The sequence below is a fragment of the Dreissena polymorpha genome, chromosome 16, assembly GCF_020536995.1.
Source record: "Dreissena polymorpha isolate Duluth1 chromosome 16, UMN_Dpol_1.0, whole genome shotgun sequence".
Lineage (NCBI taxonomy): Eukaryota > Metazoa > Mollusca > Bivalvia > Myida > Dreissenidae > Dreissena > Dreissena polymorpha.
Window position 1 is genome coordinate 6,127,082 of NC_068370.1, and position 72,089 is coordinate 6,199,170.

Sequence of the window (72,089 nt, forward strand, 5' to 3'; positions counted from 1 at the left end):
GCTGGTTCCCAGTTGAATGCCCGTCCAGTTGCTGGTTCCAAGATGAAAGCCCCTCCAGCTGCTGGTTCCAAGATGAATGCCCGTCCAGCTGATGGTTCCCAGATGAATGCCCCTCCAGCTGCTGGTTGCCTCTATTGCAGTATATTTACGACACAGCAAAAAGTAAAAAAGCTCTGGGACAGCTGTAACAAAAAATATAAGTTTACCACTGAAAACATTGATTTTTATGAAAAAATGCCTTCCCAAGTTATATTGATGAAAGAAGTGTAGACCAAAAACATTTCAAACATTTTTAATAACAATTAATATCATTCTTTTATACAATTAATACATCTACTTTGTATTAGTTAATTAAAACATACTTACAGACCACGCGTAGAACACCATGTTAGGTATTCAGTTTAAAGGCTCTGAAGTGCATCTAGTTTTAGATCTGGCAACTTTCGCGAATTTTTTAAGGTTTCGTGAAAAGTTTGCAAGAAAAGTCTTCCGTTATTTTACTCTTTTCGTGAACATGTATTATTTCCAAGGTTTCATGAAAAGTTATCTGTTTTCGAGAAAAGTAATTTATTTTCGTGAAAACTTTAATTTATCTTTATGTGGTGGCAGTTTAGAGCACTAACAGGGAAAATTTTGTGTTAACATAATTCATTTTATTTTCGTGAAAATTTATCTGTTATCGAGAAAAAAAAGTTTTTTTCACGAAATCCGCCATTATTTTCACGTTTTTTCATTTGGTAAGTAGTGGCACAAATATGCTTCCATAGTATCGATATTGCGATTTAACTGTTTTGTATTTTAGCTTAGTTTCAACTTGTTTACACCTTGCTGCGTCTCACTTTGCCGAGGTTACATATCACTATATACAGATTAGGCCTAAAACCCCTAAATCTAACACTGTCGGATTTTCGTACCACAATATTCCAGATTGTTCAAAATTAAACAAAAAACTTTACAAAACGCCTGCATCATTTATCAAATTTTAAGATTTGTGCTCACTGTTGGTTCTCCATTTTTAGAAGCTGTTCTGCCAAGCACTGGACATCACTCAAGCCATTCTTTTGGGCAAAACTGACAGTGTTGGTTTCCAGAAATCAACAAAGGAGGGATTCCTGAACTATGAAATTTGCCATGGAATGAAGTTTTTAGCCATTGTGATCTTGTTAATTGGTTCTGTAGGTTTACTTCAATTTCAAAGGAACATATGTGAACTTTTATAGAACTTTGTAGAGTCTATATCTGTCTCTCTGTAAACAAAAATCAGCTGTCACATTATTAAGACGTGTGTGAAAACATTGTCAATGGGCAGTTAAATGAACGATTTGAAGGCAATTAACATGTTGAAGAAAAGCGATTGTTCGGGTGCAAATTTAGCCTATATGTCGACCAGTGTCTGCAACTAAATGTTAAACTTGCAATAAAACAACTTACCACAAGTTGGTAAAAGAACTCCTTACGTAGACGTTGTGATCATTTAGTAAGACATTGTAATAATAAACAGTAGCAACTAGCATCATAAATTAATAAATTGGCTGTTTATTGTTGTAGTCCCATGATTAATATTTTATACACTAGTAAAAAACCAGTATTTATAACGCGCTCTGTTATTTTGATGTTTTTTATGTGTTTTGTGTGCTTTAAAGTGGATTTTGGATATGAGATAAGGACACATATGTGCACAAGTGAATCTTTGATAAGTAACGAGATCCGGGTTTTATTACTTCAATAGACAGCAAAGATCTCATTAACCTGTATAGTTTTCTTTGTTAGAATTTTGAACTTTGAGATTGCGACAAGTGCTCGATATCACACGACAAATAATTCGTCACGCTTGACTGCGAATATTAGTGCTTATAACGGTATCTGAGATGGACTCCGTAGATTTAACGCCGCTCGAGCGTGCCCAATTAGAGGATAGCCCTGGGATGTCAGATTTGTCATTCCTTTCAGACTCGATGGCCTCCGAATTTAACTTATCGGGCATTGTAAAAGAAGTCAAATTTCTTAAGAATATAACCGTTTAGTGTCTTGGTACAGAGATTTACCGGAGGGCATGTTCATATCACGCCTGTTGCGTGAATATAAATACTCGGAGCCCGATTTAGAGGAATCAAGAATGATGTGTTTTGAGGCGCTAAAAGCTTATGACGACTTTCCGTTCGGGGTTCAAGCTGACCTAAATGGGAGAGTGACCACTCGGAAAGGCGAGAAACTTTCGGTGAAACTTGCTACAGACATTTACAAACTAGTGTCGGTCATGGAAGGGGGAGACTATTGCGACATCCGGGAGCTTATCAGCCTCAGCAAATCAAGACCCTCACAGGGCAAGACACCTAAGAAAACAATCACTGGAGCTGATGTGTCATGTTTCATGACTTCCGGTGAAGTCTTACTATTGAAAGACAATGTTACGGCCCTTCAAACCGATGTTCTCAACATGAAACAAATGTTACATGCTGCAGAAAAAATACGCTCTGACCAAATGAAAACTTTCACCAACTCGCTTCAAGTGATAAAATGTGACCTACTTGAATGTAAACAGTTTATGTCAAATTGCTTGAACAATTTCAACCTAAGTGTGAATGATCTGAAACTTACGCTACAACCTCTCGAATCAGCCATTTTAGCTGTTTCCCGGCGAGTTTCGAGCACGGAGAACATTCTATATAGGACGAATGTCTTTGCTATCACAGCGGCTGTGCAACCATTTGAGGCAAGGCAAAATATTCCCCCATGTAACCAAAATTCGGCCGAGAGAGCTAACTTGTCGCCACTTAGTAACTCTGGGGATAGCCAGTACCCCAGGAGACCAACGTCACCACCTAATGCGGTCATCATTTCGGCGTGTGACGAGGCTGCGCCAACCTACTCTCCACCAAACCAAGAACCGGAAGTGGACTCAGAGTGGCAACCATTGTGTAGCCCAGGCGGTATTCACCACTCTGTTGGTACAAAGTCACCTACTGACGTTATTATAGTTCCGGATTCAGGCCATGCATCCAAACGGACCAGCACTTCCGGTGTCAGTTATGGACTCATCACACCTACGGGCGCTTTACCCAGACGGCTATGGTAAATTTACAGGGGCCGATTGTAACGAGCATTCGTAGTTTTCCCGTGAGAAGTTCTCGCGACAGAGTTATAGTCCGACTCAACGCTGAAGCCGATCATTCTGCAGACAAGGTGATGCAAGAGGAATTCTGGCCGCATGGTCCATGGATGTCACGCGAGGCATTGAGAAAACAACGAGATGACAGCCACCGACCCGGGACAACCCGAAGAACCCGCGATCTACCCCCACGCTTCAAGTGCTCCAACAAGCATGTCGGCTTCGAATCACGTGACTCCATGTGGTCGCAGCGTTACTACGATGTAAATCGCTCTGACTCTTCTGCGGTTGAATCTGAATCAGTGAATATTGACTAATATCGTCATCTTGTGTCATATCATATCAGCTATTTGTCATGGAAATGTTTGTATGACTTTGCAATATAACGCTCTTATTGATAATTATGAAACTCATGACACGGAATGTAACGGGGCTGATTTCAAGCTCCTCATATTTGTGTGACTCTTTAAATACTCATAATATTGACTTCTGTGGTATATCAGAACATTTTCTGTATCCACATAATATGCATTTTATTGATTCTTTGTCATCTGATTACCGCTCGCACTGCGTTTGTGACCGTGCGCTCCTAGTCCCAGGCGCGCGGAGGGTAGGAACTGGGGGCGTGGCGCTGATGTGGCACAAACGATGGGACAGCTGTGTGGTTCCTCTTCCCATTGATGATGACAGGATAGTCGGGGTCCAATTTCAGACATCACCGGGACAATTCATTTTCATATTTCAGGTATATTTGCCGTGTGTCAATCACTCAGCTGATATATTTAGAAACTATATTGATAAATTGTATGACATATGGAACTCTAACACGATCAATGGAACTGTATTATTGCTTGGTGACTTTAACGCAAAGTATGATGCTCAAAGTCCGCGATCTAGAGACTCACTTCTGTATAGGTTTTTTGCAGATAATAATATTGTCCCAGTAAATAAAACTAACAAATGCAGTGGGGCCAGTGCAACATATATATCATATGATGGGAATTGTCAGTCGATTATTGACTTTGTTTGTGTGCCTGTTGAAATATTTGACTGTGTAAGTAATTGTATTGTTATAGACGATGATTGTATGAATGTCTCCAGACATAGATCTATCATTTGCTCGATCGATGTACTCACTCGTAAAACTGATGCATGTGATAATACGATAATGTCGGTTAATTGGCGTAAATGCAATGACACTCACTTTAATGAATATAATAGATTATTAATGTATGATTGCGATATTCACGATTTAGCGCATTGTGACCTGAAACAAAAAGACTGTATAGACGCTGCATATGTGCGGGTGTGTGAAAGACTTACCAGCTATGCAAACGCTACACTTCCGCAGAAAAAATATGTTTCCTTTCTAAAGCCATACTGAAACTCGGAACTCACTGCGGCCCACGACAGTATGTCCCTGGTAAGAAGAGAGTGGTGGCGTCAAGGTCGGCCACGTGACGCTACAGACCAAGCCTTTTCTGCGTATAAAACTGCTAAAAGAGAATTTCGCCGTCTGCATAGAAAATGTGTTAATATCTATTAAATAACGAAATTGATCGAATGGCCGAAGTCGACTCTCACAAGTTCTAGAAGATGGTAAACGCCCGCAGGAACCGTAACCGCTCTAGTCTTAGCTCGGGTATCAACTTTGATGGTACAACGGCGAGGGACCGAGACAGTATCTCAGACGGCTGGTACCACACTTTCCGGGAGTTGTATCAGCCCCATCACGATTCTGATGATGTTCATAGCAGTGATAGTTGGGAAAAGCACGTCTCATCGGAACTCGATTTTATTGTGACGAATATAAAGCCAGACCCCAAAGTCCGTGTACTCCCAGAAACCGTAGATCACATAATATCTACGTGTCCGAAGAGAAAGGCTGGTGGATATGACAATCTCCAGTATGAACATCTAATTAATGCAAAACATGTGATATCCCCAGTGCTGGCGAACATCTATACCTGGATGCTACGTACCGGACACGTCCCAGACAGCATGAAGCGTGGCGTCATCATTACTATGAACAAAGGGGGGAACAAACGTCGTGCCATAACTCTCACTTCCGTCTTATTAAAATTGTACGAATCAGTCCTTTTGACAAGGTCAAAAGTAAATATGTCAAATATAAATAAGCAACAAGGTTGCGTCCAAGAAGGATTACCCTGCCTAATGACTTCCTTCATTCTGCGTGAATCTGTGTATTTTGCACGAGAGTCTAACTCCAAGCTATATGCATGCTTTATGGATGGCAGAAAGGCCTTCGATACCGTTTGGCACCGCGGGATGCTCTACAAGCTGTATACAGAAACAGACATTGACAGCACAAGCTTTCTTGCATTCTGTGCTATATACACGAACATGTCTAGCTGTATCCGGTATCAGGGGAATCACTCAGAGTGGTTCGACGTCCTTCAGGGCACGAGGCAAGGTGGACGCAGTTCCCGTTGCTCTACATCAACGGGCTTATCAGTACCTTAGAGAAATCTGTGGCTGGTATCTGTGTGTACGATAATCGGGTCAGCTCACCTACAGTCGCCGACGACATGTTGTTGCTGTCATACTCTGTTCATGGATTAAATGCAATGCTTGAAATCTGTAGCAACTATTCAAAAAAGTGGCAGTACCAATATAACTCGAGCAAATGTGCAGTCGTTGTTTTTAATGAACGCTTGAAGGGAGAGACAAACCGAATTTTCAAACTCGGTACTCACACAATCAAAGAGGCATCTTCCTACGTTCACATCGGTTTGAAGTGCAACCCGTTTCTACGTGCTACAGGAATGGCTGATGACGCGTGCAACAAGATTTGAGGGACATATCTGAGTATCGTTAATAGTGGAATATCTCCCCTTGTACTCAGTCCATCAACATCTATAAAAGTTTATAACTCTGTTGTGATACCTAACGCATTATATGGCTGTGAACTGTGGACTTCAATAAGTGCAGAGGACATAATTAAGCTAGAACGCTCTCATAGGTTTTGCCTAAAACACATACAGGGTCTGCCACGAAACACGGCAACTAACTTTACTTTATGTGCTATCCATACCGTGCCTATGGAGACAATAGTCGATTACAGAAAGCTGGTTTTTCTAGGACAACTCTGTAACCTGCCGATTACATACATGGCCAAACATTTGTTTAACAGCAGACTCTTGTATTATGAAAACTTTGACAAACAACACCATGGTTTTATTCCTGACATACGTGCGATATTATGCAAGTACGAACTACACCACATCCTGGATCAATACATTGCAGAAGGCCTGTTCCCGGTGAAAAGTGTGTGGAAAACCATGCTCCGCCGACACGTTACACAAAAAAGGAATGTAAATCTGTTTCAAGAGTGTTCAGAGAAGTACCCCTTTCTTGGCTCAACAAATACGGTCTGACGGAGTGTGTGGCTTATGGACTATCGCCAGAAATAATCCTGAACTCTCCTCTCTATGTAGTAAGACAATGCGAGTAATTGTGCGACTTACTATGCCCGCGTATATAAATACATGTGCACTTTGTAATGGAGTGAATCAACGCCAGGGACTCCGTGATCCAGTAACGCAACAGTAGCTTGTGCGAAAAGCATGAACATTCAAACAGAGCCCCATTTCACCGACAATTTTGTTATGGTAATTTCCAATAGCATATATATTTTATTTTTTTTATAAATTTTATAAATAAAATATGCAAAAAGTATTAAAAAATCAGTTATAATTACGGATCGTCACCTTTTAGGGGCCTTTAAATATAAGACCATGTAAAGGTTTGAACACTACAATGTCAAACACATTGATTAGACTGGGTTCATGAATCTCCGTCACCATTCCATGAAACTTCCACACCCTCTTCAGTTGACCTGTTATATCTTCTTCTACCCAACACTTCATCTTGCCCAATCTCTATCACTGATGACCTTGAGCTGACCCCTGCCTGACTGTCATTAGAACTTATAACATGATGATGTTGAGACAGCCCCTGCTTAGGAATCAACCAACGACCTCAGCAACTCCAATTCCTGCCTTCCCTGATCCTAGACCCCATCTGAGCCTTGACCATGAGCCCCATCTGACCCTTGACCTTGTGCTTCTTCTGACCACTGTTCCTAGACTACATCTGACATCTGACGCTGTATCTGTGGTGTGACATTGTTAGTCTCGTATCGTTCACCTGAGCGACCTGTGTTGTAGGAGCCACATTTCGGGCATTTCAATCCTATCACGTGAAACAGAACCTTATTCTCCTGAAAATACAATATTACTTCTTTTAAGCTTGAAGATTTTTCAGAAAATAACATTTACTGCAATGCTATTTTTTGCCAAGATTTTATTTTGGCTAGAACTATATTGCCTTTCAACCACACCAGCACAAAATAGTAACATTTTGGCAATACAAATGTCACATTTAACTATACGGTAGAATTAACTAATTAAACAACCTTATTAAATTTAAAAGCTAACAGTATACATTGATAATGAGGCTGGGAGGTTAAGAAGTCATCTTTAAATTACCTTTCAGAAATGCTCAACATTTGATAATTTGCGAGTAACACGCACATATGCATAGAAATAAGCCTTGGCAACAGAAGGATTGGACGTGATGGAAAATGTGTTCGATATTTAGGGGGAACTAAATCTAGCCAGTTAATTGGTACATGTATTATATTTCCCATTTACAAACTGTTTTTTTTTTATATTTCCAGAATTACATATATAACTACAAATTGCCATGTCAAATTCGCCGTGTCGTAATGGATATGGTGTCTGCCTATCGATCAGGAGGTCATGGGTTCGATCCCCACTCGGGAAGAGTTCTCTAGATCTTTCCAAAGACATCAAGTACTGGTTATAGGCCCAGGAAACCAACTCGAGAGCTTGAGGCTTCTGATGCAATTGAGCTAAAACAAGGGATGTTTGTAAAACATGCATGCCCCCCATATGGGCTGTCAGTTGTAGTGGAGGCTATTTTGCGAATGTGTTTTTTGTCACTGTAACCTTGACCTTTGACCTAGTGACCTGAAAATCAATATGGGTTATCTGCCTTTCATGATCAATGTACCTATGAAGTTTCATGATCCTAGGCCTAAGCGTTTTTGAGTTATCATCCGGAAACCATCTGGTGGACGGACCGACCGACCGACATGTGCAAAACAATATACCCCCTCTTCTTCGAAGGGGGGCATAATAAATAGGTTTAAATTAAACTAAATTGACATATTAGATGTGTGTTTAAAAATTGCTTCACTAGAAAATATAGATTTACTTATAAAGGGGTCAGGAATGACAGGTACTAATGCTACTTCTATTAAAAATATTCAGTAACATAATTCATTTAAAATTTGAAGCAAATATACCACACCTGATCAAGATTTATTGATTTCAAGAATAACTCTACTTACCCGGTATATCTAGAGCACCACTATTTATATCAAGAACACTAATATTATATCTAGAGCATCACTATTTGAATTACGAGCACCACTATTTATATCAAAAGCACCCACATTTCTTTCAAGAGAACCACAATTTGTATGAAAAGAACCCCTATTTACATTATGATCAACACAATTTTGTATCCAAAACAGGACCATTTCTATGAAGAAAACCAATATGTTAATCAAGTGCACCACTATTTACATCAAGAGCACTATTATTTATATCAAGAGCACCACTATTCACATCAAGAACAACACCATTTACATAAAGAGCACCACTTTTTATATCAAGAATGCCAGCATTAATATCAAGTGAACCACCATTTATATCAAGAACACCAACATTTATATCACTTGCACCACCATTTATATCATGAGCACTACTATACATATCAAGAACACCACCATTTCAATAAAGAGCATCATAATTAATATCAAGAACAACACTTTATAACAATTTATAGCAGCAAACCACCATTTAAATCAAATATCAAGATCATGACTACTTGTATCAAGGAAACCACTACGAATATGAAGATCACAAAAATATATATATAGAGCAACACTATGTACATATAAATAAAAAATTCACCTTCTATATAAAGAGATCTCACCTGATGACAGTCCCTGCAGAGTATTGCCACATGGTAGTCCTTGTACTCATCAGGCATGGGGGTATTGGCCACCTCCTGGTCCAGTATCTTCCACGCCTGCTTCATGTCAAACAGGCTCTCAGCACATGTGGGGCAGTAATAGTTGCTGAAGTGACTGACAGATCTTGGATATTTACAGATCAGCATGACTTGCTGCAAAAAAATCATACAATTTTCATTTCAGACATTATGTTTTAAGACGTAAAAACTTGGAATTCGTTTTTGAATCCTATACATACTAATTTTTTTAAATTTAAATAGAGGTAAGAAGTATAGAGAAAATGTTATCATAATAAGTCGTTTTGACATGTTTTGTTTGTAAATTAAATACAGCAAAGTATTTACAGCATCACTTAAATACTTAGAGTGTATTTTATACTACTTAATCCCAATAAATAATTTGATTGTTTGCAACAAACTTTTGCTCTTGAGTTTTCTTACTCTGTATTGGAGTTTTTCAACCAGACATTGTTGAGTCTTCATGCAAAGTCACATGTCCACACTCATAATAGCAAATTTTTTGACACCGCTCTTTTTTGCAAGTCTATCCCCTTTTATTGTGTTAATGACAGAGACAAACCTATGAATTGAATAGCCCATTATAAAGTCATTTAACATTCACCTTGTTAAAATAAATAAGCCTCGTTCTGTAAAAATGGAGTTAAATAAATATGCGTAAAGGCTAATGACTAATCAATTATATCCCACCCTTGTTTTTAACAAACATAAACTGCTCTTTCCGCTTTTATGATATTTATCATATAAAGAAAAAGTCTCTTCTTAGCAAAAATCCAGTTAAGGCGGAAAGTCTTGTCCTGCAGACTGACCAGGTTAATCTGGGATGACACTTTACAAACACGGAAAGTGTTGTCCTGCGGACTGACCAGGTTAATCTGGGATGACACTTTACAAACACGGAAAGTGTTGTACTGCGGACTGACCAGGTTAATCCGGGATGACACTTTACAAACACGGAAAGTGTTGTCCTGCGGACTGACCAGGTTAATCTTGGATGACACTTTACAAACACGGAAAGTGTTGTCCTGCGGACTGACCAGGTTAATCCGGGATGACACTTTACAAACACGGAAAGTGTTGTCCTGCGGTCTGACCAGGTTAATCCGGGATGACACTTTACAAACACGGAAAGTGTTGTCCTGCGGACTGACCAGGTTAATCTTGGATGACACTTTACAAACACGGAAAGTCTTGTCCTGCGGACTGACCAGGTTAATCTTGGATGACACTTTACAAACACGGAAAGTGTTGTCCTGCGGACTGACCAGGTTAATCCGGGATGACACTTTACAAACACGGAAAGTCTTGTCCTGCGGACTGACCAGGTTAATCTAGGATGACACTTTACAAACACGGAAAGTGTTGTCCTGCGGACTGACCAGGTTAATCTGGGATGACACTTTACAAACATGCACTGAACCCTGTTTTCCCAGAGTAAGGCACAATTGGTTTGATACATTATGCTTGTCTGCTAAATACCTCTTGTTGTCATAGTTACTGACCCAGTCTGTGCACATTGCTCCATACAAGTCCTGAAAAACAATAATTACTCAATTTACATGATGGTGAAAAGTATAATTATATCTACCAATCAAATCTGAACATATCCGGGTACATTTTGTTCGGCTTGAAAATCAAGTATGATCTTAATATGATATGACAAAGGTTAAATGTGAAATAATTGATTTATGACACAGAAAGGAAAAAAATCAGTGTAATGAAAAAGATATAATAATTTTTGGTATTTGCAAACATTTTTATATGAAGTAAAAGTAACTTAATGTTTTGATACATTACAAGAATTTTGAACAAGGGCCTTGTTAAAGGGACTTATATCCCACACTACTTGGTCTCTGACATGACTTATAAGTTATATACCACACTTCTTTGTCACAAACATGACTTACATCCAACACTACTTTCTCTCAGACATGGCTTACATCCCACACTACTCTGTCATAGACATTACTTATATCCCACACTAGTTTGTCATAAACATAACTTATATCCCACACTACTCTGTCACAGACATAACTTATATTCCACACTACTTTGTCACAAACATGACTTATATCCCACACTACTTTGTCACAACAGATGACTTATATCCCACACTACTTGGTTACGTATATTACTTATATCCACTCTTACTACCCACAGAATGAGCAATTTCAACAGCTAAGTTCAAGGGCACTTACTTCCGTTTTCGGGAATAAAAGGATCACAGGCATAACAGTAAGAGACAGTAAACATTTAACACACATATCAGCTTTTGCTTATAATACTATATTCACAGCCTAAGTCGACTCAGTATTCAAGTAACGGGATACTTAATATCCCAACTGAAGGCACATGTTCAAGTACTGCCTACCTGTGTAGTAAGTGACCACAAGGTGGGATGTGGTCATTACTTCTGGATGTGTGCAGGTCTTCTAGACACACTGCACAATTACGGCGGGAGATCTCCTCAATGCACTGTGATAAACAAAAGGGCTTTTTCTTTTTAAGCAGAAGCCATCTCTTCCAATACCGTTAATGTCTTTAAATTGTTGCAATTTGTCACCCAAACTGGGATTTATGCATATTGTATAAAAAAATGGGCTTTACAATTATTGTTGGAAAACTGGGTTAATGCCTACTGTGAAAAATCTGAGTTCATTGCGTATTGTAGGAAACTGGGTTTAAATCACTTGGTGGGAAAACTTGGATACATGCACAGTATGAGAAAACTGGGCTAAAAGCAAAGTGTGGACAAACTGGGCTAAATGAAAATTGTGAGAAAACTTGGCTACCAGTAAATGCATATTGTGGGAAAACTTCGCTTCAATTTTTGTAGTGGGCAAACTGTGCTAAAGGCACATTTTGGGAAAACTGGGTTTAATGCTAATAATGGAAAACTGGACTTAATGCAGGAAAACTGGCCTTCATGCAGATTCTGTGAAAACTGGGCTTCATGCAGATTGCGGGGAAACTTGGCTAATTGCTCATTATTGAAAAACAAGGCTAAATGTTAATAGTGGGTAAACTGGGCTAAATGGTTATTGTGGGAAAACTTAGCTTAATGTTACTATTATTATTGTAAATTCAGGAAAAACTGGGATTCTACTTACTGTTGGAAAACTAGGTTAAAGTCAAATTATTGAAAACGTGGGCTAAATGCAAATTAATATGAAGAGACATGTTTCCCATTTATGTCCAATCCTTATCAAGAGTGCTGCATTTGAGTTTTACATTAGCTTATGTTATGAAGTTATCAATAATTTCATTTCTAATCACAACTGAACATGTACATATATTATTTTGTTTATATTTTAATCGCAAATGCATACAGAATAAATTGAATGTTTATGGGATTTTCTAGAGAGAACCCAATGAATTATTGTATATTGTTAGTTTAAAAAACATTTTACAAAACAATGTGGATCTTACCTGTTGACACCATAGACAATCTAGTTTGATTAAAATATTTTCCCCATAAAGATATTGTTTACCCCGGTAATAATATCATGTATACTATGTACAAATTAAGAGTGATACCCTGTGTTTCCCTTTTAAATGGTTTGACAAGCATGTGCAACACTTTTCACAGTGGAAGAAATTGGACCGTCCTCCAATCCTGGAAATATTTCAGATTCACGGATCAAATATGGACATAAAAAATATACAAAACAAACTCAAACACACCTGTTGAAAGAGTCATTAATTTCCATGGCAGTTATTCTCAACCTAAAATATTCGATTGGGTTTACACAGGTGAAGTTTAATCCATACTAAATTTCAAGTAAGATTATCAATCACTAAAGCATGCAAGTAAGATTTTCATATACAATATCAATATGAAAATTAATAAACAACTTATTTTCTCAGACTTAAAGGGAAAAAAAAACATTTGAAAATACGAATTTGATCATGTCTAGAAAAATGCCAAAATAAAATAATTATAAACTTAACTTCTAAGCTCTTAACAAAACTCTGCATTGAATCAACTTCTGCTGACATAAGTATCTGACCAAGGGACTACAACAGTAATTTTAAAGACCGTCAGGCCCAACACAATAAGCAGGTTTGTTTTATATAACCGAGCTACACACAAAAAAGGACCTGTAACTATATGAGTCGCGTTTTGAGAAAACTGGGCATAATGCATGTGCGCAAAAATCCAATTTAGGTGGAAAGTGTCGTCCCTGATTAGCCTGTGCAGACTGCACAGGCTTATCTGGGATGACACTTTACGCACAAGCATTAAACCCAGTTTTCTGAGAACGCAATTCATAACATGATATTTAGTTAGTTAAAACATGTTTTACCTGCACAGTCCACATTCGTCACAGTGGAATTGACCCTTGTCCTCATCATCGTACAGCCGACACTTCTCACAGAAATATTTCCCAAAAACCACATTGCAGCTCTCACAGATAGTTCGCACCTACATAGTACAAGTGAATTCACGTGAATCATTATCAAGAGGTTATTACAAATCTCTGTATCTAACCTTAACCAGAAAACTTGCTTTTCGCTAGTTGAGCCATATCATGTGCTTACAGTGACTGCATATCATTCCATATACGGTCATTTTCTGGTTATATCTAGCCAGTCAAATCATCTTTTAAGTATTAATTTAACTTAAACAAGAGGGTCATTATGCCCAAGGTTACTCACCTCAGACATGTAGAAGCTCCATCTGTTTTATGCAGATGTCATGTGTAAAAACTGTGGCTTTTATCTAGGTGTTTTACTCTGTATGCCACAGACTGGATGTGGTATGAGAGAGTATTGAAGTTATTGTTATATACATATTTTTATTACAGAGGGCCTTAATTGCCCGCCCTTAAGTGTGGCCCTTAAGTGCTCACTTAAGTTCACTGATGTAAATTGTTTTAGATTTTACCTAATATCAGGCACGAACTTAAAAGAGAACAATTGGATAGACTTAAATGAACAAGACACGTGTCCATGGGCATGAATGCCCCAATATTTCACATTTCATGTCTCATAACTCCGCTTATTTCAAACGCCAGCTTTTTGAGGAAAATGTGGCTTTTGACCTTAAAATGTGACCTTGACCTTTCAGGTATTGAGACACGAGATACATGCAACATAAAGTCTCCTCATGTTAGTCATTTGTGGAAAATTGTTTTAAAATTGAATTGTTTAATAAAAAAGTGATAGTCTGGACAAGCTGTTTTAAAGCCAAGTTTGACCTTTGCCCTCTAAGTTTGACCATCACCATTGAGACATGTTTCACACTCAAAATGATAAGTCCTAATGGTTTTCATACGTGTAAAATTATCTGAAAATAGCATGATAAATGAGAAAATTAAAAAGTCTGAAAAGCTTTTAAATGCTTTAGTATGATCTTTGCAAAGTGACCTTGACCTTTGAGGTTATGAGACACCTGTAAAACATGACAGATCTTATTGTGATGAATTGCATTTGTAACAAATTACTAGTATTTTAAAATCCATCTATGTATTTTAAAGTAATCTCTAAAGAGTGACCTTAACCTTTGTTAAAGGGAAACACGTTTTAAACTCAACTTGTTGCCTCATAATGGATTGCATTTGTGTCTACTTATTTCAAACCCCACCAATACATTCAAAGTTGTGACGGAGACATAATTTTAAGCTGTTTTACGGCCCAATTTTACTTTTGACCTTTACATGTGGCCTTGACCTTTGAGGTAAGGAGAGGTTTTTCCTTTATATAATCAAAATAAACATTCTGACCAAATTTAATCAAAATTGACTCATAATTGTGGCTTCTAGAGACATAACAAGTTTTTTAAACAAAGATTTGAACTGGTGACCTAATTATTAGATGCACTAGACCCAGATTCATAATTAAGTCTAAATTAAAAAACAAAACAAAAACAAAACTGACCAAGTTTCATGAAAACTGAGTATCAATTGGTGCTCTAGAGAGGTAACAAGTTTTTTTATGATTTGACCTGGGATGTAGTTTGGGGAAGCATGTAGATCAGATTCGCTTTCGGCCTTGATATTGTCCAATTTAGTAAACATTGTGACTAAGTTCCTTTATAATTGGATACAATAAAGTGGCCTCTAGACTCTAGAGAGATAAAAAGTAATTTCGCTGAATAGATATCTCCTGCCAAAAGGCTTCTGGACACAAAAGTGTTATATTTGACACTCAAAAAAGCTTTTTTTTTTAAGATACAATGGGCTATAACTCCGTTATTAACAGATTGTGTACAATGCCATTTGGTGTGCATCATCCCCTTATCCATATATATATACTAATACTAAGTTAACAGTTTCAATGAAATCCGTCAAAGCACTTCCGAGATATAGCTCCGGACGGACGGACAACGCCAAAACAATATCCCTCTGTCGATGGCGGGGGATAACAAGCTAAAAGTTGATAATGCACACCACACACCAGAGACATTGTTTGAACGTGGACAGACGTCAAACAAATGGCGATCACAAAAGCTTAATTTCAGCACTTTTAGTTCAGATGGGTAAAAATCAAATAACCACTAGGGTGGTGCCAATTTTGATCCAAGGGCATTGGTTTGAAAAATCTTAGTAGAAGACCAGCATGTAATGTCGCACAAAAAGTATTAAATAACTAGCCATTGCAGTTTCAGACAGCAAGATTTTTTAAGTTTTCTGCCATACAAGTCTACAAAAATCTTGTCACCCCTGGGCGTGTCAAGTTTTGACCACAGGGGCATAATTTAAACCAGTTTGGTTGAAGACCACCATACCATGTGACATGCCAAATACCAAACTTCTCCCATGTGTGGTTAACTAGATTATTGTATATTGTACTATATCATTATAAAGATAACAAGTAACCCCCAGGGCATGGCCAGTTTGACAACATGGGCATGATTTGAACAAACATACCCGGTAGGTGATTACCTCTACACGATGTTACACACCAAATCTTAATGCCTTCACCTTTATGGTTTTAAACAAGGATATTTTTTAAGTTATCTTTTAAAAAATCTATTTAGCTATGGAGATTCATATGCAAAACACAGGATCAGTTTAATAATTTTATAACAGGGTCACCAATGATCATTCGTGGAGTTGCAATGTTTCATAACAAGAGCACCGCATAACGGGTGCCAGGCTCGGCTGCGAAAGCTTGTCAGAATTTTTTTTTTAGAGGTCACAGTGACCTTGACCTTTGACCTAGTGACCCAACAAGAGATGTGTTCATCAGAAACACAATGCCCCCTACTGCGCCACTTTTATAAATTGTCTATAACAAATCTCTATTTTTAGAAGCAAATAATTAGAAGCCACTACCGTAACTGTAGATTCACCACTCAAAATGTGCAGCTCCATGAGATACACATGCATGCCAAATATACATGTATAAAGTGGCAATGTTCGATATTGAATATTTATCTCCCTTTAAAGCTTATTACTTCCCTGAAATGTGTATTTTTTGTCGTAGACCTTGAAGGATGACCTTGACGTTGACCTTTTACCACAATGTGTTTGTCAGAAACACAATGCCGCCTACTGCGCCGCTTTGATTTATTTAACAAAAATATATACGTGGGCAGGTCAGATAACTATGTCCATTTAAAGCTTATTACTTCCCTTGACTTTGTTTTTTCGACCCTAGACCTTGAAGAATGATGTTCACCTTAAAATTTTACCACTCGAAATGTGCAGCTCCATGAGATACACATGCATGCCAAGTATCAAGTTCCTATCTTCAATATTTAAAAAGTTATGGCCAATGTTAAGGTTTTAGCACGACGCCTATGTCAGACGGCGGACGACAAGCTGGCTATGACAATAGCTCGGGTTTTTTCCGAAAACAGCCTCGCTAAAAATCTGTGACGGGGTTAGAAAAAAAACTTCACATGCACACCTCATACACCTGCTCACTAAAGGACAACCGCAATCATGTTATCCTAAAGGATCCCCATGAGCACTTTGTGAGCTTAAAAGAATTATTTTTACTTACATTTTGCACCAGATCACACATGCTACACTTGATGAGTTCCACTGCCTTGCGATCAATCACATAAGTCTCATCATGAGTCTCATTTTCGTCATGGCACACACGGCATTTGTAAAATTTCTTACAGCATGGTGCCTACAACAGATCTTTATTTAGCTTTTTTCTCAAACTGGGTGTGTTTTCAATATATGTCTCTATACAGATTACTACAGTGAGCTACATGTAATTAAATCAAGGATTTTGTCAAAATATTGCTGATTTTAATGCAGTTGTTATGTCCAAAAATACACATTTAACTATAGATGTTCATATAAAATATGTGGGTTTTACAATCTTTTCACATCAAATATTTAGATGTATGCATTAAGAGGGACGATACTACGGAAACACATACTACTCTAAGACTCACAAGATATTCTCCCAGGTCAGGGGACCGTTTCAACAAGCTCTCGTAAGTATGTTACGACTCGTAAACCAGTTGCGATTATCGTAACTTGCCATTTTGCGTTTCAATAAACTTTCGCAACTTACGATTTCGTAGAATTCTCTCGGAAGTCTACGAGACGTAAGTAGCAGTCGTAGTTACGTCGAAACCAAAATGGACGCCGCGTATGATGTGCATATAGACGCATAATAAGTAGATTGGTTACCTTCCCCTATCTATCGTTACTCTCTATATAGGGATCGGTACAAGCTAATTTTACCGGTCCAAATTTGGACCGGTTAACATATCGCGAGATTATACGAGGTTCAGGGGAAGTAATCCGTGTACCATTTCCGAACCGGAAACAAAACATTTCCCGAACTTTTTGACAGCTGACAGGTAAGAATAAAAGCTCGTTCTAGTTAAATAAGATTTATAGATAGTAGTCGATGGATACACATAGTGAAGTAACGCCAAGGAAAGTTAATAAACGTGAGATCTGTGCTGTGTGTAAGGATGAAATTAAAAACGGAAATGGCAGGCGGTTGAATTCGGCATCGGGCAATAAGAAAAATTTATCTGGTTTGTTGTTGAAATATGGTGAAATTGATATTGTTGATGGCTTGATTTGTCGCGCTTGTGAGAAAAGAGTAATTCACCTCGATAAGAGTGTGTCAGACTTCCGGAGAGCGTGTCAAACAAATTTACATATATTATATTCAAAACGTGGTTCAAGTGATTCCTTCGACACGGGTGAGAGAAGAAAACATTTGAAAAAATCCTTATTTTCGGTTTCAGGAGAAAACACAGGTTCTTTTCCTTTATCAATATCATGTTCAAAACCGATGTTTCAATTTCCTGAACTTTCCCCAGTGTTCCAAGATAGTTCTTCCTTTGCAGACTCCGGAATTTCTGTAGATACAAATATTACAACATCAACACCAATTGTCAGGAAGAACATTGATTTACAATATCTTTCTCCTGTAATTTGTATTTTGCAAGAGCATGATTATTGCAAAGAAACTGAAAAAAGACAAACAAACATCAGATCAAGATCTAAGAAATATAAGAAATACGAAGAAGAATCTCATATACTCCAAAGTTTCAGCAATGACTTTAATAAAAATGATGACTTCATGAACAACAACGAATTTAATGACTTAATGAGCCAGCTACCTTTACGGTCAAGACAGCAGTTAGTTCAGTGTCTATTAAGTCATGATGGCATGAAAAGCTGCATAGAAAATGCATTCATTAAGCAAATATCAAATGATTGTGACTTTTTAAAAAACAGGAGGCATGGACACGTTAGTGTGCTTATGTCTAAAGACTATGAAGACCTCAAAAACTTCAAATGGATTGATGTTGTACAAGAACTGAAGTCAAGTTGTCCATTTCTCCTTAAAGTGATATTAGCTGTTCTTGTACCTGACAGTATCTCGGATGAACAGAAAGTAGGTAGAACTGCCGGTCACATTCCAAGAATAGGAATGATTTATTCCATGTTAGCCCAGGGACGCAATACGATGCTTAGCAAGGTGCAACGAATCGTTAGTACTGTCTTATTTGACAACATCTGTGATCAAAAGGTAATTTATTACTCTTTTGTCTTAATGTAAAATAATTTGTGTATTTACGCAATGCACCATTATTCTGATCCAGAGCTCTGAAGATAGATAAAGGGCCTTTCCAACCGTTAACTTTTTAATTTTTGATAAAAATTCTATGTTGTTGAGATGATTCTAATGAGCATCAACAAAGTAGGATTTAATGAACAATTATCATGTAACTGTCTTGTAAAGGCCCTTATATTCCTATTAAATAGGGCCCTATCTGATCTGTATTACAAAAAGACTCTGAGAACATTTTGTCAGAAGAAATTTCATAAAAATTTATTTTCATTTTTAGCTCTACTATTATATATGAAATATATCTAGTGGAGCTATCCTACTCACGTTCCTGTTCCTGTGAGTGTTTGGATTGTTAAATTTTGCGTACCACCTCAAATATGAACAGAACAGAACAGACAGTTTATTAAGACTTATACATAAGTACATCGTCTTTAATGCATATAATTATAAATAAAGTAATGTCACGTATCCTTATACTATAGTAGGTAACCAAATCAATATAATGATGTATATATGTAAGTAAGTTAAATGACATTTCAGAACTAAATTCAATGAAATGACATTTCTAAACAAAATAAGAACAGAGATAAACAACGATTTTGACAAGGAGAAACATAATAATTTTTAAAGGCAGTAAGGACAATGTATTACAAATACTATCAGTGACTGCAAAGTGATACATACACTTCTTTGAAGAAAGTCAAACTATAATTCAGTGGTATTATTTAAAATAGCATTTCGTACAGATAATGCTTCCTTAACATATTTACACACGTTTAATATTTCAAATTTACAAGTTGATGTTAATAAACTATGGAACTTAACAACCGATGGATTCACGAAATAAAAACGTTTAATGAATTTTTGCCGTAGAAAACGGTAACATGAACAAACACAAATAAAATGGAATTCATCCTCTATATCCCGTTTATTACAACAAAGGCAATAACGTTCTTCACGGGGGATATTGTTACGTGAGTATCTTCCTGTCTGAATTCTCAATGGATGGGCGGAAGCCCTTAATTTCACAAAGTAAAAACGTAGACTCTTGGGTAATAAATCTAAATAGTTTTCATATTCAAGAGTAGTTTTAAACATTCTATACATATCTAGAGTAGAAAATCTATTCATATCACCAAACCATTCTTGCTTAAAGGTGTCAATAATTCTGCATTTAAATTCACAAACAAAAGCATGACTATTAGTTATATTTGCAGCTTCAAAAACATAGGAAAATCCGTAATCGTTTAACAATTGTTTAACATTTGCAACCCAATTGTTGCATCCCTTATTACAATCATTTAATGCTTGAATATACACAGTTTGTATAATAATATTTTTACTGTTAATAATTTTTAACCAATACTTAACAATGCGTACATATCTATTCACATATAATGGATATCTGCCTAGCTCACCATAAACTGTAGCGTTACATGTGCTTATTTTCACATTTAACAATCTCTTGCAAAATTTTAAATGAATGCGTTCGATCTCTTTTGATTTATTGAAACCCCATATTTCAGAGGCATAACAACAAATAGATCCAACAAAAGAATCAAACAACTGGCAAAATAATTTCGGTTTAAGATCATACTGCTTACATTTATAGAGTAAAATATTCATAGCCTTAAGGGCTTTTCCAACCAAATGTTCTTGATTTAAATTGAAACTACCAGTGTAATTTAGAAAATTAACCCCCGGACACTGGGATTTTAGGAATTATGGAGGTTTCGGCGAAACACCAGTTCGGCGAATTGATTATAAATAGTAGGTGTTAAACCGGTTCGGCGAAATGATTTATAGTTGATCACGCCTTTACATAACTACTTAATAGGTGTGAATAGATCGATGTACGGCATTGCTATCACATCCAAATTGTATATTTTAATTAGCGATATTGTTTCACAATTATTATAAAGAACGCTTGGCTCAAGTGAGGCTGTCAAATTTCATTACCTGAAAACAGCTCACAGTTTGGTATCTAGTGATGAATGTCATATTATGCTGACTTCTATAAATGGTCGACATGGTCACTTATATTTGTTCTAGCTATCATGGCGAATGAATATCCTTGTATAAAATGCATGAAAAATGTGCCTCGGCGTATGCATGCCGTAAGTTGTGACGGTTGTGGTCGGTGGCAACATCGTTAATGCGACACCGGTATTACATCTGAGCAGTACCGCTTGATGTCAAGTGGACAACTGACCATGGAGTGGTCTTGTGTGGATTGTAATTTGGACAGTGAGGTTCGTCAATTGTCGTCAACAACAGTGTATGACGAAATACCCCCTGATACAAGTATCCCTAATTCTCCAATCCGGGAACTGTCCCAAACACTGTTCGATCTGATGGTGACCCAGACGTAGTAGAACCAGAAGAGGATAGGATGGAAGAAGCGTCCAATAACATAGATGACCGGTCGTTCGATATATCGAACCGAAATATTGAGCGACCACATGTGTCGCTTGATGAATCACTACCCGATCGACCACTTGATGATATCAGTCCCAACGCGGTACCAACAGCGTACGAAGTAGTGGAAAGTGGCAGTAAGCGTGGTGGTCGACTACTCGTGAGCAGTGACGGCTACACATACAACGCAAGGAAGACACACAGTGGAAGAACGTACTGGACATGTAGTGTGAGAAATAAACAAGTAACATGCTTCGCTAGTGTAAAACAGTTTGGCAACATGTTAACAGCCAGTCTAAATGAACATACACATCCCGCAAATCCAGGGGCATATAAAAAAATCTAATATCAGAACAACTGATGCCATCCACGACGAAGATTGTTAAAAGCTATGCTCTCATGTATATTGAATTGTCTGTGTTGTATCATTTGCAAATTGATTGCCTTAGTACATGGTGAATTGCATAAGTAAATAAGGTAATTATGACTATTTTTTATGTATAATCACTTGCAAGTAAATTTGTGAATATGAACATGTTGAACAATCGTTAAAAGGTATTTCAATAAAATATTACACTGCACACTGTTTTTCTTTTGTTTTATTCACACGATTAAATACTCATGCATACTGTTTAATTGCTCCTCGTGCGCTGATTTGAGCAATCAACTACAATAGTAATTGATCTGCTGATGGGCAACACAATAGTGTTTGCTAACACTTCGCCGACAATTTGAATGTGATAGCAATGCTGTACATCGATCTATTCACACCTATTAAGTAGTTATGTAAAGGCGTGATCAACCATAAATCATTTCGCCGAACCGGTTTAACACCTACTATTTATAATCAATTTGCCGAACCGGTGTTTCGCCGAAACCTCCAGTAACCGATTTAAGTCGTCCGTTTACACATGGGCGGGATTCGAACCAGGGACCTTTGGATCCCTAGACCAGCATCTTACCACTAGACCACTGTCCCCACTAAGGAGTGTTAATTTGCTTGTTTAAACATAATGCAATCAGGTTTGTTTTTAATCTATGGCAATTATTTTGAAACTCCTCAATTTAACAACCTGTGAACAATTCCCTTTAAGATAATGGTCGGTCGGGTAAGAAGAATCAAAAACATTTTGATGCATTACTGGTACCTTTGCTGGCCTGGACAGTTTGTGTCTGCTGTGCTATTTTGTGACATCCTTTAACAAGAGCAATAGCTGTTCCATCGTCTATCAATATGCTGTCAAATGAGTCCTTTGTCTACAATATAAGAAATATGCATTTAAAGTCACACAGAATGTTATGGATGCTGATTTCTGCCAAATTGATCTGGCTTGTTGGCAGGTTTGAAGTTCAACAACACCAGAACACATCAAATCAACAAAAAGGCGACTCATATAATTGTCGTACTGGCGTCTTTTTTTGTTGATCTGTAGGGTTTTTGTTTATATCTGTCGTTGGTCAGTCTGTTGGCCAGTTTTGAAGTTGCCAACACAATAGCAGGCCTAACGACAAAAATACCCCTAAAAACTCCGAAAAGAGTGACTTATTGCATAATTATAACATCGGTGTCTTTTTAAAATTCTTTTAGGTATATTTGGTTGTTCTTTCCTGTTGGTGTTTGAGCAGGTTTGAAGGTCGACAACAAGCCAGAACAACAAAATTACCAGCCAGTATGACAAAAACTGCAACAAATCAGGGACCTATACAAACAAATACAATGCGCATCCCTTTGTTTGTATAGGTCCCAGAACAAATGTCATAACTGTCATGTTGGTACTCATTTTGTACAAACATAAATCATTCCAATGCAGGTTTTGCCTCTAAAGGTTGTTGTTTCTTACATTGTGTGTTTCTTTTGTCAATAAAATATTTTTGTAACACATAAGCAAATCATGCATTAATGATTTAACCGAAGAATAAATAAAACCACTCACTTCAAGGCTGCATCAATATTAGCCAGTTACATTTGAAAACTGTTTTTTTCAAAACCTTCAACTTAAAACATAAATGCAAAATGGTGCACATATATAAACTTACCTCAATGATTACACCTTGAGTAGTGACCATGGAGAACTCTATTGTTTTGCCCTCATATTCCGCAGACCACGTTTGGCTTGGACTCTCAGGCGAGGCACCACTGTTTCCAGTCGAGCCTGCGCAGTGCCTGCAGTGTGTCAGATGGGTGAGGAACATCTTCCGGGCTGGCTGATCTAGGATGCGACTCATTGTGTCATGTGTGCCTAAATCACATGACCACGACTGTGCTAGAGGAGCAAATATTACCATTATAAATTGAAAATGTACAATTGACTAAAAGTAAAGTATTAGCCTTATTTATTATAACTAGGGATGGTAACGATTATCCGGATATCCGAATACTAGTCAAGTATCTGAATTGCAAGAGGGTCAGAATACTTGATTAAATGATATTACCTCGGTTGTTATGCAAACTTAATAATGTTTCTTATAGTATATTTTGACGTTAATCTGTATACCAGACATCATTGACAGACACAAATCCGTTAATTGGTTGTTGCTCAGCGAGTGCCCATGCCAGTTTCTGATCACCTTGGTGATAATGGCCGAGTTGCATTATTGCCAACTTGCACCTCCCTGTTTTGTTTTATTGTCCTTACTTCTCGATAATTGACACCAATTGGCTACTTGGCTTCAATCGACGGGTGCAACAGTATGGAAAACTAATCTATGCCTAATCAAATAAAATTATTTCAATTGGTCAATTAATATTCATCTGTTTTAAAATTAGAGCATAAATAAAGTTGTGTTTGTCTTTACTGTTGTATTAACAGTCTACTGAACCGAATACTGTGAGAATTTTTTTGAATTTCTATATGTGTGTTTAAGCGTTCTGAATTAACAATGCCTCCACCACAAACATCGGATGTTTGGAATCATTTTACGAAGTCAGCAGACAAGCGAAGTGCAAGATGCAAATATTAAACTGAATTGATTAAATATATGTTTGTAGAATGTATATATAGTAATATAGCTTTTGTTATAGTTTTACGATGTGTCTTTTAAAAATAACTTACACAATATAAATTAAGAAATCATTTAAATACGTTATATTGTTTTTTTAATTCATAAACAGTGCAAATTAACGTTTTCACAGTGTTGTGATTATGGTAAAAGCCTTTTGTAGTTTACATACAAAAGAATACGGATATCCGGATATATTCGGATAGACGATACGGTTATCCGGATACCGATTTCGGATACGATTCCCGTCCCTAATTATAACATTATATGCATAACAATATTGATTATAAATTTTAGCTCAGTGTTATGAGTTATTAGCTATAACGAGTGTACATCCATTTAATATTTTTGTACAACAAAATCAATATCTGGAAACACAAATGAAATATATACATTGATTAATAGGCCTAATTCTACGCGAAATAATTTACCTGATCACCGATTCAGGGCGTTTGCATCATTTCGCCTGAATAATTAAAAAAAATGTTCGCTTGCTATTCACATAGGTGAATATTGAAAGTCCATCAACATGTCTAATTTAATTAATTTATGACAAGTTACCGAATATTATATTTAAAAAGAATACTTCTTTAAATATAAAATGTAGATGATATAAGCATTCGTATTGGACAAACTTTTATTTTGATAATGTCGGATGTTAAAACTGTCAGGATAGGTTGTGAGCACTATGCCCGCAAGTGTGTGTTTGTGGTATGTTTGATTTATTATGATTATCTTATTTTATTTTTTAATGACTTGCTTAATTTTGGTAATCTTTGATAACTCATGTCAATGTAGCGATTACATGTATGATGTATGGCGATTACAAAATCTGTTATCTGTCACCATGGTAGAACATACACTAGTTCTATTTGAATGCTCTGAACCGTTATAAGTACATACGTACAGCTCAGCGATCCGGATGGTCAATAGCTGGGAGTTGTATTATTGCAACTAGAACATACACATGTAGCATGTAGTTACATTTTTATCATCATTCTTCCAAATAACTTTGCAACTAAAATGTTAACCTTAACTTATATGAATATTTTTTCCTTGATGTTTGAGATTTCTTATCTATTGCATTTGTATGATCTTGGTTGTGCATTGCGTTTCATATTGTGGCATCGGGTAATTTCGACGTTGGGGTATTTTCGACGATTGCGCATTTTCTGGTGTAAACATGGGTACCGCGCATTCTCGACGGAAGTCACGTGTTGTTTACATTGAATTTACATAGCTCCATCAACGATGACCTAATTTACCATTTCATGGCTCTACGGACGGTAAATTAACATACTTTTGTTCAAATATGGTACTTTTCATGCCTTTCAGCTAATCCCTAAATATCACCATTCATGAATGAAGTTTTACTTTATTTAACAACAACTTAGATTTTTGACAGTTCGTCTGCTTCACTCGTCATACGTATACCATAGTAGTATATATCGTGATATTCATTTGAACCTGTAGTAAACTGTTCAACATAAAAAATGTGTAATAAGTTATGCGAGTCTTAGCATCGTTTTTATTGTTAATTAAGATATTAAATCAATAAAGAAACTGTATTTGGCACTTACAAAAACAGTAAAATATATATTTTGTAGCATAAGGGTCCTTCTAGAGGCCCTTACAGGAGGTATGACCCTGGGGATTTAACAGAAGCGTACCAGGCTGTGGTAGAGGATGGGATTTCAGTAGAAAGAGCTGCAAAGATGTTGGCAGTGCCCATAACCACTTTTAAAGATCGGGTTAAGGGCAGGGTTGACATAGATGTCTTAAGATCTGGGCCGCACACTTTGTTCATGCTAGATCCAGAGGCATTTTTAGCTAGCCATTTGTAAATAATGGCTGAAGTAGGCTATGGTTACTCATGTCAGGAAACAATCAATTTGGCATCTGACTACGCTGGACACCTAGGAATAAAACAGAAAGCTCAAACCATAGGATTTGACTGGTTTTATGGCTTCATGTCCAGATGGCCAAATTTGAAGTTGAACAAGCCTAGAAGTCTTGAAATATGGCGTGCCATGTCTGCTAATCCAATTTCGATCAACAATTTCTTTAAAGAACTTATAAACATAATGACTAAATATGACTTAACAAGCAAACCTGAATGTATTTTCAATATTGACAAGAAAGGACTGAATGTTGAACATAAACCACCAAAAATTGTTTCTGGAAAATTATGCAAAACCCAGGCAGTTACATTAAGAAAGTCAAAAAATGTTACTTTGAGTGGATGTGTTAGTGGTGTCGGACACCAAATACCACCTTATTTTGTGTTTCCAGGTAAGCGTATGTTGGACTCCCTTTTAGCAGGAGCTACCCCTGGAGCAGCAGGCACAGTCACAGAAAGTGGATGGTCAAATTCTATCATATTTGACCTTTACATGAAAAATCATTTGTATTTGTATTTGCCAGCTAGAGACAGTGGTTATGTTTGATATTATATGATGGCCTCAAGAGTAACGTATCTTTGCCATTGATTGAATGGGCAAAAAAAGAACACATCATTATGTTTGTTTTGCCCCCTCACTGTAATCATCTGTTACAGCCCTTAGATGTCAGTTGCTATGGGCCCCTAGAACAAGCCTGGAATTCTGCCTGCCATAGACACTTAAGAGAAAGGGGTGGTAATGCCATCACGCGGTATGAAGTGTGTGTGCTTGCTTGCAGAGCGTGCACAAGTACCCAGACTGCCTCAAATATTCAGGCAGCTTTTAGAAAGTCGAGTGTATTTCCCTTAAATCCAAATGTGATAAGCCCCTTGGATCTTGCTCCATCAACAGCTTTCAAAAATAACAACTCAACTCAAGCTGTTCCTGAAAAATCAGATGAATCATTTTTTCAAACAAAAGGTGGTCAGATTCTAAAAATGTTCAACAGAAAAAGCCAAGGAATACCCTAAGTAAAGTTGTGGGAGGCAGAGCTATTATAACAGAATCGCCCGTTGTTGGCGCAATAAAGCTTCACTTGACGTCACAGAGCAAACAGTGTACAGATGTCTCTTCCGCTATACCCAGTTCCTCCGGCCTTCAGGTGAAACGAAAGCAGCCCCCAGTTGAAGAGGTGGTCAGCTCTGACTCAGATGACAGTGACATTGCAGAGTCTGACAAGACTATAATGCATTATGTGCAAGCTCTTCTATCCCCCTTGCACTGACATAAAGCTTTCATTCATTAACATCGTCAAGTGGGGATGTTGTGATTTGTGTCAAGGATGGGTACATTTGACATTTTGTACACAAATCAAAGTACTTAGGCGGGCTGACTCTTTCCTTTGCCCTAAGTGTACTTCTGAAGATTAATAAAATAGACAGCTGACATTAATAAAACTGTAAATCAGTTATTAAAGCTGCTAATTTCTGTTCCAACTAGTTAAATACATTTTAAATATGTTCATTGTTTAATTGGACCATACCCTTTATCTTTGTTGAAGAGTATGGAACTATTTACTATTAGTGCAACACAACCGTCGAAAATACCCCACCGATACGCAGAACACAACCGTTGAGTATCAGACATTTTTAACCAGGTTTTCCGAAGGAAAAAACTGGTTATTAGATTGGCGAATGCGGGCGGGCTGGCTGGCTGGCGGGCTGGCTGGCTGGCTGGCTGGCGGGCTGGCGGGCTTGCGGAATAAGCTTGTCCGGGCCATAACTATGTCGTTCATTGTCAGATTTTAAAATCACTTGGCACATTTGTTCACCATCATTGGACGGTGTGTCGCGCGAAATAATTACGTCGATATCTCCAAGGTCAAGGTCACACTTTGAGTTCAAAGGTCAAAAATGGCCATTAATGAGCTTGTCCGAGCCATAACTATGTCGTTCATCGTCAGATTTTAAAATCATTTGGCACATTTGTTCACCATCACTGGACGGTGTGTCGCGCGAAATAATTACGTCGATATCTCCAAGGTCAAGGTCACACTTTGAGTTCAAAGGTCAAAAATGGCCATAAATGAGCTTGTCCTGGCCATAACTATGTCATTCATTGTGAGATTTTAAAATCATTTGACACATTTGTTCACCATCATGGGACGGTGTGTCCCACGAAAGAATGACGTCAATATCTCCAATGTCAAGGTCGCCACGACTAAAAATAGATTTAAAAAAAAACAAACTTACAAAGGGGGTTAATTTTTTTTGGTCATTTCAAAAGTTCAGTTTGAGTTTTCTCCCTTTATCAGATTTTTTTTAACAATGAAAACCTGGTTTTGTGACAATTTTGTCCCTTGTTTTCTATTGTGAACACGTAGACAACTTTTCTGATAAAGTTTTTTTTAAAAATCTATTTACGGTAAAACAAATTTGTTTATCAAAATATTCATGACTTTCATATTTATTTGCATAATTAATATTGCCATTTGTTGAAAAATTGTTACATCGTCGAAATACCCCACACCAGGATATATGTGAAATAAACAAACAAGGTTGGTAAGCAAACCCTGGTAAATCTTATTTAAGTTATACAATTCTGAACAAGAATACTGTAAAACCATTAAGCTAAGTAGTTACAGACAGTAGGTTGCGAAAGCTAAGCTTTTTGATAAAATACAGCCAGAAAAGCTGACCCAGAAGAATATCTTGTGAGTCTTAGAGTAGTATGTGTTTCTGTAGTATCGTCCCTCTTAATGCATACATCTAAATATTTGATGTGAAAAGATTGTAAAACACACAAATTTTATATGAAAATCTATACATGTAGACTAGTTAAATGTGTATTCTTGGACATAACAACTGCATTAAAATCAGCAATATTTTGACAAAATACTGGATTGAATTACATGTAGCTCACTGTAGTGATCTGTATCAAGACATATATTGAAAACACACCCAGTTTGAGAAAAAGCTAAATAAAGATCTGTTGTAGGCACCATGCTGTAAGAAATTTTACAAATGCCGTGTGTGCCATGACGAAAATGAGACTCATGTGATTGATCGCAAGGCAGTGGAACACATCAAGTGTAGCATGTGTGATCTGGTGCAAAATGTAAGTAAAAATAATGCTTTTAAGCTCACAAAGTGCTCATGGGGATCTTTTAGGATAACATGATTGCGGTTGTCCTTTAGTGAGCAGGTGTATGAGGTGTGCATGTGAAGTTTTTTTTCTAATCCCGTCACAGATTTTTAACGAGGCTGTTTTCGGAGAAAACCCGAGCTATTGTCATAGCCAGCTCGTCGTCCGCGGTCCGACGTAGGCGTCGTGCTAAAACCTTAACATTGGCCATAACTTTTTAAATATTGAAGATAGGAACTTGATATTTGGCATGCATGTGTATCTCATGGAGCTGCACATTTTGAGTGGTAAAATTTTAAGGTGAACATCATTCTTCAAGGTCTAGGGTCGAAAAAACAAAGTCAAGGGAAGTAATAAGCTTTAAATGGACATAGTTATCTGACCTGCCCACGTATATATTTTTGTTAAATGAATCAAAGCGGCGCAGTAGGCGGCATTTTGTTTCTGACAAGCACATTGTGGTAAAAGGTCAACGTCAAGGTCATCCTTCAAGGTCTACGACAAAAAATACACATTTAAGGGAATTAATAAGCTTTAAAGGGAGATAAATATTCAATATTTAACATAGCCACTTTATATATTTGGCATGCATGTGTATTTCATGGAGCTGCACATTTTGAGTGGTGAATCTACAGTTACGGTAGTGGCTTTTAATTATTTGCTTCTAAAAATAGAGATTTGTTAGAGACAATTATTTTCAAGGGAAGTAATTTATAAACCTCATATTATATATTTCCTTACCAAGAATTGAAGTTCTTGTCACAGCTACTGTACAGATTTATTATTTTGATTATTTATAACTCAAATGATTGATTTGTAAAAGTTTTTTTTTTAATGATATAATTATATTTTTTTTCATGTACTTAGTTGTTAATAGTAGTGTTCATTACAAACCTGTTGACTTATGTCCATAGATACAGGTTGACTTGGTCATTTTTGACTGTCGACAGACCCCCCCCCGTTGGATTGGACAAACTCCAAGGGAAGTAATAAGCTTTAAAGGGTGATGATTTATACATGCCAAATGATAAATAGAATTTTTTTTTCAAAGTGGAGCAGTAGGGGGCATTGTGTTTCTGATGAACACATCTCTTGTTGGGTCACTAGGTCAAAGGTCAAGGTCACTGTAACCTCTAAAAAAAATAAATTCTGACATGCTTTCCCAGCCAAGCGTGGCATCCGTTATGCGGTGCTCTTGTTATGAAACATTGCAACTCCACGAATGATTATTGGTCACCCTGTTATAAAATTATTAAATTGATCCTGTGTTTTGCATATGAATCTCCATAGCTAAATAGATTTTTTAAAAGATAACTTAAAAAATATCCTTGTTTAAAACCATAAAGGTGAGGGCATTAAGATTTGGTGTGTAACATCGTGTAGAGGTCATCTACTACCGGGTATGTTTGTTCAAATCATGCCCATGTTGTCAAACTGGCCATGCCCTGGGGGTTACTTGTTATCTTTATAATGATATAGTACAATATACAATAAATAATGATATAGTACAATATACAATAATCTAGTTGACCACACAGCGAAGAAGTTTGGTGTTTGGCATGTCACATGGTATGGTGGTCTTCAACCAAACTGGTTCAAATTATGCCCCTGTGGTCAAAACTTGACACGCCCAGGGGTGTCAAGATTTTTGTAGACTTGTATGGCAGAAAACTTAAAAAATCTTGCTGTCTTAAACTGCAATGGCTAGTTATTTAATACTTTTTGTGCGACATCACATGCTGGTCTTCTACTAAGATTTTTCAAACCAATGCCCTTGGATCAAAATTGGCACCACCCTAGTGTTTATTTGATTTTTACCCACCTGAACTAAAAGTGCTGAAATTAAGCTTTTCTGATCACCATTTGTTTGACGTCTGTCCACGTTCAAACAATGTCTCTGGTGTGTGGTGTGCATTGTCAACTTTTAGCTTGTTATCCCCCGCCATCGACAGAGGGATATTGTTTTGGCGTTGTCCGTCCGTCCGGAGCTATATCTCGGAAGTGCTTTGACGGATTTCATTGAAACTTAGTATTAGTATATATATATATATATGGATAAGGGGATGATGCACGCCAAATGGCATTGTACACAATCTGTTAATAAAGGAGTTATAGCCCTTTGTATCTTGAAAAAATGCTTTTTTGAGTGTAAATATAACACTTTTATGTCCAGAAGCCTTTTTGCGGGAGAAATCAATTTAGCGAATTTACTTGTTATCACTCTAGAGTCTAGAGGCCACTTTATTATATCCAATTATAAAGGAACTTAGTCACAATTTTAACTATATTGAACAATATCAAGGCCGAAAGCGAATCTGATCTACATGCTTCCCAAAACTACATCCCAGGTCAAATCATAGAAAAACTTGTTACCTCTCTAGAGGCCCAATTGTTACTCAGTTTTCATGAAACTTGGTCAGAGTTTTTTTGTTTAGTTTTTTTAATTTAGGCTTAATTATGAATCTGGGTCTAGTGCATCTAATAATAAGGTCACCAGTTCAAATCTTTGTTTAAAAAAACTTGTTATGTCTCTAGAAGCCACAATTATGAGTCAATTTTGATTAAATTTGGTCAGAATTTTTATCTTGAGTATGGGTATATGAAGGAAAAACCTCTCCCTACCTCAAAGGTCAAGGCCACATGTAAAGGTCAAAAGTAAAATTAGGCCGTAAAACAGCTTAAAATTATGTCTCCGTCACAACTTTGAATGTATTGGTGGGTTTTGAAATAAGTAGACACAAATGCAATCCATTATGAGGCAACACGTTGAGTTTAAAACGTGTTTCCCTTTAACAAAGGTTAAGGTCACTCTTTAGAGATCACTTTGAAATACATAGATGGATTTTAAAATAATTTGTTACAAAATAATGCAATTCATCACAATAAGATCTGTCATGTTTTACAGGTGTCTCATAAACTCAAAGGTCAAGGTCACTTTACAAAGATCATACTAAAGCATTTAAAAGCTTTTCAGACTTTTTAATTTTTTCATTTATCATGCTATTTTCAGATAATTTTACACTTATGGAAATTGTCCCGTAATCGTTCATAGTTCATAGACGACACATAGTTACTAACAATGTTCCTTACTCTTAAATTACCGGTGTGTAGCCTATCATTCGATATCTCGTCATGCGCGAATTGCCAAGATGACGAGTTTTGCATTAACTACCATTTTCTCGTGTCGCGCATGGGACAAGTCGGTCCCTCTCTATTATATTGGTTTCTCTGCATAATATAGGATAAAATATTCAACAACACCATGTATCAGTTTCTAGTCCAATTTAATGTCTAACATACTTAATATTTTCGGTTATACAAATACAGTCGGATAGCTACATGATCGTATCTTTCTCGATCCGTACACCTCCAAGTCTAAACGCTAACTGTCTTGTTTCCCTCTAACATCTGGCCCGTGAAACTCAGTTATGAATCCCATTGGTCAGTGTTCTATGTGTCTTTATTTCTAATTGGCTGAATTACAATCTGGAGAAGTCACTATTCAAGTATGCACACGTTAATGAGCGTTGTGGTACAAATAATAAATAATGCAAATACAGCCTAAGGCTTGTATCAACAGCATTGTAACCCCTTTGTTGTTAATGCATACTCGCTACTTATATACTTGTCAATATTTCGTACATAAAGAAAACCCAAATATTTCACCCAATTTCTCATCATTATTTGACAAAATTATTAGGACTCATCATTTTGAGTGTGAAACATGTCTCAGTGGTGATGGTCAAACTTAGAGGGCAAAGGTCAAACTTGGCTTTAAAACAGCTTGTCCAGACTTTCACTTTTGTATTAAACAATTCGATTTTAAAACAATTTGCCACAAATGACTTACATGAGGAGACTTTATGCCGCATGTATCTCGTTTCTCAATACCTGAAAGGTCAAGGCCACATTTATAGAGGTCAAAAGTCACATTTTCCTCAAAAAGCTGGCGTTTAAAATAAGCGGAGTTATGTGACATGAAATGTGAAATATTGGGGCATTCATGCCCATGGACACATGTCTTGTTTATTTAAGTCTATCCAATTGTTCTCTTTTAAGTTTGTGCCTGATATTAGGTAAAATCTTCAACAATTTACATCAGTGAACTTAAGTGAACAATATGTCTATAACAATAACTTCAATTTTTCTAATACTCTCTCATACCATACCATACCATACCATACCATACAGAGAAAAACACCTAGATAAAAGCCACAGTTTTTACACATGACATCTGCATAAAACAGATGGAGTTTCTACACGTCTGAGGTGAGTAACCTTGGGCATAATGACCCTCTCGTTTAAGTTAAATTAATACTGAAAAGATGATTTGACTGGCTAGATATGAACAGAAAATGACCGTATATGGAATGATATGCAGTCACTGTAAGCACATGATATGGCTCAACTCGGGAAAAGCAAGTTTTCTGGTGAAGGTAAGATACAAAGATTTGTGATAACCTCTTGATAATGATTCACGTGAATTCACTTGTAGGTGCGAAATATCTGTGAGGGCTGCAATGTGGTGTTTGGGAAATATTTCTGTGAGAAGTGTCGGCTGTACGATGATGAGGACAAGGGTCAATTCCACTGTGACGAATGTGGACTGTGCAGGTAAAACATGTTTTAACTAACTAAATATCGTGTTATGAGTTGCGTTCTGAGAAAACTGGGCTTAATGCTTGTGCGTAAAGTGTCATTCCAGATAAGCCTGTGCAGTCTGCACAGGCTAATCAGAGACGACAATTTCCACCTAAATTGGATTTTTGCGCACATGCATTATGCCCAGTTTTCTCAAAACGCGACTCATATAGTTACAGGTCCTTTTTTGTGTGTAGCCCGGTTATATAAAACAAACCTGCTTATTGTGTTGGGCCTGACGGTCTTTAAAATTACTGTTGTAGTCCCTTGGTCAGAAACTTATGTCGGCAGAAGTTGATTCAATGCAGAGTTTTGTTAAGAGCTTAGAAGTTAAGTTTATAATTATTTGATTTTGGCATTTTTCTAGACATGATCAAATTCGTATTTTCAAATGTTTTTTTTTCCCTTTAAGTCTGAGAATATAAGTTGTTTATTAATTTTCATATTGATATTGTATATGAAAATCTTACTTGCATGCTTTAGTGATTGATAATCTTACTTGAAATTTAGTATGGATTAAACTTCACCTGTGTAAACCCAATCGAATATTTTTGGTTGAGAATAACTGCCATTTGAAATGACTGACTCTTTCAACAGGTGTGTTTGAGTTTGTTTTGTAAATTTGTTATGTCCATATTTGATCCGTGAATCTGAAATATTTCCAGGATTGGAGGACGGTCTAATTTCTTCCACTGTGAAAAGTGTGGCACATGCTTGTCAAACCATCTAAAAGGGAAACACAGGGTATCACTCTTAATTTGTACATAGTATACATGATATTATTACCGGGGTAAACAATATCTTAATGGGGAAAATATTTTAATCAAACTAGATTGTCTATGGTGTCAACAGGTAAGATCCACATTGTTTTGTAAAATGTTTTTTAAACTAACAATATACAATAATTCATTGGGTTCTCTCTAGAAAATCCCATAAACATTCAATTTATTCTGTATGCATTTGCGATTAAAATATAAACAAAATAATATATGTACGTGTTCAGTTGTGATTAGAAATGAAATTATTGATAACTTCATAACATAAACTAATGTAAAACTCAAATGCAGCACTCTTGATAAGGATTGGACATAAATGGGAAACATTTCTCTTCAAATTAATTTGCATTTAGCCCAGGTTTTCAATAATTTGACTTTAACCCAGTTTTCCAACTGTAAGTAGAATCCCAGTTTTTCCTGAATTTACATTAAGCTATGTTTTCTTACAATAACCATTTAGCCCAGTTTACCCACTATTAACATTTAGCCTTGTTTTTCAATAATGAGCAATTAGCCAAGTTTCCGCACAATCTGCATGAAGCCCAGTTTTTCACAAAATCTGCATGAAGGCCAGTTTTCCTGCATTAAGTCCAGTTTTCCATTATTAGCATTAAACCCAGTTTTCCCAAAATGTGCCTTTAGCACAGTTTGCCCACTACAAAAATTGAAGCGAAGTTTTCCCACAATATGCATTTACTGGTAGCCAAGTTTTCTCACAATTTTCATTTAGCCCAGTTTGTCCACACTTTGCTTTTAGCCCAGTTTTCTCATAACGTGCCTGTATCCAAGTTTTCCCACCAAGTGATTTAAGCCCAGTTTTCTACCTTACGCAATGAGCTCAGATTTTCCACAGTAGGCATTAGCCCAGTTTTCCAACAATAATTTTTGTAAAGCCCATTTTTTAATACAATATGCATAAATCCCAGTTTTGGTGACAATTGCAATAATTTAAAGACATTAACGGTATTGGAAGAGATGGCTTCTGATTAAGAAGAAAAAGGCCAGTTTTTGTATTTCTTTTGTTTTTCACAGTGCATTGAGGAGATCTCACGCCGTAATTGTGCAGTGTGTCTAGAAGACCTGCACACATCCAGAAGTAATGCCCACATCCCACCTTGTGGTCACTTGATACACAGGTAGGCAGTACTTGAACATGTGCCTTCAGTTGGGATATTAAGTATCCCGTTACTTGAATACTGAGTCGACTTAGGCTGACCAGAATAAGTAGCAAAATTAATCGAGAATAGTCGCATCTATAATAGCCCTTTCTGTTTGGAATGAAAGCTCAATTCAAAACTGTGAATATAGTATTATAAGCAAAAGCTGATATGTGTGTTAAATGTTTACTGTCTCTTACTGTTATGTCTGTGATCCTTTTATTCCCAAAAACGGAAGTAAGTGCCCTTGAACTTAGCTGTTGGAATTGCTCATTCTGTGGGGAGTAAGAATGGATATTAGTAATATATGCGACCAAGTAGTGTGGGATATAAGTCATCTGTTGTGACAAAGTAGTGTTGGATATAAGTCATGTCTGTGAACAAGTAGTGTGGGATATAAGTAATGTCCGAGACAAAGTAGTGAGGGATATAAGTCATGTTTGTGACAAAGTAGTGTGGAATGTAAGTTATGTCTGTGACAGAGTAGTGTGGGATATAAGTCATGTTTGTGACAAACTAGTGTGGGATATAAGTAATGTCTGTGACAGAGTAGTGTGGGATGTAAGTCATGTCTGAGAGAAAGTAGTGTTGGATGTAAGTCATGTTTGTGACAAAGAAATGTGGTATATAACTTATAAGTCATGTCAGAGACAAAGTAGTGTGGGATATAAGTCCCTTAAACAAGGCCCTTGTTCAAAATTCTTGTGATGTACCAAAACATTAAGTTACTTTTACTTCATATAAAAATGTTTGCAAATACCAAAAATTGTTATATCTTTTTCATTACACTTAATTTTTTTTCTTGCTGTGTCATAAATCAATTATTTCACAATTAACCTTTGTCATATCATATTAAGATCATACTTGATTTTCAAGCCGAACAAAATGTATCCGGATATGTTCAGATTTGATTGGTTGATATAATTATACTTTTCACCATCATGTAAATTGAGTAATTATTGTTTTTCAGGGCTTGTATGGAGCAATGTGCACAGACTGGGTAAGTAACTATGACAACAAGAAGTATTTAGCAGACAAGCATAATGTATCAAACCAATTTAGCCTTACTCTGTGAAAACAGGGTTCAGTGCATGTTTGTAGAGTGTCATCCCAGATTAACCTGGTCAGTCCGCAGGACAACACTTTCCGTTTTTGTAAAGTGTCATCCTAGATTAACCTGGTCAGTCCGCAGGACAAGACTTTCCGTGTTTGTAAAGTGTCATCCCGGATTAATCTGGCCAGTCCGCAGGACAACACTTTCCGTGTTTGTAAAGTGTCATCCCAGATTAACCTGGCCAGTCCGCAGGACAACACTTTCCGTGTTTGTAAAGTGTCATCCTAGATTAACCTGGTCAGTCCGCAGGACAAGACTTTCCGTGTTTGTAAAGTGTCATCCCGGATTAACCTGGTCAGACCGCAGGACAACACTTTCCGTGTTTGTAAAGTGTCATCCTAGATTAACCTGGTCAGACCGCAGGACAACACTTTCCGTGTTTGTAAAGTGTCATCCTAGATTAACCTGGTCAGACCGCAGGACAAGACTTTCCGTGTTTGTAAAGTGTCATCCCGGATTAACCTGGTCAGACCGCAGGACAACACTTTCCGTGTTTGTAAAGTGTCATCCTAGATTAACCTGGTCAGACCGCAGGACAACACGTTCCGTGTTTGTAAAGTGTCATCCCAGATTAACCTGGTCAGACCGCAGGACAACACTTTCCGCCTAAACTGGATTTTTGCTAAGAAGAGACTTTTTCTTAAAATGATAAATATCATAAAAGCGGAAAGAGCAGTTTATGTTTGTGAAAAATAAGTGTGGGATATAATTGATTAGTCATTAGCCTTTACGCATATTTATTTAACTCCATTTTTACAGAACAAGGCTTATTTATATTAACAAGGTGAATGTTAAATGACTTTATAAATGGGCTATTCAATTCATAGGTTTGTCTCTGTTATTAACACAATAAAAGGGGATAGACTTGCAAAAAAAAGCGGTGTCAAAAAATTTGCTATTATGAGTGTGGACATGTGACTTTGCATGAAGACTCAACAATGTCTGGTTGAAAAACTCTAATACAATCAAATTATTTACTCTAAGTATTTAAGTGATGCTGTAAGTACTTTGCTGTATTTAATTTCCAGACAAAAAATGTGAAAATAACTTATTATGATAACATTTACTCTTTACTTCTTACCTCTAATTAATTAAAAAAAAAATATACATAGGATTCAAATTCCATGTGTATTTTTTCATGTTTTCACGTCTTCTTAAAACTAGGGATTGGAACGAATACCAACAAAATCAACTTTTTTACCGTACCATTACTCTATGAGTTCTACTTTCGTTTTTACCGAAAGTTCATCGGAAGTGACTAAAAATTGACATAGCGTTGCCGTCGCTTATTCGAAGTTGATTTTGTTGATTATTTTTTTACTAGATGTTGATCAAATATTCGTGAATATTTGTTTTAAAGCTTGATCGAACAAATGAATCGGACTTTTTCTTCATTGAAAGGGAGATGGGTAGGGGAATCGGCGAATAGGAAGGTAGGTGGGTTCATTCTTGAGGAAATTGAACGGTAACAGCCACGTCTAAATTTCAGTGTTAATAACGTCAAAAATTTCAAAACGTTCATATAAATTTGATAATTTTGGGCGACTTTTGTTTATTTTTATATTAAGACTGTTTATAGCTATATGTTATTGTTAAAATTGAATGATAAAAACTGTTTATAAAATTTTAATATTGTACATATTGGGTGAAATACCAAAAACATTTCTTTAAGTAAAGTACCTGATTGAATATTGAGTAATTAATGAAAGTTTGGACCTAACGATACGCAAATACTCATAAGAGGTTGTGTAAATTATTTTCTAAAAGCTTTTTTGATTTGACAACGTGATTTTAACCATATGCTACGCATTTACTCAATTTAATTAGAGCAAAAAAAAATCGATTGGAGAACGCGATTTACGTCAATCAAAAATCTTTTGCATAAGTTCTTATTAGTTTTTTTAACACCAAGTCCGTTTTTCCTTTACTCTTTTAATCTTTGATCATTTTTAATGTAATTCGAGTCATTAGATCAAGTGCGGGTCAGTGTTTTAATTGCCGATGCGATTTGCACCTATCATAATTTTGACACAAAGTGACTGTCTTTGGTCAATAAAAGTTTCCTAAAGGTATGCAATTAGCGGGATTTATGACAGGTATACTGTCATCACCAAAGCGACGCATTATCGTGACTACTGGAATAAACACTATGAGATGAGGAACAACTTTTTTAACAATGTTTGAAGCAAATTTCACGAATACAAAGTCTTTGAAACTACTCAATTTGTTTTTGTTCCGAATATTCGAATCGGAAAATGCTATTCGAATATTCGGTGCGGGACCGAATATTCGGATATTCGTTGACATCCCTACTTAAAACATAATGTCTGAAATGAAAATTGTATGAATCTTTTGCAGCAAGTCACGCTGATCTGAAAATATCTTATCAAAGATCTGTCATTCACTTCAGCAACTATTACTGCCCGACATGTGCTGAAAGCCTGTTTGACATGAAGCAGGCGTGGAAGATACTGGATCAAGAGGTGGCCAATACCCCCATGCCTGATGAGTACAAGGACTACCATGTGGCAATACTCTGCAGGGACTGTCATCAGGTTAGATCTCTTTATATATATAAAGTGAATTTTTATGTTCCCCACCATTATAGTGGGGGACATATTGTTTTTGCACTGTCTGTTGGTTTGTTGCTTTGTTTGTGCAAACTTTAACATTTGCCATAACTTTTGCAATATTGAAGATAGCAACTTCATATTTGGCATGCACATGTATCTTATAGAGCTGCACATTTTGAGTGGTGAAAGGTCAAGGTCATCCTTCAAGGTTAAATATATGGGGACATAGTCTTTCACAAACACATCACTTGTTTATATATATGTACATAGTGTTGCTCTATGTATACATTTTTGTGATCTTGATTTTCATAGTTTCCTTGATACAAGTAGTCATGATCTTGATATTTGATTTAAATGGTGGTTTGCTGATATAAATGGTATAAAGTGGTGTTCTTGATATTTATTATGATGCTCTTTATTGAATTTGTGGTGTTCTTGATATGTATAGTAGTGTTCTTGATATAAATAGTGGTGCAAGTGATATAAATTTTGGTGTTCTTGATATAAAAAAAGTGGTGCTTTTGATATAAATGGTGGTGTTATTGATATAAAAAGTGCTGCTCTTGATATAAATGGTGGTGCTCTTGATATAAATGGTGGTCCTCTTGATATTAATGGTGGTGTTCTTAATATAAAAGTGCTGCTCTTAATATAAATAGTGGTGCTCTTGATATTAATGGTGGTGTTCTTGTTGTAAAATACAGATAAACTGCTTTCCACTAATGTCGTCAGCTAGGTACCACTTGTCATTGCTTGTTTCGCCCTTTTAAACCTAGGACAAGCTCTAAGTGGCGGGCAGCAGTGTTGATCAGGCACTACCCATTAGTGGATGGCTTCCAGCTACTGGCGTTCCTTCTTAGCCACAGCCAGCTGGAGCTTCTTTCTGCTGCCTGTGATACCTTCTTAATGGCCAGCTTTCTCGCCTGTCCCACTATTCCTATATCCTGGAACATCTTTCCCAGCGATGGTTCAGGAAACCCTCTGCATCCCACTTCAATCGGGTAGTTCCATGCTCTCCACCCGGCCTCTCTACATTCCTGGACGAGATCTTCGTACTTGGCCTTCTTTCTCTCATGTGCCTGAGTACATCTTTCTTCTTATGGTACAGTCAGCTCTACCAGAATGATCTTCTTTGACTTTTCGGAGACCATCACAATGTCTGGACGTAGGGTAGTGTGGACAATGTCTGGAAACTGCAGCTGTTTTCTAAGATCTGCCCGTAGTTCCCAGTCATTTGTTCCGTCTAGGATACTCGGATGTCCTCCCTTTGTACCCTTCATTACTGTCCCTGCTGGTACAAAGTTGATGTGCTTTGCCCCTGTATGTACTCGCGCCTTCTTCTTGTGTCTCTCAAGTGTATCAGCTACCTCTCGGAGTACCTCGTCATGTCTCCAGCGATATCTCCCCTTGGCAAGTGCTTCCTTACACGAGGACAAGATGTGGTCCAGGGTAGCTCTTCCTCCACATAGGGTGCATTCTGCTGTCTCTATCAGCCCCCATCTCTGGAGATTTGCCGGTGTTGGCAAGACATCATAAACTGCCCGGATAAGGAACTGCAGTTGAAAAAATGGTACTTCCAGATATCTGTCCATGACAGTTTCCTCCCTGTTGTCTGCCACTTTGTCCAGCTTCCCTGGTTCCCCATCTGGACTGCTTTCACCTTTCTTGTCTCTTCTTCTTCCTTTTGGATTTCGCTCTGAACAAGTTCTCTTCTTTGGACTGTTGTGGCTGAACTCCACGGTTGTCTAGTGTTCAAGCCGAGTCCCTGTCTACCTTGACAACTTGTTCCCACTATGTCTTGATGTCTCAGTCTACTCTCTGCCTGCTCAACTGCATTGGATGCTGACCATCTTCTCCCAGTTCTGACCTCTATCCCATCCTATCTTAATATGAAAAGTGGTGCTCTTGATGTAAATGGTTGTGTTCTTGATATGAATAGTGGTGCTCTTGATATAAATGGTGGTGTTATTGATATAAAAAGTAGTACTCTTGATATAAATGGTGGTGCTCTTGATATTAATGGTGGTGTTTTTGATATCAAAAGTGGTGCTCTTGATATAAATGATAAATGGTGGTGTTTTTGATATAAACAGTAGTACTCTTGATATAAATGGTGGTGCTCTTGATATTAATGGTGGTGTTCTTGATATAAAAAGTGCTGCTCTTTATATAAATAGTGCTGCTCTTGATATTAATGGTGGTGTTATTGATATAAAAAGTAGTGCTCTTGATATAAATGGTGATGTTCTTGATATAAATGGTGCTGCTCGTGATATTAATGGTGGTGTTCTTGATATAAAAAGTGGTGCTCTTGATGTAAATGGTGGTGTTCTTGATATGAATAATGGTGCTCTTAATATAAATAATTGTATTCTTGATGTAAATAGTGGTGCTCTTGATTACCATATTGGTTTTCTTCATAGAAGTGGTCCTGTTTTTGATTTAAAAAAATGTGTTGATCATGATGTAAACAGGGGTTCTCTTCATATAAATTGTTGTTCTCTTGATAGAAATGTTGGTGCTTTTGATATTAATAGTTGTGCTCGTTATTCAAATAGTGATGCAGCTCTAGAGACCAGATATAATATCAGTGTTCTTGATATAAAAAGGGATTCTCTTGATATAAATAGTGGTGCTCTTGATATACCGTGTAAGTAGCGTTATTCTTGAAATCAATAGTTCTCGATCAGGTGTGGTATATATGCTTCAAATTTTAAATGAATTATGTTACTGAATATTTTTAATATAAGTAGCATTAGTACCCGTCATTCCTGACCTCTTCATAAGTAAATCTACCTTTTCTAGTGAAGCAGTTTTTTAAACACACATCTGATATGTCAATTTAGTTTAATTTAAACCTATTTAATTTAGCTCAATTGCATCAGAAACCTCAGGCTTATAGAAATGCTTTCCAATCGGTTTTCTGGGCCTATGACCAGTACTTGGTGTCTTTGGAAATATGTAGATAACGCTTCCTGATTGGGGATCAAAGCCATGAAGTCCTGATTGCTAGGCAGACACCATATCTATTACGTCAAGGCGAATTTGATATGGCAATTTGTAGTTATATATGTAATTCTGGAAAAAAAAACAGTTTTTAAAAGGGAAATATAATACATGTACCAATTTACTGGCTAGATTTAGTTCCCCCTAAATATCGAACACATTTTTACTGATTCCATTAGGTCCAATCCTTCTGTTGCCAAGGAATATTTTTATGCATAGGTGCGTGTTGTTAAATAAATAAACTATGTGTGATTAAATTTGCAATACCAATCAATATTAAACATGTCCTACTTTCATATGGAAAACCTGAAATCATGCAATTATAGTCATAATAGGCTTTAAATTAATGGCAAATGTTAAAAAAACTCCAAAAAAGGCAAATTATCAAGTGTTGAGCATTATTGGAAGGTAATTTAAAGATGACTTCTAAAAGATAAAGGGGCCTTTTCACAGATTTTGGCATGTTTTAAAGTTTGTCATTAAATGGTTTATATTGATAAATGTAAACATTGGATCTAAAAAGCTCCAGTAAAAAATAAAGAATAAAATTTAAAAAGGGAAAAAAAGTAGCCCGCAGCAGGGCTCGAACCAGTGACCCCCGGAATCCTGGAGTAAAAACCAAATTGACCGCTCGGCCATCCTGCCAATTATATATGGGTGACCTATTTTATACTTTATATAAGCAATCTTCGTAGTTTCACAAAATTAACGACAACAACAGAACTCTCCAAATTATTCAATCGTTTTGAATTGCAATGCTTTATAATTTTCAGGTTTTTAAAGCGTCAAAAGATGCATATAATGGCTATATTAGACCATAGTAAATGTTCAGTATTACTGTTTCCTCACAAATATCATTACTAAAACGAAAACTTGCGAATCTTAAACAACTTTTTTCAATTTTGTCAATTTACCAAAACATGAAAAGATCCCTTTAACCTCTCGCCTCATGAACAATGTATATTGTTAGCACTTAAATTCAATAATGTCATTTTAATTAGTTAAATCTACAGTAAAGTTAAATGTGACATTTTTATTGCTAAAATGTTACTATTTTGTGCTGCTGTTGTTGAAAGTCAATATAATTATAGCCAAATTAAAACCTTGGCAAAAAATAGAATCGCAGTCAATGTTATCTTCTGAAAAATCTTCAAGCTTTGTTAAAAGAAGTAATATTGTATTTTCAGGAGAATAAGGTTCTGTTTCACGTGATAGGATTGAAATGCCCGAAATGTGGCTCCTACAACACATGTCGCTCAGGTGAACGATATGAGACTAACAATGTCACACCTCAGATACAGCGTCAGATGTCTGATGTAGTTCAGGAACAGTGGTCAGAAGAAGCACAAGGTCAAGGGTCAGATGGGGCTCAAGGTCAAGGCTCAGATGGGGTCTAGGATCAGGGAGGGCAGGAATTGGAGTTGCTGAGGTCGTTGGTTGATTCCTAAGCAGGGGCTGTCTCAACATCATCATGTTTTAGTTTTAATGACAGTCAGGCAGGGGTTATCTCAAGGTCATCAGTGATAGAGATGGGCAAGGTGAAGTGTTGGGTAGAAGAAGATATACAAGGTCAACTGAAGAGGGTGTGGAAGTTTCATGGAATGGTGAGGGAGATTTATGAACCCAGTCTAATCAATGTGTTTGACATTGTAGTGTTCAAACCTTTAGATGGCCTTATATTTTAAGGCCCGTAAAAGGTGACGATCCGTAATTATTACTGATTTTTAAATATTTTTTGCATATTTTATTTATAAAGGTTATCAAAAAATAAAAAATATATGCTATTGGACATTACCATAAAAAAAATGAGCAATACAACTTGTTTCGTGCTCAAAATACAGTGTCCTCCAAGTCAATTGTGTTTACAAACAATCAATATATTTATATCGCTGTTTACTGATTCATGCCAATCGATTCTGAGCCAGTTTTCCGATAACAAATTTTGTTTGGTCGGCACAAGACATAGTGTATCATGTGACCAGGTCAAGGGTGAAGAGGCCGGACATTCAAAACAAAAATGGCGTCAAAAATGTAACATATATTAAAACAAAAAGTATGCATGATGCAATTTCATGTTAAACAAAATATTGTACAACACAAAATATCTTACCAAACTCATGTTCTCTTTATTTGTTTACGAGGATATTGTGTTGTTTGTACTACATCATCAGTAAATGCGTACTTTACGCAAAGAAGCTGAGTAACATCAGAGATAGCGAAAATGTACGGAAATTGCAAAGTTGTAAACAATTCTGCAAATTATGAAACGGGTATATCTTCCATAATTCTTGACAACATTGCACCTAAGCTGTATTATCATTTTTTATGCAAGAGTAACTGAAATCCGATAAAAATTAGACCAGTTTATATGCATAATAATTGGATTTGTCACCTTTAACGGGCCTTTAATAAGTGTTAGTTCAGTAAATAAACTAGATACAGTAATTGCAGTTGTTGAAGTCTGAGGGGCAGCACTTTAGATGTCTGAAATGTTTAATATGCATGTAATAGCTAATCTGAGCACATTATGCTCCTTGTTAGTCTTCATGATCACCTTTTGTCGGTCATGCGTCATAATCATTTACCTTATAATCATTCTAAAGGCCACATTTATTGCAAAATCTAAAATTTGGTCAGAACATTTGTTCCAAAGATATTACGGCCGAGTTCAAACTACATGTACAAGACAGGCTAGTGAACATTCTAAAGGCAACATCTTTGTCCCATCATAAAATGTACTCAAAATATTTGTTGTGAACAAATAATGGCTGATTTCTATAATGGTTCTCTATAACATGACACAAATTGATCAAAACAGTACAGTTCCTTCAACGTTCAGTCGTGCTACCCATTGCATTTGTCTCTCTTGAGAAGAATTACATAACATATTTCTGTTATCAAAGGAAACTTACTGGTATGTTTTACCTGTAATAACAGGAGGTTTCTTTTTTAGAACCAAGCTGATACCTTCATCATCAAATCATTTTTATAAAATGTTTAATATTTACAACTGCTATGCAATATTGTGTTAACAAAGTGAATTTTAATATTTTTGTAGTTTTTTTTATGTGTGTGTAATTTGTTTCATTTCAACGTCTAAAGAACTATAGAAAATACTAAATGACTATACTTATGAGTAGTCTTCACAATTATATAAGTGAAGAGTCTGTGACAGTGTATTTTGATACATTTGAGATGTGACCCAGCTGTATTTATTGCATTACCGTTTAACTAGAATGTACGTTTTTTTACACGAGGTTTGTTCTATTTCATCTGGTATTTTGTATTTCAAACTTCAATATTCATCTTGAAGCATTCATATTTTTTTCTGACTTGTGCACATGGTTAGCCATTGTGGTCAGTCTATCAGGTGTCATCTGTCTTCAATCTTGAGACTTAACCCATTTATGCCTAGTTGACTCTCCCATCCTTCTAAATTGGATCAATTTATTTCCAAAATTAGGGATGTCTAGTATATTTATTTCTATATTAAGAATCTTTCTTACAGAAATTCCTTTAAGCAAACAGCGCAGACCCTGATGAGACGCCGCATTATGCGGCGTCTCATCAGGGTCTACGCTGTTTGCCAAGGCTTTTTTTCTAGACGCTAGGCATAAATTGGTTAATCCCTGTCTGTGAACTCAGGTGAGAGCTTCAGAGCCATCATGACCATCTAACATGTGTATAGTCGATCTTTGAAACATCAAGACCCTCCAGATTTGGCTTGTTAAGTTGCATGGTTTTCCCAATTGTGTCATATAGTAACCCTGGGGTCAAAATTGGCCCTTCATACGGTTTTTATTGTTTTCCTTTTGTGTATTTATTGAATGCTCGAAAAAACTCTGAAACCGCAAGGCCCATAGATTTTGTATAATAAACTATTTGGCACATACCGGTAATCTCATAGGGTTGTCTGTTACATAGTTTGTTAATTTAATATTTTCTTGGGCTAAATTGGCCCCACCATAAGGGTGACTTGTTTTCCTTTCATGTATAAAGTGCAAACTTGAAATATTTTTTCCGAAAAGGCAAGGACTAGAGATTTGGTATTTGACATGTAACATCTTATGGTGATCGTCTTCAAAGGTTTTTCAACTCTGGGAAAGAGTACGAACTCACCCAATAATAGCTAATGAAATCGGTTGTTACACTCTTAAATTATTAGCTCGGAGAAAAGCTGAGGTATTGTCATAGCCAGCTCGGCGTCCGGCGTCAGCCGTGCTAAAACCTTGACATTTTCCTCTAACATTAAAGTGCTTCCACCTTCAACGTTGAAACTTCATACAGTACAGCCAAAGCGGAACAAACGTATTTCGCGATCCGCGGCGGCAAGGCGAAACGAGTCGATGCCGCGTCAGTCGTTGAAGCCGCGTCAGTATGCGGCGGCAAGTCGCATTTCGCCGCGAAACTCCCCATCTGTCCGCCGAGGCATGCCGCGGTCCGCGACATGATGCCGAGTCGATGCGATCATGAATTTTTTTTTTTAATTATTAGTTACATGTAGTTAACAAATTTTGAAAGAACAATTATAATAATAATTAAAATCATAATAAATTTATTGTGCGCGGATTGTATTAGCATATACATGTAAGCATAGTTAATGTGTCTGGCCAATTATTAAGTTTGTTTCCCGCCCGTAGCGTATGTATTTCACACATAAACAAGGTCACGTAATTATGTTTTCGCACATACAAGTGGTCAAGGCTCCAGCATATGGTGGATTTATAAATTAATTGCATGTTGATTCCGCTATTATAGTTTAGCTGAGAAAATTAGCAGTTTGAAGCCACATCAATAATCAAGACGGTGACGACGTATTCGTAGTTTTGTTAATTATCAGCTTATTATAACTATTGTTTGAATATGCGTATATAAACACGTTTTATTTTGTTCATATTATACAGTTAATATCGCTACTAATTACCCGATAATCCCGTATATTCCAGTTTTAAAGCAAATGCTTGTAAATATTTACGATACACAAACATTCTCGATATTTCCTTAAATATCAAATACATTTTGGCATTTGTTACTATTTATAGAGATGATGAAATAACGTCTAATCGGGGCGTTTTTTTTCTCCACTGAACACGCGATTTACGCCTGACGTGATGTTCATGTATTTATACAACACAAAATACACCCAAACTTTCCAAACGACGTTCTACATGTCTGCATAATTTTCGCGCGCTTTTTATGAAACAAAGGATATTTTAGCAATGTTTATTTGACGCTAGAATTTGCCAAAGGACGCGTTAGCATTAAAATTCGGAAGTGTGTTTCGGATTACAAATTTAATAATGATAATCGAACGAAACATAAACAGTTGCGCGTAATTAATTCTACGCTACACATACATGTATGTACATGTAGGTGGATATCTTTTCACTCGATCCGCCGCGTACGTATGCGGCGGATTTACTCCGCGAAAGTACGCGTGGTTAATACAGATTCGGCGTCGTTGCGCGGATCGATGCCGAGTGCCACGGCGATACTCCGCGTGAACACACGATTCGGCCGCCGCGGACTAATAATCTGGCCGTGGCGTAGCCGCGGATTATGTTTGTGCCGCTTTGGCTGTACTGTATGTACATGTAGATGCACCTTGATGAGTTCTACACGCCACACCCATTTTTGGGTCACTAGGTCAAAGTCACTGTGACCTCTAAAAAAATAATTATTCTGACAAGCTTTCGCAGCCGAGCGTGGCACCTGTTATGTGGTGCTCTTGTTGCAATTTACTTATTTGAATTTAATTATATTAATTGTTATTAATTTATCTCTTTAAATCTGACAGTCCAGTGTTAAATATATGCCTGTTGGTGTATCAGGGACGATATAAATTCTTGTATTACCTGATATCTCCTGTGATATTGGTTGGACTGTTTGTTTAAGATTGTTTATAGAAGGTTATACTGATAATGCACACATGAGCATATATCGTTGTAGATATAGCCTGTAAAATCCTTTTTGCAGAAGGGAACGTGTAATGGTTCTGATAAAGTCTTAAAAGCAATACACATTTGTGTTCAACGGGTGATCACAATTTTTTTTTTAATTGATATTAAACTTTTTGTGGCTCTCGCTCAAACTTTCACAGAAGAATAACCTACCGGTGAATGTCTTGATGATCATAAATAAAGGAATTATGGGTACAACAATTTTCGGCAGAATTATGAAATATTAAGTCTTAAATGTCGAGTTTTTCTAAAATGTTATTTATATCATTAAGCAGCATGTCTGTGCTTGATAAAAATAGTGAATCTGTTAAATCTCCTCCATTTTAAGGTAGCATAAACCTGTCAGCAGAATAATCACTAGAATAATTAACTCTCATGTTTAGGCTGCTTGGCATTTGTTCACTTAAATAGGAATATTTTACCTACCTATGCAATTATTCTAGATCTTAATGTTTGAAAATTGTGACATTTGTTAATCATATTTAAATGAGAAAATGCAATTATGTATTATATATGGTTTGGTTTACTATTTTTCCCCAAGTTGTATCTCAGTATTTGTTTACCTGTTTAGTAAAGTCTTTTTAATTATATCACACCAGTATTTATATACGACATGGTATTGTATATACAAACATATACACTTAAAATGGATTGACAGCAAAGAAACAGCTGAAGTTTTAACCAGGGTTGTGTTTTATCCTTTATTATATTTCATATTTTATGTATATTAATGCTCATTCTATCATAATTGGCATTGATATTTTAAGTTGGTGTTTAAATAAAATGTTATGGGTTTGTGAGTTGTGATAATCATCCACAAAGTGGGAGGCATAACGCATAGCACTTGTCTGTCAGTACGTCTTAGAGCCTGTGTTTTCAACTCCTCTTTAAATTCTGGAGTGAATAAATTTCGATCAAACTTTCACAGTTAAATAATCTTAAGATGTAGATGATGTACAGATTTTGCTGAAAGGGTTTAAGACAGAGTAATGATCCTATGTCTGTTTGTCACATCCTGAAGCATTTGTCAACTCCACGTTTAATGCTTGGTGAATCTCACTAAAACTTTCACAGTTAAATGATCTAAGATGTCAATTATCGTAAATAATAGAATTTTGGCAGTAGTTTTGCCCTTGGTCTGTTTTTCAACTTAAGAATATATAATCCAAAGATTTGGTGTTTTCAACTCCACTTAAACTCCTGCATGAATTTCGCTCAAACTGAATGATTTAATGTGCAGATAGTCTTTAGGAAAGAAATTTTGGCTGTGATTTTGTGTAGAACTAGGGCCCTTTGTCGGTGTTAATGCCCCCGGATCAATAGATCTGGGATATATTCTTTTTGTCCTGTCATTCTGTCATTCTGTCCAAAAGTTTGTCCACAACTTTAACCTTGGTTAATGTTTGATTATGTTGCAATATTGAACATACCAGCTTGATATTTACTTTGCATGTGTATCTCATGGAGCTGCTCATTTTGAGTGGTGAAAAGTCAATTTCAAGGTCATCCTTGAAGGTCAAAGGTCAAATATCATTGTGTTTTTCTTTCCTAAAACTTTAACCTTCGTTATTCTTTCCTAAAACTTTAACCTTCATTAAAGTTTTATCATTACTTTTTTAATATTGAACACAGCAACTTCATATTTGGCATGCATGTGTATCTCGTCGAGCTGCACATTTTGAGTGGTGAAAGGTCAAGGTCACCCTTCAAGGTCAAAGGTCAAAATATAAAAAACATTAATGTTCATAACTTTTTTAATATTGAACACAGCAACTTCATATTTGGCATGCATGTGTATCTCGTGGGGCTGCACATTTTGAGTGGTGAAATGTCAAGGTCATCCTTTTAGGTCAAAGGTCAACAACAAAAAAGTGGCGCATTAAGGGGCATTGTGTTTCTGACAAACACATCTCTTGTTCCACTATGTAATATATTGTCCCAACATGTTTGTGTTTACAACTGCTTTTTAACTACATTGTTGTTCTTGCTCAAACTTTGTTGAATAACCTTAATGTGTAGATGTATGTAAAAAAAATATGTTGGCAAAAATATGGTCCCTGTTCAGTTTTGGAATACATAGTCCAAAAATTAAAGTGTTTTTTATGCCCCCGGATCGAATGATCGGGGGCATATTGTTTTTGGCCTGTCATTCTGTCCCAAAACTTCAACCTTGTTTAAAGTTTTGTGATAACTTTTGCAATATTGAAGATAAACAACTTGATATTTGATATGCATGTGTATCTCATGAAGCTGCACATTTTGAGTCGTGAAAGGTGAAGGTCAATGTCATCCTTTAAGGTCAAAAGTAAAAAAATAAAATCCAAGGGAAGTAATAAGCTTTTAAAGGGAGAAAATTTCTAAACCTGCCCAATGATATATTGAAATATTATTTCAAAGCGGCGCAATAGAGGGCATTGTGTTTCTGACAAACACATCTCTTGTTAATATATCTAACTGTTAGGCAGGTTTTACTTTGATTTTCACATCTGAGTGACCGTAATGTGTTTTAAAAGGAATTTTGACTGCAACAAGTTTTGGGCAGGGGCCTTTACAAGGTTTTCACTATTATTCACTAAAGTTCCCTGTTTTGGGTTAGGAGCGACATTCTGCCTTCTTGTTCCCTTTAGAATTATAGTGGATTTGTGTCCAATCATGTGTGGTGGGGGCATCTGTGACACATTTTTAGTTAATATTTGATATTAAAATGTTTAAGCATATTTTGTTGGACGTATTGGCATATTATTTTTAACGTTTGTTTTACTTCATTTGTTTTAATGTTTATAATGAATTAAATTCAAATGAATTTTAACTCGCTTGTCCATGGAATCCAAGTGCTTAAAACGGAAGCTATTTCTCTGATTGACTTGAAATTTTGCATTTGTTCTACACATTGGTTAATGATAATGTAGATGACATATTTGCAAGATGTTTAGTTTCATTAAAGGTTAAATTAAAATAGGTGTGTTTTCTCCGTTGTTTCATAATTTGTAATTTGTAATTAATTAAAGGAACAAAAAGTGCCTTGAAAGTTTGCCTTTGTATAAGGGGGCCATGTTGGAATTACTGCGATATTACCACGAGGTATTGAAGCGACATTGCTGATACAAAGAACGTTAAGCTGTATATAAATTATAATATCCAGAAAAATTGCGATTTTATTTTTATGCCCCCCTTCGAAGAACATCGTTGGTCGGTCAGTCGGTCCTTCTGTCCATCCGTCCAACAGATGGTTTCCGGATGATAACTCAAGAACACTAAGGCCTAGGATTATAAAACTTCATAGGTTGATTGATCATGACTGGCAGATGACCCCTATTGATTTTCAGGTCAAAGGTCACAGTGACTCAAAATTGTAAATTGGTTTCCAGATGATAACTCAAGAACACTTACGCCTAGGATCATGAAACTTCATAGGTACATTGATCATGATTCGCAGATGACCCCTATTGATTTTCAGGTCACTTGGTCAAAGGTCAAGGTCATGGTGACTCAAACAGAAAAATGGTTTCCGGATGATAACTCAAGAACGCTTACGCCTAGGATCATGAAACTTCATAGGTACATTGATCATGACTGGCAAATGACCCCTATTGATTTTCAGGTCAAAGGTCAAGGTCACGGTGACTCGAAACAGTAAAATGGTTTCGGCATGAAATCTCAAAAACGCTTACGCCTAGAATCATGAAACTTCATAGGTACATTGATCATGACTGGCAGATAACCCCTATTGTTTTTCAGGTCACTAGGTCAAAGGTCAAGGTCACAGTGACAAAAACTTATTCACACAATGGCTGCCACTACAACTGACAGCCCATATGGGGGGCATGCATGTTTTACAAACAGCCGTTGTTAATAGATTTGCCATGAATTCAAATAAACAATTTTAGGAATGCAATGGTCTGCAGAAGGGAAGAACTAAACACACAATCTAGGTTTTCATTTATTTCAAATGACACATACATTCGAAAATGTGTAACAAGCAAATGTGGGCCCAAATGTGTAACAAGCATTGTTACGTGTAAACACTGGGATCAGATAATAGACTTTTGCTTATTTTAAAATAAGTTTAGTATTTAATTATTTCTAAGTAATCCCATTAAAAAATAGATGCATAGTCGAGTAGGACTGTCAATAAATCTGGACGGATTTTGGGGCATATACTATGCATATATACAGATGATTCTACCTTTACTCGCAACTTGTTTCAATAGAATAAGAAGGAGAAACATTGTGGGTTTATACCGGTCTTCTGATTCAAACCATTGGCGGAGCCGTATGTTTTGAAAGTAGTTTTCCTTGCATAAAAAGGACGTGTTCAATGATTATATAAATTGTAACTTCTTTCGTTCAATAAGAGGCATATGCGAGCTTTTTTTGGTTATCACTATACAAATACAAACAGATATGAACTTAAATATTATTGATAGATCTTTGCGTATACACTTGACGTGTAAAACTAAAAATTGTTATATTTGCTTCATACTGAAAAGTATCAGGTTTTTTTTCTATAATTGTAATCTCATATTAATTAATACTTTTTGACGATGCTGCGAAGTTATCATACCATGAAAAAAATTCTTCACAATTGCGACCTATGTAAAAGACCGAGCCAGTCCGATTGAGATAGCTCGACTTTTATAATCGGCATACCTCGTTGATTATAACTGATAAAGGTAAATATTAATAGAACAGCATATTCTGGGGAAACAGATTCAATAAGTGTATGAAAACGTTAATTTTAAATTAGTAATTTTACATCCATTTTATCTTTATGGACCAATGAAACAACTATATATTTTCTCTATTGTGTTTGATATTTGTTCTCGTTTTTTTTTATATAAATTGCGAATGAAAACATGTAAAATTAACTTTTTACTCGATCACAAATCAAAAGAATACGAACAATTTCGAACCTGAAAATTGTAAACGCTGCACTGCCATGATATATATAAATAAAACAACATAACTTTGAGTCGTTGTCCGTCCCGCTAGCGCAGTGGTCGGCACGTACGCTTTTTACGACACCGGTTTGATTCCCGCTTCCGGCCCAATTTTTTTTTGTGTGTGTTTGTTTTGTGGTCACCATACCGAACAGGAGGGGTTTTCTCCGTAAATCCTATCCCCCGCAGCACAAGACCATATCACAAATTAAGAAGTATTTCAGTAAACAAATAAATAGCTGGAAATTGCAGCTATCATTCCTAATTCGTCCCAACTGTCGTCAGTCTAAGCTTATTAGGTAGGAGTGCTGAACACACTCCGGGTCCCAACATTATGCAGCCTTAGGCGCGGAGGTAACTCATAACACAAATACACACTGGGTGCAGCCTTGGGGCGTATAGACTTAAAAAGGAAACAAACTCACGTGCGGGCACAATCATTTTAAATTTACATTTAATACGATATTCTAACAGAAATTACACAACCAGCTAAGTGTACATACCATGTTTGATAATTCGTTCGTTTGTTAGATTTCAGCATATACATGTATGATGTCATATCGCTTTGGTTAGTTAACTTATCCATATGTTCCTGGGCGAACTCGGATATGCAAGTGCTCTTACGATTGAGCTCACCTGGTCCGGCTATGTGCTCATACCTTCTTTCGAGAATCATCATGAAAGTATTGCCATACTTAATGAACAAACATGCCTATGCGTATTGAACTAAAATTAACAAACAATATTCAACAGTAAAAAAGCATATGTCCATGGGCATGAGAAATCACGTTCGTACATATAACATAATAAAATTAAGAACGTAAACAATGAAATAAAGGTAAGGTATGATGTACATGTGTTATTAACGATCATGTCATGTTTTGTATATATCTGCTGAAACGTAATTTTAATAACCCACAAACATTTTATTGTTATAGAAAGTGTTTACGAAAAGTGGTACAGAAAAATACACGCCGATTATCTTTTTAAAGATATTTCTTGTAAGATTTGATCGAGAATGTAACCCGCCTCCCAGTTTCGCCGAATGGGTCAAGTTCCCCACAGGTACTACTTGCCCGTACCCCCAAATTTTTATTTCGTACCCAAAATGTTTCGTTCCCAATTTTTTTCGTACCCAATTTTTTTTCGTACCCAAAATGTTCATACCCAAAATTTTTTTCGTACCCAAAATGTTCGTACCCACATACACAAATCGGGTGATATAGATAAACTTAAATTGATGTTTTTATATCCATCCTCTTCAAAAGCATCGTCACACCAGTACTATCAGTATTTTGATTTCGAACTAGTTTCGGCTTGCAATGTCAGCTTTGATAGCCGTGTCTGAATTAAATAGGCATGTGTCCAATCAAACTATTAGACATAAATGGGAAGTATTTAGTGTTGACATTGGGGAATATGAAGCCATATGTTGTGTATATCCAACATAGGACTTTGTAACCTAATATCACTTAATATCATTCCTCTTCAAAAACATTAAAAGCGTAATAAATAGCATTGAAAATACCTGAACAAAAGAGAACAGAATTTAACACACAACTCGGTTTATAACCTTCAAGTAACACTGGACAAGTGTTTTGTGCATAAAAGACAGTTATGTTTTGTGCAGCAATACAAAAATCATTATATCACAGACAAAAATACCAACATGAAAAAGTATCTATTTGGAACAATTGATAAACATCTACAAAGTCATACCATTAATAATTTTGTGATTTTTGTAAAATCCATTTTTTGAATCGCAAACAATGACAGACACAGTCTTAAACGCCGTGCATAAATTAAATTGAATAAACATGGCATGTATGAATGTGGAATAAAAATACATATTTATTATTGAACAAAATGACCTTACTAAACAAATATTGCAGAATGTTCGAAATACTGAAAATAATAGGTACATATAATCGCTCACAAACACCCACATGCATAAGTGTGCAGTTTATGAAGAAACCATATTATTATATTGTGCTTTATGATTGATTTGCAAATCAATTGTGCAACCCAACGAAACACTGATTTAAGTGCATCTTCAATATGAGCTTGATCACATGTTTTGATATTTCACAATAAACATATCAGCAAATATCATAATTGCAGATACAATTATGACAAACAGTCATCATCCACAGAATGGGATAAAATATCAATCAAGTAATTCAAATTTCTGCGAAAATTATGTATGGAACAAATATGTGGAAATTTTACATGTAAATGTAAACTAACTGTTAATGTACAGTTATAAAATAAAAATTGATGTAATATGACATTGTATACAACTGCAAATTACGTACATGCGTGCTTTTTAAAGCCGAAATCCTGTAACTTGTCATTCACTAGTATACAACCATGTATGTTGTATACTTACATACATTTGAATAATATAATATACAACATATTAATATAAACATAATGCGTTTCTCTAAGTATTCAGAGCGGCGCACACGTTATAGAATTATATCACAAAACTATAGCAAGAACATATACGTGCACAATTATTGTTTTGAAAGTAAAGCCTAAGTCCAATGCCATAGTAATAAACATGCGATATCAGCGTTAATGACAATTTTAATTAAAAGCAGCAGAAAATCATATTCTTTCACAAACGAATATTAGTGTTCACTTCACTGACATATTGGGTTATCAACACGAAGAAGTTTCGCCAACCAAATGAAAACGACAAATTCAGCACTATTATTGACCATTAAACCATGGTAACAAACCTTAATATATATTTGTACACTGAGCTAAGGGAGACTAATTTAAACATATCTATCTCTGGCAAAACGGGGCTAAATGTACGTGCGTGAAGTGTCGTCCCAGATAAGCCTGTGCAGACTTCACAGGCTAATCTGGGTTGATGCTTTACGCACATGCAATAAACCACGTTTTCCCACGGCGACGCTTATATCTATCGCTTCCCGTTGCGGCTGCTGTTCTTGGTCTTGGGTCTCTCCTGTTTTTGGGGAGGTTTGCTGATGATGCCCATGCCTGAGCCGCCCGTGGACTCGATCTCCTCTATCATACCCAGCGACTGCCAAGAGAGAAATAACGCAATAACTATTATCAGTAGAAATTGTATTAGTAGTAAACGAAGAAGTAGTAGAGAGCGTTGTTGTTGTAGCAAATGTACTAGTAGTAGTATTATTGGAAGAAGAAGAAGAAAAAGATTAAAAGGTAGAAGTAGTATCACTGATAGATGCTAGTGCATATAACTATCATGCTAAGTTGCATTTTTAATCACAAGCATTTTATTTTGGTCCAAAAATGAGCTTAAATAAGCATAATCAAAGAACTGTTTGAAAAAAAAAAAGTTAATCATTTAATACCACTAGTTATTATATGTTATTAACAGTTTGAAAAGCATTATTTGTCAATAACCGACACTTACATTTATTATATATAGAGATGAAATTCCTTAATTCTACCAAATTTACATTATGTCTTACATCTTATGTATGTTTTTCGGGCTATGTACTTATATGTATTTGCCAATAAAATTGAATTGACTTGACCAAGATGTCAAGATTGTGCATAAATACTGATCATTGTTGATCAAGCACGATAATTCACTAACATTACTACACAAAATGCACCATTTTAGGTGCGCTAAAAGCAATAAGTGTGCCAATGTACGCAATTGCGTGAAAGAAAATTTCTAAAGCTGCGTACTACGTTCAGGGTAATTGAATTTATGAAGCTAATAACTCTTGTGCTGTCATGATGGGTATGGAAATCCTTTCTAATCAAGGTTTTCTTATAAAGAATTAAACATTATAACACTTACTATTTGCTACGAGCACCGAATCAAAATAAGCGATCAAATGAATCGAACCTTTGTTAATGGAAAGCGGAAAACAATAAGCAACGCTCACTTTAAGAAATGCATATAAATGGTGCAATAATGAGGGGCAATAACTTTGTGACATAATAACAATGAGCACAAATGCCACGTTTTGAACAACATGCGACACGATAATTAAGTACCTCAGCGAGTCAAGTGGTATGTACGTCACTATTTATGCCTCCCAGTTGCTTTTGCCGATTTGAATTCAACCTCTTTAAATTTCTCATTAATTTTAGCCGATTTTTCATCTACAGTGCGGTCGAAACTATGTGAGCGATTTGCAGACCGCAAAATTTTGACAGCTTTTGGTCGCTTTTTATGTTTTCCTTTCTTCTTAACAACATGTTTGCCGTTCTTCTTAACAACCACCCTTGCGCTCTCTGCTTCCTGGGGCACAGGGACGATTCTTTTACCGGTGGTGATTTCAACAAGAAATCTAAGCTGATCCACATCGTCGTCATTATCATCACTATCGTCATCCTCATCGCTTGCATATTCGCTACCAAGTCCGCTCGTCTCACTAAGAATGTCACTGCTTTGTTCAGTGGACGGACATGTCCTCTCCCCGTGTCGCTTCACACAACTGCTGCATAGGACAGGATCAGCACTGTCGCCTGATAAATCGGCGATTTCCCTCACATATTCTAGCAGCTTGTAAATAGCAAGATTCAACGTATTCTTTGCAAAATATTAATATTTCGAATATAATGTGGGCCTTTGTGAACCCTTATGAGAAGCTAACGCGTAACAGAACAACGTTTATTCAGTCCAATGTTACGGTAAAAGGAAATGCAAGAAGAGATTATACATATATGACATGATTGAAGAAAATAATTGCTGGATGCGATCAATAAATACCATGCATTAGTTTGTCATCCGAAACACAAAATAAAAGCTTTTGGTGTGTGGTCTCAAAAGAAATCTTTGCAAACATTAAAAAAACTCATTAGTTTAAACCCATTTATTTTAGCTCGATTGCATCGAAAGACTGAGACTTATATAAACGCTCTCGAGTCTGTTTCCTGGGCCTAGAACCAGTACTTGGTGTCTTTTGGGGAGATCTAAAGAACGCCCCCACGGTGGGGATCGAACCCGTGACATCCCGGTCGCTAGGCGGACACCATATTCATTACACCACGGCAACCTATTGATGACGGCCTTTAAAAACTGATAGGCAGTCAAGAATAAACATTCCATCATATATAGAATCAACAATAATTATTCCAAAATAGATAGAAATCCGAAATGAGAATTGAGTATAATTTATTAATTAACAATTTTAATAGCCACCTACGTCAGCGCTTAAAAGAGTCGATGGTATTATACGAGTCATTCAAATATTAGCAGTCAAGTCAATTGTATATCAGCGGAATGCTAATTTTTGTAAGTTAAGCATGATTTGAAATGAGCCAACGTTTTTAACGAGATGTGTTTGTCAGAAACACAATGCCCCCTATTGCGCCGCCTTGCAGCGATATATTTGACCTTTGACTTTGAAGGATGACCTTGACCTTGACCTTTTACCACTTAAAAAATGTGCAGCTCCATGAGATACGCATGCATTTTAAATATCTAGTTGCTATCTTTAATTTTGCAAAATTTGACCTTTGACATGACCTTGAAGGATGACCTTGACCTTTCACCACTCAAAATCTGCGGCTCCATGAGATACACATGCATGCCAAATATCAAGTTGCTATCTTCAATATTTAAAAAAAGTTATGGCCAATGTTAAAGTTTTCGGACGGACGGAATATTTGACATTTGACCTTGAAGAATGGCCTTGATTTTCACCTTTCACCACTCAAAATGTTCAGCTCCAGGAGATACACAAGCATGCCAAATATCAAGTTGCTATCTTCAATATTTAAAAAGTTATGGCCAATGTTAAAGTTTTCGGACGGACGGAATATTTGACATTTGACCTTGAAGGATGACCTTCACCTTCACCTTTCACCACTAAAAATGTTCAGCTCCAGGAGATACACATGCATGCTAAATATCAAGTTGCTATTTTCAATAGTGAAAAAGTTATGGCCAATGTTAAAGTTTTCGGACGGACGGAGAGACGCCATATATAAGACATTTGACCTCGAAGGATGACCTTCACCTTTCACCACTCAAAATGTGCAGCTCCATGAGATGCACATGCATGCCAAATATCAAATTGCTATGTTAAATATTGAAAAGTTACGACCATTAAAGTTTTCGGACGGACGGACTGACATACTGACGGACAGTTCAACTGCTATATGCCACCCTATAGGGGCATTAAAAGAGCTAATGTATTTTAAGACGCGAAAATTTGATAATTTTTAATATTTTAATGGCAAATTTGTTTAAAAGGACTCAAAGCGAATTGATTGTTATAAGAAGTTGTAATGTTTTAGATGAGTTGACCTCGTTCACAAGGAATGTTTCGATCCGTCGTTTAATTTACCGGGTAAGCTCGTGTTTCCCTAGAATAGCCATTATAATAATAATAATAATAATCTCTTTATTTTCCGATGGTAACTCATTAAGACAACACATTGATACAAAGTCATGCAAACAGTTTAACAATGGCAATCTTATTTTCAATGAGGCCTTCAAACAACTATGGTATGTATAATGCATTTCTACATTATAATGCAAACATGTAGACTTTGACGGGCATAAGAGTACTGTAACAGTGTAATAAAAGTGTAATAAAAAGCAAGTATATTATATGACTTCTCTTATATGATTAATTTCTCTTCCAATATTGAAATGGTCTCAAGGAACAAATATTTAATAACAGAAAGTATTTAAGAATATAAATGTATTGTTGATTACATTTTCCATATGCACACACTCTAACGCACGCACGCACACACACACCTATACACACACACACACTCATACAATTACCATATCTTAATTAACATGACCAATAACAAAAACAAAAAGTTAACAAAAACAGCCGCGTACATTATTGTACAAAGTCAGAGTTTATTTTATTTCAGATAATGTTTTTAAAACAGAGTATTTTTATACTACATTCTTTTCTTGGTCAAATTGTAAGTTAAACTTATTATTTTACTATCTTACGCAACGTTTTGTGTAGCACGAATATGGTTCACTTAAGTCAGTTTGTTATGTTTACGGAAATCAAATGTTTAGGCAAAGTATTTACTTTCAGACATGTAAATGCTTCTACAAGAACAAATGCTGTGCTGTTGTTTTTGAAGAGCTTTTCGAAAAAAAAACATATTTTTGAGTTCCCAACATATAAAGAGGGGCAATGCTTATTAAAAATGACATTCGCTCTGTGACAACGGTTCTTTTATGGTATTTTTTTGTTTGAAGGAAGTCTTTTTGTTTCAAAAATTAAGTCTGGACGGAAAATGTCGTCCCTGATAAGCCTGTGTCGACTGCACAGGCTAATCTGGGACATCACTTTACGCACATGCATTAATCCCCGTCCTTGCAGACCGAAACTCAAATATTTCCAAGCAAGCGTCTTACCCATCCAAAGAACGTCGCGGCGCCTGCACTGACGTCACGGATCTGCGACATTGAGTAGTTCTCAATCATGTGCTTCGCCAACTGAGCCACGGCGAGGCTACAGTCCTTGGGGTCAAAACCGGATATCCGGCGCATCAGCGACTCTTTTCCGGTCTTGCCGACCAACGCCTGACACGTTCGCCAGTTCTGAAATGGAGAGAAAGAGTTGGATATGCAGGGGTCATACAAAACAATACAATTTTATTAAGGATGTTTTTTTATACAACGCTTTTCGTGCATTGTCATTAATCAAACTGAAGATAAATACCCATCGATAATTATAATGCATGTACATATGTGAAGACAGTACAATTGTGCTCCATCGTATTCACATATGCTATAACAGTATTATGCATTTGTATTATGCAATTTCAAGTTAATGATTCCCTTCCAATATCAATACATTTAAATTCGAAGGCATTTACATGTTGATGCTTGGGTTTCTTTACGTATACAAGTATGAATGTCTGTGGAAGTTTACTTATGGTGGGAACGGAAATAGTGGATTAGTGCTGCTGGTGATATAATTGCAATCGATGTTATCTCCTATTTGGTATCATTAAAATATTTTATACCACTCGGTAGCCTTTCGTGGAAGAGCGGGTTGTGATTGTTATGCGCTAATTTACGCTATTAACAAGCAAAAATATAACTATTATGTTACCCTGACTTCCTTAGGCGTGTTGCCCAACAATATGAACGTTGCCATCATTGACTGGTGGACGCCGTCAGGCGGATTTGAGTACGTCTTGATCTCCGCGATTGTCTTGCTGTCCAGATTGAGCACGGAGTGCCGCAGCTTCTCTATCCGCTCCAGCTGGTCGCGGAGGCGGTTTGCCAACGCCAGCTGGAGGTCCAGCTGGTGGTCGTAGTTGACGTCCTTGGCGCGCGCGATCGCCTTCTTCAGCGAGTCCAGGTCGCGGCGTTGGCAAGCTTGTGTCAGCTCTGAACAATAGCAGCAAGTTACGGCACGTTTAGGCTCATGAGATTTACGATTGTATTTAAATGTTACACCATAATTATAACAAATAACTTTAACTCTCGATTTAAAGCTTTTAAACAACTTGAGCTCAATACATTAATCTATTTTTTTAATCTACGCGCATGCGCAGTTTGAGCACAGCTCCCCACGCACCTTCCTTGGCGTCCAGCGCTGCGAGCACCCTGTGCGCCTTGACCAGCATCTCGTCGTCGTAGGCTGGGTTAAGCTTCTCGTACGCCTGGATGTAACGCTCCAGCATTTCCGGATCCTTCATGTCTATCGCCTTCTGAATTTGCCGCCGAGTCGCGCGCCGCTGTTCCTCTGAAATCGGAACCGGAAATGTATAGATACGCGATTTATTTTCGATATGCCGGGCTCTATAGAACTCCAAGCAGTTATCCGTTGAATACACAACATGATGCTGTCTTAGTAAACACAATTTGCTTTTATGATAGCCATGTATATTATCACACGTATTAAATATTAGCTTACATTTTTAAACTGGTGTATTAAATAACTTAAACTGGCTTTGGATTTAGCATTTAACACGAATCTTTTTTTTTTCGTTTCCATGACGATTTGTATGTGTCTTGCAATTAATGTAGGTCTTATTGTTCTCGTGAGTTTACCACGTATGAAATAAGTTGTCAATATCGATGCTATACAATCTATAATAAATTTTAAGATATTAATTATGTTCTATTCACAAAAGAAAACCATAATAGAGCCAGATACTATTGCACAAGCCGGGTAAATGTACTTTTATTTAGAGTTCATTTCCTGGAAAAGGCGTGGAACTTAACTAGTTTCGCTCCATCACCCTCAGTAATATATTAATAATTACAACCGGTATAATCAATACACGTAAGATTCGAGGATTTTGAAACATAGCATACCAAAAATTATATGCAACGTAGGCCAACTATGTAAAATAACGAGTATTTGCACTTCACACGCTGTATATAATGAAGCATGCTTCAAAATATGTTGAATAAAATGTGTCGTGTTCTGAAAAAACTGGGCTTAATGCATGTGCGTAAAGTGTCATCCCAGATTAGCCTGTGCAGTCCGCACAGGCTAATCAGGGACGACCCTTTCCGCCCTAACTTGATTTTAGATAAGCAGGGACTTCTTTAAAACTTAAAATACCATAAAAGCGGAAAATGTTGTCCCTGATTAGCCTGTGCGGACTGCACAGGCTTATCTGGGACGACACTTTACGCACATGCATTACGCCCAGTTTTCTCAGAACATGACACAAAAAATCTGTTTATTAACGAGAAAACTATTGGCTTACGACTACATATACACTATTACTAGAAAGCAACGAATGAAAACCTTTGACATTTTTGTAATCTAAGAGAAATATTATATATGAGCTCAACATTTAGCAAAACGATGGGAGCGTAAGATTAATTGTAAATAATAACAAAAGACAGAAAACAATGTTTGAATCAAAGCTTTATGCAAAATAACGTCATATTTTAAAAACCATGCAATTAAAGTTTTCATCAATTTAATGACTACAAACAACAAAAAGATTTCTACACTATGCCCTTTTACGAGTACTGTACATAACGACCGAAAAGCTCACAAAGATAGACGAAACATTAAAACCCCTTTCCATGGCCGTCTTCTACTTATAACCCTAACCAGTGATTTTCCTACCATCCCACTTTACAGAATATACGTTTTACGGTGTCATCAATCAGTCGCAATACTTAAAGGCTTGTTTACACTAAATCCTATTCCCATAGGGTCACATGATAGCTACCAATTTTTATATTTCCTATCCATCCGATTTTGCACGCCTGATATCGTTTTAAAGATGAATATGTCCTCTAAGAACAGACACTTTTCCCAAAATGCAAACACCCTCGGAAATCAGGCTTTCGCCAGAGAGATTTCGAAAACAGCATACTTCTTAAATAAAAGCACCCCAAACGTTCATCTTTCAATGTATTCCCCAATGAAATTCAACACATGTTGTTGGCACTCGTACTTTATTCCGTTCAACAAACACCTTATGATTTCTCCTTGCATTCCATGTATCAACATGTCCTGGTATCATTCTATCAACCACTCTCCTGGCTGCTTAGTTTTTATCTCTCCTGTATACGCTTTAATTTTACGTGTGTTCATGCCTTTATTGTGCGTTCTTAATATGTTCATATCATATGTGGTATATATTATAAAATTCAGCACTTCAGTACCTTTTAAACAAACCAATGGACATTACTTCCCAATGACCATAAATGAACAAACTTAAGCAAAGTACCACCAAATTGAAAACGCCATTTACATTGAAGCTCAACTCTTTAATTCATTTTCAAAATAGTGCACAATTAAACACAAATGGACGTTTTCTTAATGACAATTTAGTGAACAAGAGCTTACATTTACGCTTGCTAGCAATCATTCATCTAACCAACTCCCGTTTAAGTTCCGCCAGTGCACATAAAGACTTACTGTGTTTCCCGAAATAAATTCGACCAAATATAAAATCTAGTTAGGTTCTACGTTATATGTTAGCGCAAATTAAACTGCATATTTATACCTTGGTCTATCTCTAACTGGGCTGAAAGGTGAAATGTTGGTATAAAGTGCACAACACATTGGTACATAGTAAACAGCAAATACAATAGCAATCATTAGGTGAAAGAAGAAACATGTTGCAGGTTGAAAAAAATCATTGAACTATTTGTTGTCATGTATGGAGGAAACTAAAGATAAAATGAGCCGCGTTCTGGGAAAACTGGGCTAAATGCATGTGGACAAAGTGTAATCCCAAGTGATCTACGCAGTCCGCGCTCGCTAATCAAGGACAACACTTTAGATCTCATGGTATTTATCGTTTAAAGGAAGCCTCTCCTTAGCAAATATCCAGTTTAGACCGAGAGTGTCGTCCCTGATTAGCCTGTGCGGACAGCAACGCACATGCACTCAGCGCTGGTTTCACAGAACGAGGCTCAAATGGTTTTACATTCATAGCCAAACGCTCGTCAAAGGAGATTACAAGTTTTTAAATCATGTTTTATCTTTCGATAGAAGAAATATATGACAAAAAGAATACGTTTTATCTTTATTGCGATGGTATCAATCTTTAGAGAGCCTTTTATCCTCCTCCAAAGGCGAAGGGATATAAAATTGGCGTTGTCCGTCCGTCTGTCAGTCCGTCCGTCAGTCAGTCCGTCTGTCACAAAACTTGTTATGGCTATATCTCAGATACCATATACGATATCAACAAAAAGAACCACAACCCTACACCTTCTTTATAAGAGAAAATGCCCTTTGTTTTTGATTTGATATAACTTTTCAAGGCTATATCTCAGATACCATGCATAACTTTAACATGAAACTTCATGGGTGTATTGATTGACATGCTTAAGAAGTTTACATCTTCACTTTCTTGAATAAGAGTTATTGCCCTTGGTTGTTATGTGTGATGGAACTTATCAGGGCTATTTCTCAGATACGATTCTACATTTCAACAAGAAATTTTGTGGGTGAGTAGAAATCAACGGAAAGGAGTGCCATGCACAAGAACCATAACCCTACACTTTCTTAACTAACAGTTATTGTCCTTTGTTGTTTTTGTATGACGTTACTTTTCAAGGCTATATCTCAGATACGCTATATGATATGAACATTAAACTTCATGGGTGTATAGATATCAATGAGGAAATTACAATGCATAAACGCAATTGCCTTACACTTAATTAATTTGTATGATTACATCGTTTATCAAGGGATGTTTATCCATAAATAAACAAAATATATTTGGAATATCAAAATTCAACGAATTTGCGTGTTGTATGAGAAAGCCTAAGTCTGACAGAAGGTTGCAATGTGCTGACAACATGAACTAATGCGCTTGTAAATAGATTATGTTTCATCGAGAGATTTAAGGAACGATAATGCTCCAGTCAAAATTATGTAAACCTTACATGATATCATATATGATTTTTAACATATTATCCATCGTAGTAGAAAATTTAAGGCTATAATGTGCACTGAAGTTTATACGAAGCTTTTGGAAAGTGCTAGAATACTGGCACAAATATGAGAACATGCAACACCAAAGACAGTCACCAGGCAACAAAGGGACATAGTATCAAGGTATGGTATTGAAATAAGCCGCGATCTGGGAAAACGAGACTTAATGCATGTTGATAAAACGTAGTCCCAGATAAGCCTGTGCAGTCATCACAGGCTTATATGGGACGACACTTTCCGCTGTTCTGGTATTTTTCGTTTAAAGGAAGTCTCTTCATAGCGAAAATCCAGTTTAGACGACAAGTGTCGTCCCTTATCTGGGACGAAACTTCAAGTACGTGCATTAAGACCCGTTTTCACGGAGCGCGGGGCAAGTGTGTTTTGTTTATATTGCAGACAAGTACTCAACAATTTTAGTACGAGCCTAATTGTATTATCATGACTGGTCTGGTACATTTGTTTTATTTTATGTTCCAAAGTTATACTTCTAAAACGCCTGAATAGGATCGCACAGGTCTCTATTTAAGCAAGAGCCAAATGCTATTAGACAAAAATGGTCAATGTGTTCGCATAACAGAAAGATATGATTTTGACACGTATTTCATCGAAAATTTGAAAACTAAAACTAAATCTGGTTTGTGAAGAACGAGATCCTTAATATTCAAATCTGTACATTTTAGATACGATAATTTCCATAATGGGAAATGTCTACAAAGTACACACTATATATATAAAGAGATAATACGACAATTCAAGGTAATTTATTTCCAATATATATGGGCGACATTTTAGGAAAACAAGGCGTAATCCATGTGCGTAAAGTGTCGTACCAGATTAGCCTGTGCAGTCCGCGCGTTTGTTGTTGTTTTTTTCGCTTAAAGGAAGTCGCTTCTAAACAAAAATCAAGTATGGGCGTAATGTATCGTCCCTCATCAGACTCTGCGGACTGCACAGGCTAATCTGAGACGACACTTTACGCACAAGCATTCAGCCCAGATTTTCAAAAACGATCCACATATAAAGGAACCCCAAAGCCACACGGCCATGTTTCACGCCTACCCTCCATGCGCTTGTTCTTGTCCTCGTCCGACTCGTTCTTGTCGATCCTGCTGGGAGCGGCATACTCCTCCTCGTCCTCCTCCACGATCGGCTGTGTGGCGCCGAGGTTGTGCATCAGCATCTTCGTATTGTCCTCGTATAGCTCGCCTGACAACAGAGATACAATTGGTGTCAATCCTGATTACGTAAACCTCGTTCTGGATGCATATTTGTGCATCTATAAAATAGGTTTTACAGAAAAAAGGCACATATATTCTAAAATTTTAGTACCGTGATTTTTTTCATCAGTTTATTGCTTTCTTCGCGAATGTAATTCTATGATAAATTCACAGCAGAATAAAAGTGGCTACATAATGTTGAAACTGCAAAACAAGTACCTGGAGGTCGCCGATTTATCTGGTACTTGGCGATGTTTCGAAGCACGGCCTTTCTGTCTCGGTCGTACAGGTTCAGCTGATACTCGCCAAACTCCGGAAGTCGCGCCCGTATCAGCTGGATACCGTCCTGTTCTATGATATCCACCTGGTGAGCGTTCGGGGGATCGTTCGCGTTCCGTCTGTGAAGAGACGCGCAGACGTCTTCGAAACCGGGTGGAATAGGTATGAGAACTTCGTTGTCGGATGTCTGTACTGTTTCTATGGGAACGTGCGTCTGAACGTGTTTGTTCTGCGCGCGCATATCGATCTCAGCACCGTCCAACTTCCGGCCGTCGGATTTCACCAGGTACGAGTGCACGTTGTAGATTCTGTCTACCGAGTTCTTTGAACAGCCAAACACGTTCAGAGAATATTCACCTTCTTCCGGCATATCAAGGTCGAATATCCACTTGCCATTCTCCTCTTTCGGGGTCACCATCATGCGCTTGCAAGCTAGCTCGTCGCTGCTGTGCAGTTCAACCATAAGCTGTACGCCGCTTCGAGCTTGGAACTCCACGCGCGTGCGACCGTTCTTGGCCTGAATGTTTCCACCCTTGGGCGTTATGGCCTTGACACCGAGATTCTCAGAAAGCGGTTTCGCTCCCAGCGACCCGTCGCTGATGTTCGGGAAGGGCGGATTGCTGACGTTCTTTCCTTCGCTCTTGATCAGGTAGTTCAAAACGTTTGGTGCCACGCCTTCCTTGCCCGCGTCGTCTGCGTACAGCTTGAGCGCGTATTCACCGCCCTGTGGCAGTCGGATGTTTACGACGGCTTCGCCATTTTCCAGTCTGGTGACCGCGTAGTTACTAAGCGTCGCCTCGTCAATGAGGGCGTGTTTCAACATCTGATGCAGTTGTATGTTCTTTTCGGCGGCTAGACGAATCTCCACGTTCCCGCCCTTGGTGACAATTATGGCATCGTCATGCGTAATAGGTTTCAGACCAGCTTCTTTGGCGTTCGCTCCAGGTCCCCATCCGATCGGAGGCACGTCCGGTAGCGGCAAGCAATTCTTCTTCGCCTCATTGCACTGAATAATGTACGTACATGCCAGATCAAATATGTCTGACTCCGTCACGTCCAGACCAAACACGTCCATTTTGAACCGCCCTGAGATCGGGAACCGAATAGTGAACCGCAGAAGATGCGCCGTGTGCTCGAACACCACGAACCGGTCTAGCAATATGTCCTCTTCTTCCTTGTTCCGCGACTTCTGCCCTTGGTATAACATGTACTTGAACCGGGAATTCTCACTGCTCTTGGGCGGAAGCGAGAACACGATTTCGATTTCGCCGTCTTTGGACGACAGAACGCACCTGTCGTGGCTATTGGGCATGAGCTTCATACCGAGATAGTGGAAGCGCTCCCGGAGGTACACGTGTTCCTCGAACTCTTTCTGGCTGACGGGCCGATCAAGCAGCTGCCACTGCACCTCGTCCGGGTAGTGCCAATCGGGACTCCTCGGACAATTCCGCCATATCGGCGATCGTCTCTCGGGTGTATTTGGTGGAAGGATATGTCTAACGCCTCTAGGCGGAAGATATTACACCGAAAATATAGTTCGGGTTACACACCATTAAATTTGCACTGAATCAACCGATCATATAGATATATAAGGACAAATATCTTTAAGGAGTAATATAATAGAATATTTATTAATGTTATTGTTTAAAAATAGATATTTTGCATGCAAAATATTCAAATTTTAATAAAATGCTAAGAAAGCCAATTAGTTGTTTATTGAAGTGAAAACATCAACATTATTCAAACTTAAAAGAATCAGTATTTCTTAAATTATATTCATTGCAACATTGCTGATGTTCCGCTGCAGGCGACAAACTTTGAGATGTAATCAATATGTCTATGTTCTATACCATCAACAATTGTACAACACTGTACAGTGGTACAGAGAAAACTCTTCGATGTAATATAAGAAATAGTAAACTCCATGTTGGTCCCAATGGCATTATAGTGACCAGCCAGGCAGTCACAAACTGTATATTTCATGAAATGGAATAAGTGGGGCTTGATTGAATTTGAAAAACGATTTTTTCTGTACATTTGATGATGGCAACCATACAGTACTTCTGGCAGATATTGTTTATACTTTATCCTAGGCATTTTAATTCCAGATGTTGTTATAATCCCGGCCAGGCAACTAGCTTTTCAAAGCTCTAAACAATCCAGTGCCATTAAAATTAAGGACAGTGTAACAATGTTCAGTTTTGTAATATTAATATATTAAGGCATAACTTTGCCCTTGGAAATGAACTCAATTCAGAATGGCCTCTCAAAATAAGACATACTGTATTGGAAATGTTAAAACTGAGCTGTGGTGTTGTTAAAATTTATATTATTTATCTTTTAAGAAACTTTAAGATACATATCACAGGCATGCCCATGGTTTTGGGTCGGTACTCTTTAGATGGGAAACAAAAACACTAAATATGGTCGACAGTGCAGGCAACAATTGTAAAAAGATATTTTCCATCCATGACTGCCATTACTGACATGAAGTAATTTAACTGTAATATGTCTGGAAACAGTGTCAGTCACACTTTCCTAAATATTGATTTATTCATGCATATGTATATATATATGTCATACAAGTAAAGTCAATGTACAACATTTAACAATTGGAAAACAATTATCACAGGATTTGGATCACAATGCATTGATATATCACATTTCACATTATAATCATTTAAATTCAGTTACAAGTAAATAGTCAGTGTATTTGGCAGAGATCTGAAATAACAAGTAGTTACAAGATGTTTAAATCAAGACATTATATATATACCACAGGATGTCCCATGAAAGGTTTGCAACTTATTTCGAAGGGGGCCCTATAGATGGGTGGAAAATGTACACAAATTGTGGCATTAATAAGTATAAAAATATCATTAATTTAAACTTGAGACTATAGTCTTGAGATCTAATAGTAATTAGCATATATTATTATAGAGCATTAGTTACACAATGTATACTACTATCTTGTCATCACATTTAAATGTACATACAAATACTTTATTGATGACTTATTTGAACAACAGTAATATATATATATATATTATAACAAACCAATATATATATATATATTATATATATAATATAACAAACCAATGACATAAAACAATAATTTAAACAATAAGACTACTAGTAACAAATAAAATCAGCATCTTCTTTCAATTTCAATCATATTGTCTGTGAGAGAAGTTTTCACTCTGTTTTCAAATTCATATTTATTCTTTTATAAGAATTTTTACATCAGCAGGTAAACAGTTCCAGTCTTTGATCGTTTATAATTAAAAGTAGTGCTGGTAAAACCATTCACTTGAGGACATTGAGGTAAATAAAAGTTATATTTACTATGACTACTGTTATCACTATGTATATCAGACACTAAACTAAAATTATTATACAAAAAAGGTCATGTAAGAAGGACATTTCTTGTTAACAATTTTATAAACATGAATGAGTGTTATTTGCTTAACTCTGTTTTGAACATTTAAACAACCAATATTACTAAAATATTTAACTTTCAAAGATGTTCTAGAGTCATATCCATGAATAAATTTAACAACTTTATTCTGTACAACTTGTAATCTATTTTTTAACTGTTTACTAATACCATTGTACTATGAAGAGCTAGCATAGTCAAAATGGCATTGAAGCAATGAGTTACATAACAATTTTCTTAATTCCATATTTGAACAGTGGTTTTGTCTATACAAGAACAGGGGTGTAGCTGCTTTTAGGCACAGCAGGCCCGGGCCTACAATTTTTTTTGAAACATGAAACAATTAAAATTGCTTCAACTTCAAAAATGCATTAAAATGTTGACCCTGAAGGTGGTGAGGTGTAAGAAATCTGCATTTCATATTGACATGATCCTCAGGCAATGGATTCTGGTCTTGTTCAAAGGACATATCTTCCAATTATCAACTCTACTTCTTTCTATATAGACATGCAGACAGTATTATTGGAAAGAATTCCCATGGTTTGACTTGTGAATAAGCGAGTGTTACAATTTTAAATGTTTCTCTGTTCCATATTGTTTTAAAATTTAGTTCTCTGGTATAAAGATAATGCAGTAAAATTTAGTTCTCTGACATTGAGATAAAAAAGTAAAATATCAAAGAAATACAGGCCAAAGTCTTATATTTCTTACCTTATTATTTGTCTAGATATGCTTTAAATCTCACCACAGGCGTTATTGGATTTAAACAATTTCTGGGGGAGGACCCCCGCACACACACCCCGTTTTTATGTAACATATTCGGGCCTACAGCTCAAAAAGTGCTAGCTACGCCCCTGAAGAATCTTATTCTTGAGTTCACCTTTTTTAATTATATTATTAACAATAGATGTAGCAGAAAGATCAGTGTCGAATATTGAACCAAGGTGTTCAACAGATG

General features: G+C 36.7%; 3 protein-coding genes across 4 annotated transcripts in view; 1 reads left to right on the forward strand and 2 right to left on the reverse strand.

Annotated features, from left to right (window-relative positions):
* Positions 1–21,791: 21,791 nt before the first annotated feature.
* On the reverse strand, positions 21,792–24,935 carry LOC127862794 (uncharacterized). Its single transcript, XM_052402066.1, has 4 exons — positions 24,810–24,935; positions 23,675–23,901; positions 22,786–22,894; positions 21,792–21,811 (listed from the first exon to the last, which is right to left on the reverse strand). Exons 2-4 carry the CDS (start codon positions 23,861–23,863, stop codon positions 21,792–21,794), a joined length of 318 nt encoding a protein of 105 aa, XP_052258026.1. The 5' UTR covers positions 23,864–23,901; positions 24,810–24,935.
* Positions 24,936–25,079: 144 nt separating this feature from the next.
* On the forward strand, positions 25,080–45,373 carry LOC127861647 (RING finger and CHY zinc finger domain-containing protein 1-like). 2 transcript variants are annotated; one of them, XM_052400333.1, is made up of 8 exons: positions 25,080–25,348; positions 29,515–29,634; positions 34,157–34,275; positions 34,968–35,046; positions 36,111–36,214; positions 37,206–37,235; positions 39,760–39,904; positions 44,116–45,373. In XM_052400333.1, the coding sequence occupies exons 1-8, from the start codon at positions 25,286–25,288 to the stop codon at positions 44,323–44,325; spliced, it is 870 nt and encodes a 289-aa protein (XP_052256293.1). In that variant the 5' UTR covers positions 25,080–25,285; the 3' UTR covers positions 44,326–45,373. The 2 variants fall into 2 exon arrangements, with proteins under 2 accessions (XP_052256293.1, XP_052256294.1); XM_052400334.1 differs by lacking the exon at positions 25,080–25,348 and adding an exon at positions 29,003–29,074.
* A 7,442-nt stretch (positions 45,374–52,815) lies between these two features.
* Positions 52,816–72,089, reverse strand: part of LOC127862795 (uncharacterized) — a 36,089-nt gene continuing 16,815 nt past the window's right edge. The window contains exons 6-12 of the mRNA XM_052402067.1: positions 67,636–69,128; positions 67,259–67,405; positions 64,761–64,781; positions 62,357–62,524; positions 61,886–62,166; positions 61,183–61,368; positions 52,816–56,883 (exon numbers count right to left, since the gene is read on the reverse strand). Of these exons, the coding sequence (XP_052258027.1) occupies positions 56,761–56,883; positions 61,183–61,368; positions 61,886–62,166; positions 62,357–62,524; positions 64,761–64,781; positions 67,259–67,405; positions 67,636–69,128 (2,419 nt within the window). The 3' untranslated portion in view covers positions 52,816–56,760. The remainder of the gene's footprint in view (positions 56,884–61,182; positions 61,369–61,885; positions 62,167–62,356; positions 62,525–64,760; positions 64,782–67,258; positions 67,406–67,635; positions 69,129–72,089) is intronic.

What these genes read in the sequence shown, in the direction of transcription:
- LOC127862794 (XM_052402066.1), bottom strand. Translation starts at nt 23,863, where the DNA reads ATGAGTCGCATCCTAGATCAGCCAGCCCGGAAGATGTTCCTCACCCAT. An exon ending in CTCAAGGTGTAATCATTGAG is followed by an intron (nt 22,895 to 23,674) that starts GTAAGTTTATAT and finishes CTTATATTGTAG; the next exon opens with ACAAAGGACTCATTTGACAG. An exon ending in AACTGTCCAGGCCAGCAAAG is followed by an intron (nt 21,812 to 22,785) that starts GTACCAGTAATG and finishes TTGTATGTGTAG; the next exon opens with CCGTCACTGCTCACGAGTAG.
- LOC127861647 (XM_052400333.1), top strand. Translation starts at nt 25,286, where the DNA reads ATGTCGGATGTTAAAACTGTCAGGATAGGTTGTGAGCACTATGCCCGC. An exon ending in TGTGTGATCTGGTGCAAAAT is followed by an intron (nt 29,635 to 34,156) that starts GTAAGTAAAAAT and finishes ATTCACTTGTAG; the next exon opens with GTGCGAAATATCTGTGAGGG. An exon ending in GACGAATGTGGACTGTGCAG is followed by an intron (nt 34,276 to 34,967) that starts GTAAAACATGTT and finishes AAATATTTCCAG; the next exon opens with GATTGGAGGACGGTCTAATT.